Below are 72,089 nucleotides of genomic sequence, written 5' to 3'. Positions count from 1 at the left end.
CGTCCATCACGAACGCTGGTCCAGCTGAGGCGCCAGGTGGAAATGGCATGGCAAGTCGTTCCACAGGACTACGATCGTCTCCATGGGAGAATAGCAGCCTGCATTGCTGCGAAAGGTGGATATACACTGTACTAGTGCCGACATTGTGCATGCTCTGTTGCCTGTGTCTATGTGCCTGTGGTTCTGTCAGTGTGATCATGTGATGTATCTGACCCCAGGAATGTGTCAATAAAGTTTCCCCTTCCTGGAACAATGAATTCACGGTGTTCTTATTTCAATTTCCAGGAGTGTATATCCTATGAAAATGTATGGTTACATTGAATTAAGAAGCACAACAAAAGCGAAATAAAATTGTGTTGGCGTGTGTTGCGGGCACGTCAGCATACAGAAGACAAAAAACCTAACTACGAAATATAAACATTAATGGGCCTTTCTGGAAACTGTGTTGCAGCATAGCTCACATCGGCGAGGTATAGTAACTTCATAATAAAGAACAAAGCTGTTCTAAGTAAAGCAGGTTTTGATTTATGGAATCAGAAGTCAACACGCTTCGTAGTTGCAATAAACGATGTGCAAGCGACTGAACAGTGGAGAGGAACAATGAACTTGTATTCGGTGCATTAGTTTGATAAGGGTAAGAAATAATGTAATATTACAGTGCAGTTATTGTGAAGTTATCCCGTAGGTACTAGCAGAATCATTATCAATATTTTTATTGTGAGGAAAAGAAAGTTATGCGAAAGAAACTGGCATGAAGATGTTCACTTAAATATACATTTTTGTGTCAAAACATCAGGGATTTAAAATGGGCTGATATGTTACGCATAATCATAGAAATAAAATCTCGAATTGTTATATCTGTCTTCGAAAGAAAAGTGACCCAGAAACAGTTTCTCGCATTATTTGCAGAAGGCACGCCTCTGAATTTTTATCCCTGTGTGCTTTCCGATAGCTTTAAATTCTCGAATATTTATACATTTCCTCTTCCGCTATTAAAGCCATTAAAATGAAACGTTGTACACGCATTTAAAATATTATGCTAAATCATGTGAAACAATTTTTTTGCTGAAATTGCTTGAAACTTAATTACGAACGAGATTTGGGTAAATCTGAGCAAGTTATTTTTTCAAGAGATTGATTAAAAAAAGGCTCAAAATAATAGCGTTGATCACGTTTGACTTGTTCTGTATACAGTTGATCAAAGTGATACTGTCGGAATTACCTAACAATATGTACCTTACTACATGTTCGTATATGTCCCCCCCCCCCCCACCCCCCTTAAATACCTTATACAGTAAAATTATTGCAAAAATAGAAGTGCACAACGAGACACCATGTTTTATTTGAGATGTTTCTAACCTTTCTTGTACATATGTATGTCTTATTTCGTCTTCGGGAGTTTGCGAAAGTCGAAGGGATAACGACTCACAAACGAATAATGTCTGTGCTCTGTTTATACAAAAAGATGGTAACTGCCGTGGTATTGTCTCTCTGCGATCAGCCACGTAACGCTACAACTGGTTAAACGAGAGATTTTGCAGAAACGGGGGAAATACCTTCTAGAAGGGAAGGAGAATACTGTAATGAATAAAAACTGTGTACTCCAGATTCCAAAGAAAAGGGAAGGGAGCGGGTTGCAAGTGCCCTCCTTTCCTCCTGCGGACGTCAGTGACTTATTTAATGGTTCTGATGGTAAATTTTCCCAGTTTTTTTCTGACGGTATTATATTGGCCAAGAGGACGAATAATGTTAACTGTTGGTTCTTCTTGCCTCGAGTTTTGTTTTTCTGGTGCGATGTTAACCCTTAATTCTGGGCTTCGGTCTCCCATATCGTTTAATAATTCTAAAGTTTTATGGCGGCATCTTATTTTGCGTTTACTGCCTCCCACTTCTGTCTACCTTGTGTACTAATGTCCTAGAGCATTGTAGGTGTTCCAGTTCGTCCCCAGCTGTCGCCGAGTGAGAACTGTATTGTTGTTGTTAACATGTGCAGTCTGTGCGACTGATCTCCCAAGCTGCGTTATGTTGAGTGGAGGTACGCCCTTGCATAGCAGCATTCGTTCAAGTGACTCAGACTTTGATTCTTTAGCACAATCGTGGCAAAATAACACAAGTGATGCTCACGAATGTGAGGAATGTGGCTTTACGGAGGTATAATTCAGATTCTGAAATTTGATGGCGATGAAAGGATAGATGTTGCAGTAATCAGTGTTCGTAGGTAGGTTTGTTATGGAAATAACGGGTTCAAGCGTTCTTGTGAACTTTTCATCAAAAGAAGCTGGAGCTAAACAGAATATTGTTAAATTGCCAGGTCCGCTTCTTTATCAAACATCGCTGTTGTACAACATTGGTAACAAATACTTGAAGTACTGTACAAATGTAAAAAAAACGGAATATATTATTATATATCCAGTGTTTAAAGGTTCAGTTACACCCATTCATCTCCAAATAAGCTATCAGTTGCTTAATATTTTTACTAGTCCGCCTAGTACAAAGATTGGAATCAAGACGAGTAATTGTGTCTCAGTTTTTCAGGTTCAATTAAAGCAAGTTGTACAAAGCACACATACATAGAGGTTTGTCATCAAGTGGGATATTTGTAGTTACTGTTAGTCAGTAAATATTATTCTGTACAATCAGGATTTCAGATTTGAGATGTTTGCAAATCTGAGGAAAAAATGAATTAACGGTCTGGTAGACCTCATCTCGCAAACGACATCCAAATATTCTGTCAGTATCTCACAAGTTAAGGTTAATTTCAAAATGTATTATCACTGTGCTGAAGAAAATTTAGTTCATTTTTTTGGGTTGTTCTAACGTCTCTGCTTTAGGAATTTGTCTCTGCACTACATTTAAATACAGTTTGTGAAACAGCTATTTTGTTAGTTGCCCAGGAGGATATTCTCGGTTTAATAAATATTGTTAGTCAAAGCACAACTCCCACCCCACCCGAAGCCTTCGCTACACAATGTATCGAAGTCCAGTGTTTGCTTGGCGAGCGTTGAGGAAGCGCTTGAAACTGGCATCATGAGGACGACTTGAGCGTCAGTTATCGACCCGAAAGGTCGGTCGGTCGACGGTGCTGCATTATGTACGGGGCGTTATCTCATTAGCACCTGCCAGCTGCGTGTCTGTCTGTGTATGTGTGCGCGCGCGCGCAGGCGTCGGATTTATGGCATCTAGCTTACCGGCCGAGTGTAATTCGGACAGGCCCTTCACACAAGGACTTCGGCGGACTGCCCCTCCACCTCCCGCCACTCGACTGGGCGGGCTGGCAGCGGCTGCGGTAGCCGACAGTAAACCGCCACCAGCGGTCGATAAGATGAAAAATTAATTTCTAAGGAGGGGAGCGGAAGTGTCGTGCTGACGCTACCGTGGCGATCTGGTGTGAATAACGCCACGTGCACCCACCATACCCCCCCTTTCCACCGACCCACTCTAATACTTCCAGCAGATTATAGTCCATTTACTTATGAACAGCTGTGTACACATTTTTTTGCAATTTATTGGCTGTAACAATGCGCACCATCTGACTTAGGTGATAACATTAGTCTTCTTGTACTTTTTATTTATATATTTATTTATTTATGTAACCTGATTTGATTTGGGCCATCAGGCCCTCTCGTACATCGGACCATGGTTTCACACATACACTACCTTTAGTTACGTAAGAAATAACAATACGACTAGTAGTATCACAATGATTAGTGACTCTGAAATGGCAATGTGAGTAAATAATATTAATCATGAATTTGTGCTGGAAATTACTCCGGAACGCCAAAGAAACTGGTATAAGCCTGAGTATTGAAATACAGAGATACGTAAACAGACAGAATACGGCGCTGCGGTCGGCAACACCTATATAACACGAAGTGTCTGGCGCAGTTGTTAGATCGGTCACTACCGCTACAATGGCAGGTTACCAAGATTTAAGTGTGTTTGAACGTGGTGTTATAGTCGGCGCACAAGGACACAGCCTCTCCAAGGTAACGATGAAGTGGGGATTTTCCGGTACGATAATTTCACGTTGGAATCAATAAGAGTATCGAGAATTATGTATGCTTGAGCCGATATTTTAATGTTCTATTGTTCATTACAAGTAAATGTACACAGTATAATAAAACAAGGTTGCCTGTATCTAGTTCGATAAAATGCTGCCATTGTCTACATAAATACATACATCCGTTGCTGTCATCGCACTCAGCTTTTAATATTCGCATCAGCGAAATCTGGTTGAGCACAACACGGTTTCATCACATATACAGTGCATAAATTATATTCGATGGATCCTACAGACTGTTGTCACTAAAGAGAAGTATAGTAAATGTCGAAACGTTACGAAAGAGTAAAATATTGCAGTGCAAATATGCGGGGTGTACATAAAGTCCGGGATCACTTTCAATTCTTTATTGCACAAGAACTAAACATTGTACAGATGTAATACATATTGCATTTTGAAATGAGAGCCGGCCGGTGTGGCCGTGCGGTTAAAGGCGCTTCAGTCTGGAACCGCGTGACCGCTACGGTCGCAGGTTCGAATCCTGCCTCGGGCATGGATGTGTGTGATGTCCTTAGGTTAGTTAGGTTTAAGTAGTTCTAAGTTCTAGGCGACTGATGACCTCAGAAGTTAAGTCGCATAGTGCTCAGAGCCATTTGAACAGAGATTCTGTAAGGTTTTTTATTTATTTTTTTACAAACATTCTATATGCGAACAATGAGTGAGTGAGCCGTCAGAAATGGTAATCGAATGTGTCTCGTAGCGCTCCACATTCAGTTCACCCACACTGGGACGTCCGCTTCTCTTTGCCGGGCACAAGCTACCCGTCGTAACGAATTTGTTATGCTAGTGGTAAATGGCCTTCGTTGTTGGTGGCTTCTTACTGTACATGGTTCTAAACATCCGTTGAACTGCTGTAGCACACTTGTTTCTGTCGAACTCCAATACACAGAAAGCTCGCTTCGCACCTGAACTCGCCATTTTTGCGACTAGCGCTATCGGCAAATTACCAAACTACGCTGTGGCGGTTTACACAGAAAAAAAACTTTGTCTTTCTCTTCAAAATGATATATGAATGATATCTGTATAATGTTTGGTTCGTGTGCAATAAATATTTGGAAGTATTCCCGGATTTTAAGTACACCGTGTATAACTGTGTACAAATTTTCTTGTTCCTCGAATCGGTCTTCGGATGGTTTAATAAAGCACGCCACGACTTCCTCTCCACTGCCAAACTCATCTCAGAATAGAATTTGCATCCAACAGCCTTCATTATTTGTCGTGCATTCGAGGGGACTTCTTTTTCAACATAGTAGACAGCCGTCGGAAAGCCCTGCCAGACGTTCAATTACTGGACAATAGAAATCCGCTCCTTCGTCACGGAGATACATGACAACATCCTCATTGTTGCAAAATCTCTCCCGCCTAAGATTCTCTTTCAGCTTGCCGAAAACACGGAAATGCATCGAGCAGGATCTGGAATGTGTGCATCACCCAGGCCTGTGCACCCTTGGTCAAGTTGACACCATCTCGCACTCTCACTGGTGCATCTGTGTGTAACTGTGTGTGCAGGAAACAGAGAACATGTACTATCTTCTAACAATGTGCCACTCTTTTTGCACAACGGTCTTAGCGTGGGACGACGTGTATAGCTTACTTTCTAAAGTCCCTACGTATTCCAGTCCGTCGTTACCTACAGTTTTTGCCAGCTAAGATTACGTCCAGTACAATAGAAGTTACCGTTGATATCGTAACCCATGTCCTTCACTGGATTTGTCAGGTCTTCGAAGTAAACAGTTCAAAAACGAATACATGGAATGCAGATGTTGAAGGCTCCGTTATCCAAGTATCGGCATATCTGGCTCTCTGTACATGGAGCCCATAGGGATCTAAAGATGGAATTATTAAGACGCCGAACCTGGTTGTCTAAATAACATAATTTATCAAAACATATGAGTGTTTGGTGATTTTCCGTGGTAAATATTTGACCGGTCGCTGTCCTGTGTCCACAATGGATTAACAGTCTCGCGTATTTGGTCACTAGATTTTGCAAGGCACGCACAGGCTGTGGCAGAAGTGACAGATTGTGGTCTACCTCGACATAACTTGCAGAAGATGGCCTCCCCAGACTCCAGTGTTGCGATGTACCTTAGATTATGTTGTGGGCTACTACTGCGATGCGTGGTGAAGACACTGAGTTATGTTGCGATCTATAGAAAGCCACTGAGCAGCGCAGAACAGCGAAACTTAATGCTTTGTGCTTTCATCCCATATCGAAATGAACATCATAAAAAAAGCGGTTCTCACATCCAAACCTTCAGGTGTCTGACAGATCGGTACTAAACGTTGTATATCGACAGAGTATCAACCAAAATTCCCATATAGTTTGTGCTATGTGCTGCTAGACAGCAGAAACGTGCGTAAATGGACAGCAGTAGGTAACACATGACATACGGTGCACAGGAAAAGCATCATTGTGAACGTCTGTCGTGTAGAGCTGTCGTGGGGAAGTTGATGGAGCTCTAGTTTTGTCGTAACAAGGGTCCAGAATTCCAGCCGTGGTCTTGACACTTTTTGTACCGTAGTATGTGTGATGCAGTTACACAATATGTTCCAGTCATGTAAAAGGACTGTTCACAGTTTATAGCAATGTTCCATTGACAGTCAACTTCAACGACCACTTCGTTAATTTGAAAGTAGCAATACTATAGAGTACATTTGTAATTCCACAGAATAAACGAAAACAGTCGGAATAGAAGAACAAAGAAACAATTGCACCAGACGTGCAGGGGGCGGTGGGGATTGGGGGGCTTGGATGAGGATGACGACGACGACCACGACGACTGCGACTGCTAGATGGCAGCATCATCTCCGTGTACTAACTCCGAACAGTCATCTGGAACATCTTCCTGAAATGTATAATAGTTTCACTTTTACTGCAGTACAAAAGCTGGCATGACCAGGGTTCGAAACCGAGAGCCTTTGTACGACGAACTAACGCTCTACTAACTTCCCCACTGAAGCTCCACACTACATATAATCGCTCTTCCTGCTTAGTAAACTATTAATACTGGTTGTGGTGTATATAAAACTGAGAAGAGAGAAAAGGGCGATTATGAATGAGGGAAAATCGGCGAAGCCTTTGTTTAGGCCTGTCTTCGAAATCATGATGCGTGACTGTGGAAACATGATTAATCAGTTTTGTGCGTCAGAATTAATGCAGTAAAATGACGCTTGGAAATCGCCATCTGACTTAGTTCTCACGTACTAAATGAAGGTAGCTTCGTTTTGTTGAACGTGCTGTGAGCACTTCAACGATTGCGACAATGGCGACCGATCCATTACATCATCGCATTAAGATGACCAACAACAAATATTGCTAAAAACATTGAAAATTGTTAAATGAGAACAAGGAGGAAACTAAATAATACAACTTTTTAAACAACCGTTCCCTGAGATGGCTATGTCAGCAGGGGGGGGGGGGGGGGGGGGAAGAGAGAGAGAGGGGGGGGGGGGAGCAGCATTTTCATAAAGCAAAATCATATCGTAAATAATTCACAAAACATCTGTTAGATCGGGGAGCTGTGATACTAGCTGTGGGATTACCGTGGACATAAAGGAGTGACCAACGCTGTACGTTGTTTTGAAGTCAGAGTGGGTGGGGCCTGCCGCCGTCTTAAGTTGCCCAAACCATTGGCAGACTACTGTTTACAATTACATCTTGTTGATTATTTCTTTCGTGTGCACACACACTATTTTATAAACTAAAAATTAGTGTTTCATGAATAACATAGTGTCAGGAAGACAGTTTCGCACTTTTTTCTGTACTTGAATGCATATTTGCTCCAGTAATGTTGATATATTCGAATAATGAGGAACAGAAAGTATTGATGTGAAAAGGAGGCTTTCGTAAGCCGCGCAATTCCACTTTAACTGGATCTGCATCGATACCAAATAAAAGCTGGAACTCCGGAAACTGCTTGTTTGCTTACTGGTACTGCTTCATGTTCGTTACATTTCCAACTTCCAGCCCTTACGCACATCATTTTTAATGGTCACGTCTGCAAAAAAACGCACCTAAGAGTTCTTTGTTAGCCCAGAATAGTGGACAATGAGGAAAGAAGCAAGGCCTGCTATAGTATTTTGTGCTTGTCAACAAAGTGAAAGATTATTAAAATGTGCACCCGTATACGACGCAAACTGCTACTTTTTATGAAACGCCTACATCTCTACATCTGAACCCAAAGAACGGCTCTTCTTCTTTTACAACCACGAAAGTCAATAGTTACTACCAAGAGTCTAACATGAGGATTACAGGCAGAGGCTCACAGTTATGCCACAGTCTAGCAAAACAGTCGCGACAATCCGCCTCGTTTTTGGGGAATACTGAGAAATGGGATACAACCCGTCGGCTTTGAGCAATGATGTTGCAAATTACCACATTGCAAAGATTTTAAGACGAAAGTTGATAAACAAACAATTTTAGTACAGAGAAAAGATGCATCACGTAACATCCAGATTTCGATCATTATATTGCGTATACTGCCTCTTCCACAGTAGAAAACCCTAGTATAAAGCCATATGCGTTACAACTGGCATGGAGCAAACTATGTTGACATGTACACAAATTTTACGTAAGTCGTTTTTTTTTTTTTCGCCTTCTGTATCACTAGTACCAATTGAAGAATGGGATGGCGGTTCGCGCGTGGACGGTTCCAGAAGACAGTTGCTGTACGCGCATGCGCGTGCTTTCCGCTTGAAGAAAGTGTGTATCTTGCAAATCATGTCTCCGGCTTGTTTCTGCAGAATTTGTCACTTCCCACCATTATCAGAGATGACAACCCACAACAAATGGAAGAGAAATTCACTAAATAACTGGCTACGATCACGTTTAATGCTCGCATTAGTCAGGGCGTTATCAGCAGAGTGCTCTCAATGCTACGTAACGCTCATTGGCTTTCGGAGAATGCGTAACTTAGGTGCGCAGAACAAGCCTAAACTCGACCCCCATCGTTCGTGACTCCAACTATACCGGTAGCACTAGCGAAGGCGAAAAAAGCGAGAAACGTAAAATTTGTTTCCTGTGCTAAAGCGGACCTACATAGGTCAGCTAAACAATAGGCTACAACCGTTGCAATTACGCTGAGGCACAGAATGCCAATGTTAGTACGTTGCTTTTTTTTCTTTAGCTAGTACTAGTACCCTATTTTCAGTTGACCTACATAGTATAAGACAATAATCGATTGCAGAGGAAACAGCTATTTGATCGACTCACTATCAGACAGAGGTATAATTCAAAACATCTACGCAATTGATTTAAAATTGCCACCAGTGACAAAAAAGCGTACATAATATCTATCTCTTAATAATGCATTCTTCTATTTCTATTTACGATAACGATGCTTCGCCACAGAAGGAACAGATTTATTATCTATGGCTCGAAAATAAACAAGTTAATGTCTATGACTACAATATGACGTTACTGGTCAAAGCCGACGAATTTTATCCCATTCTTAAGTTGACCTTGAAAATCGTAACCACAGCCTACGAAATAGTCAGGAGACACTGGTGCGAAGTTGACAGCGACACTAGCGCTCCAAGCGGTGAGAAAGCACACTGTTACATGCGGCGTAAGGCTAGTGTTAGTTTTAGGTATTTTCTACTTAATTGACGGAATTGTTGTTTCGTTTTTTTGTTCCATGCATTTTGTAAGTTAGCAAGAGACATGAACTATTGTAAAATACAGCCGAATCACACTGATTCAATAAAAACTCATGAATGAAGAAATACTTTCGAATATTTCTGTATTTGCAGCTTATTCCGCTGAAAGCAAGATAAAATCATGCACATTTTGTGCATGAGAAGCATATATTTCTGTTATTGTCTGTTGTTATCATATGCGTTTCCTTGAGACTTAACGAAAAAAATATGGATTTCAGTGATTCGACCTTAGTTACACTTCAGTGGACTTTCTAATACTCGAATATTTTTGTAAATGTAATTACTTTTATTTCAAGAGCATAAAAGATGCGTACACAAGGAATGGAAAGTTTCACAGGTCACACCAATGTTCAAGAAATCTAGTAGGAGTAACCCACTAAATGACAGGCCCATATCATTAACGTCGATATGCAGCAGGATTGTGGAACGTATATTGTGTTGGAACATTATGAATTACCCTCGAAGAGACCAGTCCGTTGACACACACAGAGTCAACATGGGTTTAGAAAACACTGTTCTTGTAAAACACAACTAGCTCTTTCAACACACGAAATGTTGAGTCCTATTGACAAGGGATTTGAAATTGATTGCGTGTTTCTAGATTTCGAAAACGCCTTTGACACGGTACCACACTAGCGGCTTGTAGTGAAATTGCACGCTTATGAACTACTTTCTCTGTTTTGTGACTGGATTCGCGTCTTCCTGTCGGAGAGGTCACAGTTCGTAGTAATTGACAGAAAGTCGTCGGGTAAAACCGAAGTGATTCCTGGCGTTCTTCAAGATAGTGTTATATGCCCTTTGCTGTTCCTTATCTGTATAAACGATTTAGGAGACAAGGTTGTTCGCAGATGATGCTGTAGTTTATTGTCTAGTAAACTCATCAACAGATCAAAACGAATTGCAAAACGATTTATAAAAGATATCTGTATGGTGCGAAAATTGGCAGTTGACCCTTAATAACCAAAAGTGTGAGTGCTAAAAGAAAACCGCTAAACTTCGGTTACACGATAAATTAGCCTATTCTAAATGCCGTAAATTCAACTAAATATTTGGGAATTACAGTTACGAACAATTTAAATTGGAAAGAACACATGGAAAATATTGTGGGTAAGGCAAACCAGGGACTGCGTTTTATTGGCAGAGAACTTCGAAATTGTAACAGATCTACTAAAGAGACTACTACTCTTATCCGTCCTCTTCTGGAGTACTGCTGCGCGATCTGGGATCCTTAAGAGATAGGATTAACGAAGTACGTCGAGAAAGTTCAAAGAAGAGCTGCACGTTTTTGTACTATCGCGAAATAGGGGAAAGAGTGTCACGGACAAGGCGTATTTCGTTGCGGCGGTATCTTCTCACGGAATTTCAGTCACCAACATTCTCCTTCGAATGTGAAAATGTTATTGACGCCGACCTCCATAGGGAGAAACGATCGCCATAAAAAAGAAGGGAAACCAGAGCTCGCTCGGAAAGACGCACTGTTGGTGTGTTTGTTCTCTCCGCGCGCTGTTAGAGAGGAATAATAGAGCATTATTATAAAGGTGGTCCGATGAACCCTCTGCCAGGCACTTCGGTGTGATTTGCAGAGTATCCATGTAGATGCAGAAAAGCGAATGTGTTGAAGTTTCTTGCCGTTCGTGCCTCAGATTTAGCAACAATTGTGGAATTGGTTTCTCCTTTGTTGGGTAACAGTTTTATTACTTTTGGCGATTGATTATCACGTCTGTGCGGTTTTCCCATAAGCTGCTGTTGTGGTGGTTTATTTGATATGTTTAATAATGTACGTATTGCATTCCATATAGTTTTCCTACTTCCCACAACACTAGTTAGGTCGAAAACGTAGCGAACAAAATTCTGCTTTGTTGAATAAATGCACGACGTCTTTCTGTAAAGGCAAAATCTTCGGGTGTTTACTAGCAATTTTTTGTTGTTAAATGAAAACGACATTATTCAGTAAATGTCTGTTCGTTAGAAGGGAATCGTAAATAAACTGTCTTGTAATTCATTGTTTCGTACCTCCCAGGGTCCTCGGCAAACTGATTAATAACAATTTTTTGACTGTTGATTTTTGTGGTACGAAATACACTCCCGATTCTAAAAGCTGTGTTACAAATCAGTATAAACGTTAGTATTCGCACTAATCCGATATTGTATTCGGAAGTGTCGCTTATGGCCGCGTGAGGGCTCTGCTATCACTGAGGGTAACAAAAACGGCGTCAGCTGAAGAATTGGATAAAACGTATCGGCTTTGACGAATGAAGTCATAATTCACTCATAGACATTCTTTATTTTCGAGCCTTTGCTCACAGATATTAATGTCTTTACCTTCGAGCCATAGATAATAAATCGGTTATCTCTTGTTGCTAAGCTCCATCATTGTAAATTGAAGTAAATGAATGTTGCTTGGTCAGGGCTAGGCGTTGTGTAAGATTTTTGTCGTTTGTATTCTTTTAAATCATTTGTTCTTTCCATTCATTCGGCACTTATTTCCATACTTAGCGAGTTTGAGATAATTTGGAAGAGTTGTTTCAGTGTGGACAATTTTTACTTTTTATTTTCTTCTATAGGTATGGATTTATCTATTTCTGTCGATTGGAAGACTTAAAGCAGGCTTTGGGCGTTGATATGTCAACCATTCGATTTTTTTTTTCAATTACGTGCTCTTCTTGCTGCTTACGTTCGATGTCGTGAGTACTGGAACATATGCCCCTTAAAAGTGTGTCTGCTCGTCGTGCTCATGATTGTATAAGAGGTGTACCAAAAATCGAGCATGGCGTTCAATTCGACAAGGAACATGGTTTGAGAAATTGAAGCCGGCCTTGAGGGATATAATAAAAATTACAGACTTTGTGTTTGAGGTGTCCTTTCTGGTTGTGTATGCATAAATGTTCTGTGAGTGAGCCTACCGTTTTCGTTTTACACTGGTATTTGTTTTGTAGGGAAGTTTATGGGAATGTATAAAAGTATTAGCGGGCCTTTGGGAACAGGTCGAGGGCGGGGGGGGGGGGGGGGGGGGGGGGGTGTATTGTCGTCAAAATCCATGAGTCTCTTTTCCGCAAAACAAAGAACAGGGGGAACCTGCGGTGATTTTTGGTTTAGGGGGCAGAGAGCTGTAATTTCAGGTACAGAATGCAATGTGGTTTTGGAAGTAGCTCACAATCGAGCGGAGAAAGAGTTGGTGAGGTTATTTGAGGATTATGTGGCAGAAAGTTCTGTAGTTATGTCAGAAGGGGTTTTCTACGTTTAGAGTTTTGGGGAATAGGGGTTTTCAGCATTTTGTCGTGAATCATAACACTGAATTCAGATGTTCAACAGCTGGGGCTTGTAATAATAGTTTGTTGTGGTCTTCAGTCTAGAGAGTAGTTAGATGCAGCTCTCCATGCTACTCTATGCTGTGCAAGCTGCTTCATCTCCCAGTACCTACTGCATCCTACATCCTTCTGAATCTGCTTAGTGTATTCATCTCTTAGTCTACCTCTACGATTTCTACTCTCCACGCTGTCCTCCAGTACTAAATTAGTGATCCCTTGATGCCTCATAACATATCCTACCAACCGATCCCTTCTTCTAGTCAAGTTGTGCCACAAATTTCTCTTCTTCCCAATTCTGTTCTGTACCACCTAATTAGTTATGTGATCTACCCATCTAATCTTCATTCTTCTGTAGCACCACATTTCGAATGCTACTATTCTCTTCTTGTCTATTTATCGTCCATGTTTCACTTCCATACATGGCTACACTCCATGCAAATACTTTCAGAAACTGCTTCCTGACATTTAAATCTATTCTCGATTTTAACAAACTTCTGTCTTTCAGAAACGCTTTCCTTGCCATTATCAGTCTACATTTTATATCCTCTCTACTTCTATCGTCATCAGTTATTTTGCTCCCCGAATAGCAAAACTTATCTAGGCCTACTACTTCGTGTCTCATTTCCTAATCTAATTCCCTCAGCATCACTCGATTTAATTCGACTACGTTCCATTATCCTCCTTTTGCTTTTTTTGATGTACATCTTATATCCTCCTTTCAGGACACGGCCCATTCCGATCAACTGCCCTTCCAGATCCTTTGCTGTCTCTGACACAATTACAATGTCATAGGCAAACCTCGAAGTTTTTATTTCTTCTTCCTGGACTTTAATTCCTATACCAAATTTTTCTTTTGTTTCCTTTACTGCTTGCTCAATATGCAGATTGAATAACATCGGGGATAGGCTACAACCCTGTCTCACTCCCTTCCCAACCACTGCTTCCCTTTCATGTCCCTCGGCTCTTATAACTGCCATCTGGTTTCTGTACAAATTGTAAATAGCCTTTCGCTCCCTGTATTTTACCCCTGCCACCTTTAGAATTTGAAAGAGAGTATTCCAGTCAACATTGTCAAGCATTTCTCTGAGTTTGCAAATGCTAGAAAAGTAGGTTTGCCTTTTCTTAATCTTTCTTCTAAGATAAGTCGTAAGGTCAGTATTGCTTCACGTGTTCCAATATTTCTACGGAATCCAAACTGATCTTCCCCGAGGTCAGCTTCTACCAGTTTTTCCATTCGTCAGTAAAGAATTCGCGTTAGTATGTTGCAGCTGAGACTAATTAAACTGATAGTTCCGTAATTTTCATATCTGTCAACATCTGCTTTGTTTGGGATTGGAATTATTATATTCTTCTTGGAGTCTGAGGGTATTTCCTCTGTCTCATACATCTTGCTCACCAGATGGTAGAGTTTTGTTAGACCTGGCTCTCCTAAGGCCGTCAGTAGTTCTAATGGTATGTTGTATACTCCCGGGGCCTTTCAGTGCTCAGTCAAACTCTTCACGCAGTATCATATCTCCCATTTCATCTTCATCTACATCCTCTTCCATTTCCATAATATTGTCCTCAAGTACATCGCCCTTGTATAGACCCTCTATATACTACTTCCACCTTTCTGCTTTCCGTTTTTTGTTTAGAACTGGATTTCCATCTGAGCTCTTGATATTCATACAAGTGGTTCTGTTTTCTCCAAAGGTCTCTTTAATTTTCCTATAGGCAGTATCTATCTTACCCCTAGTGATATGCGCCTCTACATCCTTACATTTGTCCTCTAGCCATCCATCCCTGCTTAGCCATTTTGCACTTCCTGTCCATCTCATTTTTGAGACGTTTTATTCCTTTTCGCCTGCTTAATTTACTGCGATTGTATATTTTCTTCTATCATCAATTAAATTCAATATTTCTTCTGTTACCTAAGATTTCTACTAGTCCTCGTCTTTTTACCTACTTGATCCACTGCTGCCTTGACTACTTCATCTCTCAAAGCTACCCATTCTTCTTCTACTGTATTTCTTTTCCCGTTCTTGTCAGTCGTTCCCTAATGCTCTCTCTGAAATTCTCTACATCCTCTTGTTCTTTCAGTCTATCAAGGTTCCATCTTAAATTCCCACATTTTGCAGTCCCTTCAATTTTAATCTACAAAATGGTTCATTTGGTTCAAATGACTCTGAGCACTATGCGACATAACTTCTGTGGTCATCAGTCGCCTAGAACTTAGAACTAATGAAACCTAACTAACCTAAGGACATCACACACATCCATGCCCGAGGCAGGATTCGAGCCTGCGACCATAGCGGTCGCTCGGTTCTAGATTGTAGCGCCTAGAACCGCACGGCCACCCTGGCCGGCTTTAATCTACAGTTCATAACCAGCAGATTGTGGTCAGAGTCCACATCTGCCCCTGGAAATGTCTTACAATTTAAAACCTGGTTCCTAAATATCTGTCTTACCATTATATAATCTATCTGAAACCTTCCAGTATCTCCAGGCCTCTTTCATGTATACAACCTTCTTTCATGGTTCTTGAACCAAGTGTTAGCTATTATTAAGTTATGCTCTGTGCAAAATTCTACCAGGCGGCTTCCTCTTTCATTTCTTCCCCCCCATTCCATATTCACCTACGTTTCCTTCTCTTCCTTTTCCTACTATCGAATTCCAGTCACCCATGTCTATTAAATTTTCGTCTCCCTTCAATATCTGAATAATTTCTTTTATCTCATCATACATTTTGTCAATCTCTTCGTCATCTGCGGAGCTAGTTGGCATATAAACTTGTACTACTGTGGTAGACGTGGGCTTGGTGTCTACCTTTGCTACAATAATGCGTTCACTATGCTGTTTGTAGTGGCTTACCCTCGCTCCTAATTTGTTATTCATTATTAAACCTTTTCCTGCAGTACCCCTGTATTCACCTGACCAGAAGTCGTGTTCCTCCTGCCACCGAACTTCACTAATTCCCGCTATATCTAACTTTAACCTCTCCATTTCCCTTTTTAAATTTTGTAACCTGCCTGTCTGATTAGGGGATCTGACATTCCACGCTCCGATGCGTAGAACGCCAGTTTTCTTTCTCCTGATGTAATAATAGTATAGTAGGTTATTGGTCAACCATAAAATCTGTTGTGGGGAGGGGGAAACGACGCATTTCGACACTGCAGAGCCATTTAGATAATATTTATGGAGGTGTAGTGTACCCGATAGATATTGTCCGCTTAAGTGCCTCCTTAAACATGTTGGGCAAATGTACCCTCCAAAATTTGTTAATTTTAGGTTGTGATGAGGGTGGGGGGAGTATATGATGACTAAGGAAAAGTGTGGGTTTGGTCGGGATGGTTGAGGTATTGATTTGGAGTTTTGCGATTGGTATATCATTCTTCTTCTTCTTCGTATGTTAGCTAATGTTTTTTCTGTGGATTTTTTTAGTAACATTTTAGTTCTTATAGGTGAGATGAACTTTGTGATGTTCTGTTTGTTGTGTATTTGTATGTGGGTATGTGATTTTTGTTGACGACTCTCACGGCAAGCTTTGGCTTTTTCGGAGGAGTTTGTGTATGGTAAGTTTAGCTTTTTATTTTTACATTGTATTGAATTTCTTTTTCATATATTTGTCGTATTATATTGTTCTCCGTTATGTTTGGGTTCCTCACCTGCAGCCTATATAGGTCACCTGAAGAATTGGATATTAACGCTAACGAAAGCGAAGAAATCGACGTACATTGCATTGACATCCTGTACCTCAGTTGAACCACGCGCTGGCGAAAAAGAACGACGTACATAAAACTTGTATCCCATGCTTCAGTTGTAGGTCAACTTTTTTTTTTCGCCTTCGATGGTAATAGTATCGACTGAAAATTATCATAGTCTTGCAGGCGACGGCAAGAAAACCGACAGTAGTAAAATTTGTATCCCGTTCTTCAATTGAGCTATGTAGGCCAACTGAAGAATAGGATACTGTAGTTGGAGTCACGAACGATGACAGTCGAGTTCAGGCTTGTTCTGCGCATCTACGTCACGCATTCTCCAACAGCCATTGAGCGTTCAGCAGTGTTCTCGGCGCTCTGCTTTGAATGCAAACATTAAACGTGATCGTAGCGAGTTATTTAATGAATTTTTCTTCCATTTGTCACGGCCGATGGTTGTGGTAAGCGATAAATTCTCCTCAAGCAGGTGAGAGACGTAATTTGCAGTATAGACGCTTTTTCAAGCGCAGAACACGTGTATGCGCTTGTCGCAACCGTCGCATGGAACCGACAACCATGCAATCCCTGTCCGTGTCTCGAGCTACGCGAACCGCCATCGTTCATGGATCGGACTATAGTGCTAACGAAGGCGATAAACACTGACATTCATGACATAGTGAATTAGTTAAAGAGGATGTGTAAAAAATGTGGCATGCGTCCTCAGTATGTTAGTACTGTCTAATTTTGGAACTGGGTTCCACTGTAGTCCTTCTGAGCTGAAAATACACAGTTGTGTAGGGTACTATTTTTAGTTTATTTTGTTTGCACCAGTTGCTCATTTTCGGAGGCAGTTGCGTGCCTTTCGCCTCTAGTGCTGCTCTCGAGTTAGCAGACACCACTACGAACAGGTCATCTGCGCACGCCACCACACCTCTTACCCTGTCGTCACCGTCCAGGATGTTCAACAAGGGCTCGATTGTGATACCTGCCGTCCGCAGATAAAGCCCTGTGGACATCCCTTTGTTATTCTCTTGACAACTTTGCGTGTGTCAGCCCTTCACTGCGCCACTCTCCCTCTGCAGTAGTCGAGGAGGCCATTGAGAGGGAAGCTGATAGCCGCATTTCCCTTAACCTGGCGAAAAGGGACGGCCACCACAGCTTGTCAAAAAGCCTCTGCTATGTTGATTAGAATGGCATTCACATATTTCTCGCTGATATTCTTTGTGTTAGTGGTCCTTTGACGGCGTCTTCTATTGATCTACTTTCTATGAAACCGAATTGGCGGGGATTAGCCCGAAGAAGCGTCTGTACGATTGTAAGCGGTCACACAAGGGCCTTTCCTGCACCTTAGCGAGAGTGTCTAAGAGGCAGATCGGTCGGTACGTTTTGGGGTCTGTTGGCTTTTTGCCTTTTGATTTCCTGAACATTACTAAATTAATATTTTTCCAGAGGTTTGGAATTCTGCCTGCTAGTAGTGCCTCGTTGAAAATGTTCATAAGAATAGATGTGATTTGTGTTACTGTTTGTTTTAATGTTTCTGAAAGTATTTTATCTGGGCCGGGTGCGTTTCGTCTTTCAAGTCTCCTAATTGCCGTCGCAACCTTTTCTTGTGAGAATCGTATGGTTACGCTGTCCTGTCTCCCAAAAGTAAGGTCTCCTATTTTTTTGTAAGTACATAGACCTGTTCACTTGTACAATGGTTTACATCATTTTGCAGCTTGAACATTTAGCTATTTTTCGACATAATCACCATTTCTGTCGACGCATTTTTGTATACGCTGTGGCAGTTTTTGAATGCCCATGTCATACCAGCTCGCCGCCATGCTGCTCACTCCCGAAGGAGGGTACTCCGGCTGCAGTGTATTGCTCACGGTTTGTCGAACTTCGTGCTCGACTTGCCGGTCACACCTTTATTTACACCGATGGCTCCAAAACTGACGATGGTGTCGGCTGTGCCTTTGTCGTCGGGACCGCCACCTTTAAATACCGGCTCCTTGACCAATGTTCCAGCTTTACGGCCGAGCTTTTTGCTCTCCATCAGGCCATTCAGTATGCCCGCCGCCACCGCCATTCATCGTATGTACTTTGCACTGACTCCCTCAGTGCTCTTCAGAGCCTTGGGGCTCCCTATCCGGTCCATCCCTTGATTCAACGAATACAGCAGTCCCTCCATTCTTTCGCTGATAATGGCGGTTCTGTCAGCTTTCTGTGGGTCCCCGGACATGTAGGAGTGCCTGGGAATGAGGCTGCGGATGCTGCAGCCAAGGCTGCAGTCCTCCAGCCTCGGCCCGCCTCCCATTGTGTCCCGTCATCTGACGTTTGTGGGGATGTATGTAAGAGGCTTGTGTCCTTGTGGTGGGATGCTTGGTCATCCCTCCAAGGAAACAAGCTCCAGGCAGTAAAACCGCTCCCAACTGCTTGGACAACTTCCTCCCGACCATCTCGGCGCGAGGAGGTCCTTCTGACCAGGTTGCGGATTGGGCATTGCCGGTTTAGCCACCGCTACCTGCTCTCTGGTGACCCAGCCCCGCAGTGCCCTTGTGGTCAGGCATTAACGGTGCGCCATGTTTTATTGTCGTGTCCCCGTTTTAGTCAATTTCGTGTTGTCCTGTCCCTGCCATCTACCTTACCGGATGTTTTAGCTGATGACGCTCGAGCAGCTGCTCGTCTTCTGCGTTTTATAACTTTAACTGGCTTGACCAAAGACATTTAACCTTTTTACTTATTTCATCTGCATCTTTGTCAGGTCCTTTTGATGTCCCCCCATCCCCTTGAGTTTTAGCAGGTTCCTTGTGCTCTAACACCAGTGACTGGGCGCTAATGACCTCAGCAGTTGAGCGCCCTTAAACCCTACCAAAAAAAAAAAAAAAAAAAAATCGCCGCCATGCTGTTCAGAAAGTTACGAACCTCTTCTTTCACCTCGTCGTCGGAGCTGAATCGCTTTCCGGCCAAATGTTCTTTTAACCTAGGGAACAGGTGATAGTCACTGGGCGCCAAGTCAGGACTATAGGGTGGGTGGGTGATTATGTTCCACTGAAACTGTTGCAGGAGAGCAACGGGTTGCCGAGCCATGTGTGGGCGAGCGTTGTCGTGGAGAACGTGTGCACCCTCGCTCAACATTCCTCTTTTTCGGTTCTGAATTACCCGTTTGAGTTTTTTTAGTCTCTCACAGTACCTGTCAGCGTTAATTGTTGTCCCAGCGATTGAGCTTCGACGACGAGGTGAAAGAAGAGGTTCAGAACTTTCCGAACATCATGGCGGCGAGCTGGTATGACATGGGCATACAAAAACTGCCACAGCGTCTACAAAACGCATCGACAGAAATGGTGATGATGTCAAAAAATAGCTAAATGTTCAAGCTGTAAACTGATGTAAACCATTGTAGAAATAAACAGGTCTATGTAATTATTAAAAAAAGGAGACCTTACTTTTGTGATTACCCTCGTATGAATGGCTCATCCTGTCCCTTAGGTCAGTGCGGTGTCGCTTGTCCTGTGTGGGGACGTCGTCTGGGAAGAACCTGTTTAGGAGATATTCTGCTGAGTTCTCCATCCTTCGGTCATCGTGGCGTCAGCTTGTTTTAGCGTCGACAGAACGGTCGTTCTCTTAAGTTGTTCTGTTTCTATCCTGAATGGTTGTCCCCAGATGTCTTCTTATAATTGGGTTTGACGAAATTGGTCCAGTAATCTTGTCTTCTTGTCTTTAGGTACTTTGGCATTTCTGTTCAGCGTCAAGATACAGGTCGAGTCTTGTCTGTCTTTCGGGAGCTGCCTTAGCTGGTTGTTAGTAATTTTTGTCCCGTGAATCTTCCTTATTCTTGCCAGTTCTGTCCACCACGTTGTTTCTGTCCTCGCATAGTTTTTACCCGTGGTGTAGCTGCTTCCTGTGTTCTTTGTAGGACCTCTGTCAGAACATGAGTTTTGCAATACGTACGGCCTTGAATAGTATGTAGTGACGACGCCTTAGCAATTTCTCGAACTTATTGCCAATTGGCCCTTCCTACAAGTAGATGCTGCTGTTCATGGTCCATATTGTGTGTATTGACATGTTTGTCTGCGGTTACGACGATTGCGTTGTGGTCGCTGTGTGTGGCTCTATCTAATATCCTCCACCTGTTGACTACTGGAAGAAATTTTGCGTTACCTAGGGAAAAACGTTACTTAACGCCACAAACGTCTCTGCGGTAGGTAGGTGGCTGCCCCTATCTATTCAGTAGAAGAGGTTGCATTGATTTGCCACGTCAGCCACTAGTTGCCTCCTGTCTTCAGTTCTACATGAGTTCCACAAGGGGAATTTTGCTTTGATATCGGTTACACTGAGTCACATTTCTTGTACAGTGTGTTCTGCAGTGTCCTATATTTTGTCCAAGAAAGTGTGTATGTCATATGAATATTGAGGCGTATATATATATATATGACATGAGCCATACATCCTGACCGTATGTTTCCGCTGTGGCGATGTGTTGAGAGCAAAACAGGATGAGCGGTGTTGCTATGAGGTTTTTATATTAACTATCAGCGCGGCTTTGGCGTTTGGTGTTCCGGCTTTTGTTTCATCTAAGAGCCTACCTAGTTCTATGCTTACTAAGGTGCTACACTGGCAGTTTAGTTGTATTACCTTCAGAAGAGGTGTCTACTGAAAGAAAACCTCTTGGACGTGTGTCCCAGGATTTTAAAGAAACCATGTGCTCTCCCGAAGTCCTTGTACACTGTCCCAAGATTTATGCACTCTTCCCTTTGCGTACATGCTTCCCCTAAAATCTTACGTAGTTTCTTCGAGTTTGCTCGGAGATTTTCAGCCCTTAGGCTCATCCTGTCAGTTTGTTGTGTTGGAACCAGATTTTATCCCAATTTTCGTACTTGGTTCGTATGACATAGCCAGACTTGTTTGAAATATATCCTTGTTTTCTAGTCTGCTAAGCCGCAGCTTAGCTTCTTAAGTAGTCATAGTTCACGTGATTAACGGTATTCCGCTTGGGATCCTCGGTTGTGTCTGGTTGGTGTTCTTGACTGATAGTTTGTTGCTCCGATTTAGAGTGATTTTGTAGTGTTGCATGTATTGTCTGCTTTAGTGGTAGCGTAGAGTTCGTCGAGCATTTCCTTTGATAGTGACTCGTTTTTGGTCTCGACTTGGGGGCTTGTTGTTTCGTGAAAGCTGTTATATGTCGGTTGCTGGGGTGGTTGTCTGGTTTCGTTCCGGTGCAAGATTATCTTTTTGTTCAGCTACCTTACTGTTTTGTTTTTCATACTGATTGTGTGTACTGTCCTCATAGACAAAACAAACTGATGTAATATAGAGTACACATTTTTCAAACAAAATTTTAAACACGGCTGAGGCAGCAACTGTTAATAATCTTCACGGTAAATGATAACAGCAAAACAGTTGGTTGTATCATATTCTCTTTGTTGTGCAGATAATCTTCATGTATGCCTGACTAAATCAATTGTCTTGATTCGGATGTTCCCATCATTAGGGCGAGATGTAACACTACATAAGCGGGACAAAATCTTCTTGGTTCTCAAGCCGCGTCAATTCCAATAAAATTCTTGAAGGACGCCTTGTGAATTGGAAGAAGAAGCCAAGCCGGCTGCTTTCCTGCTATACTGTGGGACAATGAGCTTCAAATTAGGACATCTACTGCAGAGAGATGAATTGAGACCATTGTTATGGCCCACCCCCAATCTACGAGATATGTTGCGCCCCGTCTTAGTGTACCCGGTGTGTTATTGTGTCCCTTGTGAGTGCGGCAGCATCTATATAGGCCAGACAATTCGCCCAGTTGCGGCGCGTTGTACCGAGCACAAGAGACATATTAAGCAAAGGGAGATTGACAAGTCGACCATGGCTGAGCATTGCCTCGAAAATGGACACACAATACAGTTTGTGAACATGAGAGTCCTGTTTCACGCGTCAACATTCTGGGATTCGGTTATAAAACAGACGCCTGAGATTAGAATGAGCGGCAACAATTTCAACAGAGACCAGGGCTACACTCTGAGTAGGGCGTGGGGGCGGGCGTTGTATGTCGAAAGGAAGGAACGGTGGATGATTAACGCTTGTACGGAGGCGGAAGCGGCAGTTTCAAACGTGGCCCGGCCCCCTCGCGCCACCTGACATTACTCGATCCCGCGGCGGCCCGGAGCTGCTACGAGCTGCCCAACTCACCTTCCCTCTCTGATTGGTGCCAGCATCCGCAATCGCAGGTGTATAAGCGGGAAATAGTGTCAGGCCCGGCAGTCAGTAGTTTTACTCCCGACGACGGTGGTGGAGCCAGCCATCGAAAGCTCGAGAATTTTATTGGGACTGACGCGGCTTGAGAACCGAGAACAGTGATGCCGCCGCGAAAGACTCTGAGGACACAGTCTACGTAAGCGGATAACCCAATAGCGTGTTGCTGGCGGGAGAAGTTCAGCTCGCCGGTAGACATGTGGCAGTTAGTTTTAAGTTTTAACCGTAGTGTGTGGCTCGTTTTGAGAACGGGAAACTGAGCTCGAGTATGGTGTTGCAGTGTGCCCGAATGAGTGTCGGCGCGGCATGTGGGCGGCGCTGCACAGCTGGCAGCGGTCGCAGCTGTGCAAGCTGCTGGCGGTGCTGGTGGCGGCGGCGCTGCTGGCGCAGTGCGCCTTCTCGCTGCTGGAGCCGCGCGGCCTCGAGCCGCTCTTCACCATCAGCTCGCTGCCCCTGCGCCGGCCCGGCCCGGGCGCCGCCGGGGCGTACCGCGCGCGCACTCACGCGCCGCCGCGCGGCCTGCTCTTCTCCGCCTCCGACGGGCTGCCCGCCGCCGACGCCACCGGCGCCACACCCGCCGCCGCGGACGCGCCGGACTTGGCCTCGCTCTCCGTGGACGGCGCCAACTCCTCCGCAGCCGCCAACCTTTCCGCGCTGCCCATGTGCCCAGTGCTGCCACCCAACCTCGGTGAGTCCGGACGCGTTTTTTACGTGAAACCCACATTCTACTGCGAGCCCTTTCAACTGCGTAAAAGTATTGCAACCTACACTCATGGGTCAAGCATTATGACCACTGTCCTCCGCGACGTTGGATGCTGCCTGGTGTCGTTATGGGCACGTGACGCGGTAACAGAAGTATATAACCGGAACACTCTAACGAATATTTGGGCTGCAGATGGGGAAATGCATTGAAATAAGCGACTTTGACAAAGGGTATGCAGGGCCTGTGAAAGGGTATCTCGAAAAATAGGCGACGCTGGTCGACTACAAAAAGTGCGCGTTTACGGTCTATCCAGTGACGTATGTGGTTGGATAGAAAGTTTTCTAACAGACAGGGAGCAGTATGTCGTCCTGAACGGGGTAACTTCAACAGAAACAAGAGTAACTTCAGGTGTGCCCCAGGGCAGCGTAATAGGTCCTCTGCTTTTTACGATTTACATAAACGTTGTGGTTGAAGGTATTGACAGCGGCTTTAGACTGTTTGCCGATGATGCTGTAGTCTACAGGAAAATAGTATCACACGAAAGTTGTGAACAAATCAATGAGGATTGACAGAAAATAAATGCGTGGTGTAATGACTTGCAGTTATCTCTCAATGTTAGTAAGTGTAACCTACTGCGTATAACAAGGCGAAAATCCCCATTAATGAAAGAGTACAAAATAAATGATCAGTCTTTGGAAGCGGTAACATCAGTCAAGTTTCTGGGTGTGATTATTCGAAATGATCTCAAATGGAATGATCAGATTACACAAGTAACGGGTAAGGCGAACTCTAGATTGCGGTTTATTGGTAGAATCCTGAAGCGATGCAGTCCTTCAGCAAAGGAAATAACTTACGTTAGTTCGTCCAGTCTTAGAATATTGTTCGTCTGTATGGGACCCTTACAAGTTGGGTCTGATTCAAGAAATTGAGAAGGTCCAAAGAAGAGCAGCAAGATTCGTGACTGGTACATTTAGCCGTCGCGAGAGCGTTACAAATCTTATAGAAAGTTTGAAGTGGGACACACTTGCAGATAGACGACGCGCTTTGCAGATAGACGACGCGCTAAACGGAAGAGGCTGCTCACTAAACTACGAAATCCAATCTTCAACAAGTATGTAGAGCATATATTACTACCATCAACTTTCAAATCACGTAATGATCATCATTCAAAGATAAGAGAAATAAGAGCTCGTACTGAGCCGTTCAGACAGTCGTTTTTTACTCGTGCGATCCTCGAGTGGAACAGGGGGGGGGGGGGAATATGACTTTGGCGCGAATTGTGCCCTCCGCCACACACACCACTTGGTGGCTAGCAGAGTATATATGTAGATGTAGACTGTTCACGTGCTACCGTCGTGAGCACTAGCGGCAAGAGGTAGGAGGACGGTGAAACTACGACTAGGCTAAATTGTTGGACTTCTACGACTCTTCACAGAACATGGGGTTCGGAGGCTTGTCTGTTCTGTAAAGTGGGATAGATGATCTGTTCCATTCCTGCCGTAAGAGTACAATACTGGCGCAAGCACAAGTGTTTCGCAGCACACAGTTCATCGTACATTGTTGAACATGGAGCTCCGCAGCAACCACCCCTACGTGTTCGTCCTGACCCAACGACATCTTCAATTGCGATTGCAGTGGGGCACGGTCGGTCAGCGGATACGTGTCGGCTCTTCCGGCGAAAAATACTTTTGCTACGCTATGTCGCTGGTCACCTCCACAAACACCGCCATAGAGGTGAACGGCAGCTCGAAACGTGCAACGCGCCACGGATGCAGTCTGATGGGAACAATATTATATTCTCTTGCTTGCGCCTGCGTGGGACCTGTGGTAGTAACCGAAGAGACACTGACAGCTGCGAACCACCTGCATCCCTATATACACGATATCTTCCGCGACGGCGATGTCATCTTTCAGCAGAATAATTGTCCTTGCTTTGCAGCCAAAACTATGCTACAGTGGTTCTAGGAACATTATAGTGAACTCATGTTCCTCTCGGCAGCCAAATTAGCCTGGCGTAAATCCTATGGAACTCATCTGGGTCACTATCGGGCGCAATAACTATGTATGCAAACCAGCGGTCCGTTATTAACGCGAATTACATGATCTGTGCGTAGACATCTAGTGCCACATACCTCCCCAAAGCTACCAACAAACTGTCGGTTTCCTGATAGACAGAATCAGTTATGTATTTCATTTCAAAGACGGACGAACATGCTATTGAGCAGTTGGTCATAATGTTTTCGCTCGTCAGTGTATATCCATCTCAACCTGCTTGCTGTACTCATACCGTGGTCTCCTTCTGCAATTTCTTTACGCCCCACACTCCCCTTATTTCTATATTTATTTATCGCGCAGTATTTTCATTTTTATTTTATTTATGTACTTTCTGTCATGACGTCTTCGTACCACTGTAGACTCATGCGCATGATCGTTACAAATTAGTTTTGTGTGAAGTTGTAAATTGCTGTGACTTTGGAGACGCGTTTAACTCAGACATGGATTCTGTTACCACTGACAAGACCTTACGGAGCATTACTGTATAGGACCCAAAATGAGACCATAAGAAATAATCGCCGGAATATAAGTGAAAATTAATATTATTCTGAAAATGACAAAGAAATGGAAGACGTCTTATACAACTCTTAAATATGCTCGGAATCACAGAAAACGCAAGTCTGAGGAAAGCTCGTGTCGAAAGGGATTAAAAAAGCCTGAAAAGTCCAGTGCCGAGCAAATGCGACGCCTGCGGCAGATTCGAATATGAAATGCAAAACACTGCGGAGATCGATTACAGAGCTGGCCCATCAGGGATACATAGGCCAGAAAGTCCAAACTTCTGGCTTATCTATTCTATAAACATTGCACTACTGTAAAACTATTAAAGAAATTGATAGTTAAATTAAATATTGATACGAAACACTTTTTATTTACATTTCGAAGTTTTCACGAAGAATATACGGCGCAGATTTTTTTCCCCTTCTTTTGGCGTCAAGTTTGTTTCTGGTTTGGTGCAGTCTTTTTAGACGGGGGCCCTGCACGGTGCAAATTAAAGACCGGCTGAACCGCCGTTTTACAGATCACAGCTAACCCTTTATTCACACAAAGTAGTGGGTGGTATCTTGTCGGGGATCTCAAATTCACACCATGTGTCGAGATTTTAAAACAGCTTCTGACATCGTTCTCACTAGTGACTTCTAATCAAATTGTGTCGTTGTGTTAGTTACACTTAAGCTTTCTTGGATTTGCCTTTCACTTCCTTCCTTTGAATATTATTCCTGGTTTGCCACTTAACGGAACTTGTTGTCGCTCCAAACCAAATTGCGTAACTGTTTATTCGTATCAGATCTGCAACTAGATAAGTGATTTACTGTTCAAAAGGTCATTGTTCGTAGTATTTGATTGCAAGTTATTTAGTGGAAATCGAAGTTATAACTTAGGCTCCCCAGGGAAGATTTATATGCCCTATCATCGTCATCATGATCGTTAGCATGACGTGCCGTGCCCTGTCCTGCACTGGTTCCTTCTTTACTAATTCCCTGGATCATCTCATCTTCACGACTCGAACACTACTTCGCAAGAATTTCGTCTCACTGATTTGTGTTCTGTTTATTCTGTTTCTCTCTTCCTTTCATTGCCCAGGTGTCAGCGGCATATGTCAGGATTGGAACGTAGTGTGCACGATGCATAAACCTTTTCCTGTTTTAAGGGACATCCTGCTCCATATCAAGCCTCCAACACTCATCCAGAAAACTTATGTTTGTCTGCCCCGCTCGTTTATTTTCCATTGTTTCTTCTATTCTCCATTATTAAGCTTCGCAAGTAGAGGAGAAAAGGGAGGGCGAGGTGATCAAGGAACCCTTAATCACCCACACCGGACCACTGAAATTGTCGGATATCTTACGGTATTACGGTATCTTCTTCTTCTTCTTCTCCCCTCTCTCTCTCTTTTTTTATTTTTTATTTTTTTACCTGATTTAAGTAGAAATTAGTCAGTGGAATAGAAGTAGTCCAGGAGAAATTATTTTAAGTTTGAAATCTAACTTGCTATGCTTTATTACGCAAGTACTCAAATATTTTTGTTGCTGCATAGTCACTTCCTTTCTGAGCCACCGATAGATTTAATAACGGTAATAAAGGTAAATTTTCTTTCCAGTGTTGAGGATATCGTTAAATTGTGATGGATTATTTATTACGAATTTCATTAGTGAATGTATTGTGACTGCGTAGTTAAAATAACTCCTCTAAGAGGAACCTACATGACGTTCTTGGGTGATCTTGACATAGTATACTTTCTGCTCGCTTTTTTGCAGTCAATACTTCCTTTCTAAGTTGGGAGTAACCCGAGAAAATTATTTTATGACACATTATTTGGTGAAAATACACCAAATAAATTGAGGTTAATTCGTTTTTTCAGAGATGAGCAATTACACGAAAATCGAAAGTAGCTGAAATTGTGTGGAAAAACTGTCTTCATGTTAAAGTGGAAGACAGTGGTTTTTAAATGCAATTTTCTTAAGGCAGTTTCCTGCGAGTAACGCCTTCATGCTGTAAAATTTCAAAGGTGACAGGAGATATGTTTTGTAAACGCAAATTCTGATAAAAGTATCGGTCTGTCTGAATTATCTGTGATTTTGTATTAGCCGTGCAGTTTCGGTCCACAGTCCCTTGGATAACAGGAAGTTTGCTGTATAATTAGAACGAATTATTCGAAAGGAAGGTGGTCTCTAATTGTTGTTCCCGTTACATAACACATCTAATCATGCAAAACATGTGTGGCTACTGTAGCTGCGGAACGTTAAAAAGTAATTGACGCTGCCTTGTTGCACTTGCGTGTTTAATCGAAATAAAAATTGAAGGCTATAAACATAAATTTTCAGGTGGACACAAAATGAATCCTAGCCCGGCTAGTGACTCCATCGCGAACCTTGGTGGTTTAACGTACCAGACAGCGGCTGGTGGTAGTGAATGTTAGGATGAAGGCAACGTCAGAAACAGCGAAAAGGGAGGTGAGTGACATTGATGAAACGTCGATTGCTCGTGCCTGACAGCAATTAGTCGCGTGGCGTACTCCTTACACCGTTAGACGCCATCAATTTGAGCTACTTCCGCGAATCGATTATGTGGCACGTCTGAAGTGGCAACTAAGCCACTGTAATGCTGTCCACTGGATTGATTACTCGTCTGCGCTGAGCATTGTCTCAGCCAGAACGTACAAATTCTAAGTAACGACAGATATCACGAAAGAGAACTTTTTGTCACACACAAACACTCCTTCAGGCGTATCATTTTGTGGTCGAATCTACTGTATACATCGTATGAGGGAAATATATGACAACGTTCATCATCATTTTTCCCAGTCTGTCTCCTGTCCCAACCACTTCGTCTCGGAGTAGCAGTTACTCCCAAAGTTGCCGAGTATTTGTTGCGTATACCTCAGCCTCTGCCTTCCCTACAGTCTTTGCTCTCTACAGCGTCCTCTATCACGGTGGAAGCTAGTCGCTCATGTGTTGTGTGTTACGACATCTCCTATCATACTCTCTCTCCTGTTTTTTTCCGTCTCTCTCTCTCTCTCTCTCTCTCTCTCTCTCTCTCTCTCTCTATTTCCTTCCCGGGCGATTCTACGGAGAATATCATTACTTACCACTCCGTTTAATCGTCAACATTGTTCTCTAACACCACATCCCAAACGCTTTTTTTCCTGTTCTCCCCCAGTTCCGCAGCTCGTGGTCTCGCGGTAGCGTTCTCGCTTCCCAAGCACGGGGTCTCGGGTTTGATTCCCGGCGGGGTCAGGGATTTTCACGTGCCTCGAGATGACTGGTTGTTGTTGTGTCATCATCAGCATCATCATCATTCATCCCCATTACGATCGGAGGAAGGCAATGGCAAACCACCTCCACTAAGACAGGACCTTGTCTAGTACGGAGGTGCGGGTCTCCCACATCGTTCCCCTACGCTCAGTCAAGGAGTATGGTACTTCATCATCTCTCACCCAGTCTTGTATGGCCTACTTCCATACAGTGCTCTGTTCAAAGACTCAAAAGCTTTGAAACTACTTTGTCATATTACTAGCAGACACCTGTTAGAAAGGAATGCCCTCTTAACCTTCGCTGGTTTTCTTCTCATATATTCGTTACTTTTCTTCTCATATATTCGTTACTTTTCCTTCCAGCACTATTTTTCTTCTGAGCCAGTAGAAAGCCATCACTTTGTCTACTACGTGATCCTTAATTTTGACAAGTTTATCACTAATATCATCTGCTACTTCTCAATACTTCAGGTTTTCTTGGCTTCAGTTTCATTCGATACTCTGTGATTATACGAACTTTCATGTGAAAACTCTGAAAGCTTTTTAAATAAAACAAACATTATTAACATTTTATTCCTTTATTCTTCATGTCTGCATATTTATTTCTCGACATAGTCAACGTGACGACGAACACATTTCTCGCAACGAGAGGCAATTTGGTTGATACCGTCACTGTGGAATATTCGACTTCGTTGACAGCGGCGCAACCTCACCTTTGCTTGCACCGTCTCATCATTATCAAATTTAAGTCCTCGCAGGTATTCTTTCTGTTTTTGAAACAGATGAAAATTAGAGGGGACCAAGTCGGGACTGTATGGAGGATGATCGATGACAGTGAACCCAAGGGCGTCGGATTGTTGCAGACGACTCAGCGCAGCGCACACTATACAGTTTTCTGCGGTTAGAAACTCGATTATAGCACGCTGTTTTTCTCACACACCGACATATTTAAATTATGCACTACGACACTAAGAGATCAAAAGTATCCGCACACCCCCTAAAACATACGTTTTTTATATTAGATGCATTGTGCTGCCACCTACTGACACGTACTCCATATCAGCGACCTCAGTAGTCATCAGACATCGTGAGACCAGAATGGGGCGCTCCGCGGAACTCGGACTTCAAACGTGATTTGGTGTGTCACTTGTGTCATACGTCTGTACGCGAGATTTCCACACTCCTAAACATCCCTAGGTCCACTGTTTCCTATATGGTAGTGAAGTGGAAACGTGAACTAACATGTGCACCACAAAAGCGTACAGCCCGACCTCGTCTGCTGACTGACAGACCGCCGGCTGTTGAAGAGGGTCGTAATGTGTAATAGGCAGACATCTATCCAGACCATCACACAGAAATTCCAAACTGCATCAGCATCCACTGCAAGTACTATGACAGTTAGGCCCAAGCTGAGAAAACTAGTATATTAAGGTCGAGCGGCCGCTCATAAGCCACACATAACTTCGGTAAATGCCAAACAGCGCCTCGCTTGGTGTCACGTGCGTAACCTTTGGACAATTAAACTGTGGAAAAACGTGTGGAGTGAAGAATCACGGTACACAATGTGGCGATTTGACGCCAAGGTGTGGATATGGCGAATGCCTGGTGAACGGCATCTGTCAGCGTGTGTGATATCAACAGTAAAATTCGGAGGCGGTGGTATTATGGTGTGGTCGTGTTGTTCATGGAGGTGGCTTGCACCGCTTGTTTTGCGTGGCACTATCACAGCACAGGCCCACATTGATGTTATAAGCGCCTTCCTGCCTCCCCGTGTTGAAGAGCAATTCGGGGATGGTGATTGCATCTTTCAACACGATCGAGCACCTTTTCATAATGCACGGCCTGTGGCGTAGTGGTTACACGACAATAACATCCTTGCAATGCACTGGCCTGCGCAGAGTCCTGACCTGAATCCTATAGAAAACTTTTGGGATGTTACGGAACGCCAATTTCGTGCCAGGCCTCACCGACCGACATCGATACCTCTCCCCAATGCAGCACTCCGTGAAGAATGGGTTGCCATTCCCCAAGGAACCTTCCAGCACCTGATTGAACGTATGCCTGCGAGAGTGGAAGCTGCCATCAAAGCTAAGGGTGGGCCAACACCATATTGAATTCCAGCATTACCGATGGAGGGCGCCACGAACTTGTAAGCAATTTTCAGCCAGGTGTCCCGGTACACTTGCAATCTTTCCAATGCTCCCTCGGTTTAGAGGGCTTTCTGAATGGATGTGCGTAGTGGTGAAACCCATCAGGTGGCAACCTTTGCCTTGCTCAAAATATCGTGCAAAACGCTGGAAAGTGATTTACGTTTGACTTTCATATTTTTCAACTAACGCATCGACAGTGATAGGCTCGTCTCAGAGTACCACAGTCTCCACTTTTCATGCGATTTCCAGTTAGTCCTGCTTGACGATACCAGAAGCGTCTTCTCCACCTAACCACGTCCACTAGTTCAGGACGTATTGTTGCAGCATTGTTGAAGGACGCCACGAAGTTGTAAGTCATTTTCAGCCTGGTGTTCGGATACTTTTGATCACATAGTTTGTTACACGCGACAGTTCGGAGCCCTCTAGCGGCAGAGGGTTGCAACTTGTGCCAGAGAAACGAGAAATCGACAGAGTAATATGCTTGACATTTAATACCTAAATTGATATTGAGACCAGAATAAAAAAAAAATCGGCAGAGTTACTTTTCAGCACTCCCTCGTTCTGTTCATATTCGGATTTGTGATACTGGCGCGATGTTGGGCTGCATGGGAATGTGAAGGCAGCCATTCTCGCGATCAACGTTCTGATCAGTCACGCCTGACCACCGCAAGGTAGCATAGCCGTATTGCGCCCCGAGGACAGCGTAACCACCTTCACATCTGCATTTGCCATCCGAGGACAATTAACGGACGCTCTGGAACATTGTGTGTTGTCTCGCACCATTGATCGGAGACTACCTGCAGCCGGACTAAGTCATTATCATTTGATGCATAGGCCACCGTTCCGACTACACAACTGAGGTATAAGTCTGGAGTGGTGGTGTGACCGGAAAGCATGGACAGCTGATGAATAGCGTCGCATTGTACTCAACGATGTATCTTAGTTCTGTTCTACCCGGATGGCAATCGGCGGAGAGTATGCAGCGAGCTGGGGAAAGGTACAATTCTTCCAATGTTTTGGAGAAGCACAGCGGTGTTACTCTTGGCGTGGTCACGAGTGGTAGTGATTGACAGAGCTGTGACGGCTCAACGGTTCGTGATGGACATCCTGTGCCCTCATGTGTACCTACGGATTGGAAAATTGCGCAGGTCGCACCAGTGTTTAAGAATGGTAGTAGGAGTAATCCATCGAACTACAGACCTATATCATTGACGTCGGTTTGCAGTAGGGTTTTGGAGCGTGTACTGTATTCAAACATTATGAATAACCTCGAAGGGAACGATCTATTGATACGTAATCAGCATGGTTTCAGAAAACATCGTTCTTGTGCAACGCAGCTAGCTCTTTATTCGCACGAAGTAATGGCCGCTATCGACAGGAGATCTCAAGTTGATTCCGTATTTCTAGATTTCCGGAAAGCTTTTGATACCCGTTCCTCACAAGCGACTTCTAATCAAGCTGCGGGCCTATGGGGTATCTTCTCAGATGTGCGACTGGATTCGTGATATCCTGTCAGGAAGGTCGCAGTTCGCAGTAATAGACGGCAAATCATCGAGTAAAAGTGAAGTGATATCAGGTGTTCCCCAGGGAAGCGTCCTGGGACCTCTGCTGTTCCTGATCTATATAAATGTCCTGGGTCACAATCTGAGCAGTTATCTTAGGTTGTTTACAGATGATGCTGTAATGTACCGTCTAGTAAGGTCATCCGAAGACCAGTCTCAGTTGCAAAGCGATTTAGAAAAGATTGCTGTATGGTGTGGCAGGTGACAGTTGACGCTAAATAACGAAAAGTGTGAGGTGATCCACATGAGTTCCAAAAGAAATCCGTTGGAATTCGATTACTCGATAAATAGTAAAATTCTCAAGGCTGTCGATTCAACTAAGTACCTGGGTGTTAAAATTACGAACAACTTCAGTTGGAAAGACCACATAGATAATATTGTGAGGAAGGAGAGCCAAAGGTTGCGTTTCATTGGCAGGACACTTAGAAGATGCAACAAGTCCACTAAAGATGCAGCTTACACGACACTCGTTCGTCCTCTTAGAATATTGCTGCGCGGTGTGGGATCCTTACCAGGTGGGATTGACGGAGGACATCGAAAGGGTGCAAAAAAGGGCAGCTCGTTTTGTATTATCACGTAATAGGGGAGAGAGTGTGGCAGATATGATACGCGAGTTGGGATGGAAGTCATTAAAGCAAAGACGTTTTTCGTCGCGGCGATATTTATTTACGAAATTTGTCACCAACTTTCTCTTCCGAATGCGAAAATATTTTGTTGAACCCAACCTACATAGGTAGGAATGATCATCAAAATAAAATAAGGGAAATCAGAGCTCGAACAGAAAGGTTTAGGTGTTAGTTTTTCGCGCGCGCTGTTCGGGAGTGGAATGGTAGAGGGATAGTGTGATTGTAGCTCGATGAACCCACTGCCAAGCACTTAAATGTGAATTTCAGAGTAATCATGTAGATGTAGATGTGTTCTTGCGTGCGACAGAATAGTGAGTTATTTTTCAACAGGACAGTGCCTGTCCACACATGGCACGTGTGTTTACGAATTGCCTTCGCGATGTTGCAGCACTCCCGTCATCAGCAAGTTCCCCAAATCTATCCCGAATAGATGTGTCACCATCTCGGACGTCAGTTTCGCCCTCGTGCCAGTGTCCACGATACAAAGGACCAGATACAACAATTGGGGATCAGGCTGCCACAGGAGTAGATACAGCGGCCTTGCGACGCCCTTCGCAGCGGTGACGGTGCATTCAGGCCAGAGGAAGTGGAACATAATACAAATTGTGCAGTTACATATCCAAGTTCTTTGTACATTTGATACTGTAGCCACTGTCAGTGTCTGTTGACGCTAACAGAGGTTAGCAATGTAGGCGCACTGAGGTGTAATGGAAAGTCGACACAGCGAATTCAAGGGTCACTAATTTAAAAAGATTTCCCGCGATTGGAGTGTTGTAATCGGGCAAACTTCCCAATTTTTTGATGAATTGTAAAGACCAGATTTATAGTGTGTCTACAGTTCAAAACGTATGATCGGAGAATATGCTGCGACAAACTGGCAATATTTCCTGCTGCCTATCAAAAATACTACATAAGACATAAGTAGCTATTATTACTACTATAATTACACTGAAAACACATTTTAAAACTCGGCAGATATCTCGGTATGTGACACTTGTTTCCTAAGACAACTGAAACATAGAGGCAAATGGATTGGATATTTTGAATCACTATCACACACCGTCTCTAGATACACTCCTTCACCCATTTATATTTCAGTAGAACTAATATTGTTACATGGAGTACAAATGAACAAGGTATTAGCTAAGAAAATAGTAAGGTTGAGTCACATGACCTATCTACATGGTTACTCTGCAAATCACATTTAAGTGCCTGACAGAGGGTTCATCGAACCACCTTCACAATTCTCTCTTATTCCAATCGCGTGTAGAGCGCGAAAAGAAGGAACACCTATATCTTTCCGTACGAGCCCTCATTTCCCTTATTTTATCGTGGTGATCGTTCCTCCCTATGTAGGTTGGTGTTAACAAAATACTTTTGCATTCGGAGGAGAAAGTTGGTGATTGGAATTTCGTGAGAAGATTCCGTCGCAACGAAAAACGCCTTTCTTTTAATGATGTCCAGCCCAAATCCTATATCCTTTCTGTGACACTCTCTCACATATTTCGTGATAATGCAAAACATGCTGCCCTTCTTTGAACTTTTTCGATGTACTCCGTCCGTCCTATCTGTTAAATATCCCATTCCTCGCAGCAGTACTCTAAAAGAGGGCTGACAAGCATACTGTAGACAGTCTCCTTAGTAGGTCTGTTACATTTTCTGAGTGTCCTGCCAATAAAACGCAGTCTTTGGTAAGTCTTCCCCACAACATTTTGTGTATGTTCCTTCCAATTTAAGTTGTACGTAATTGTAATACCTAGGTATCTAGTTGAATTTACGGCTTTTAGGTTAGACTGATTTATCGTGTAACCGAAGTTTAACGTATTCCTTTTAGCACTCATGTGGATGACTTCACACTTTTCGTTATTTAGGGTCAACTGCCAATTTTCGCACCATTCAGATATCTTTTCCAAATCGTTTTGCAATTTGTTTTGATCTTCTGATGACTTTATTAGTCAATAAATGACAGTGTCGTCTGCAAACAACCTAAGACGGCTGCTCAGATTGTCTCCCAAATCGTTTATGTAGATAAGGAACAGCGAAGGGCCTATAACACTACCTTGAGGAACGCCAGAAATCACTTCTGTTTTACTCGACGACTTTCCGTCAATTACTACGAACTGTGACCTCTCTGACAGGAAATCACAAATCCAGTGGCATAACTGAGACGATATTCCATAAGCACGCAATTTCACTACAAGCCGATTGTGTGGTACAGTGTCAAAAGCCTTCTGGAAATCCAGAACTACGGAATGGATGTGAAATCCCTTGTCAATAGCACTCAACACTTCATGTGAATAAAGAGCTAGTTGTGTTTAACAAGAACGGTGTTTTCTAAACCTACGTTGACTGTGTGTCAAAGACGATATAGTAATATCTAGCAAAGATATAATAGGCACTTAAAATCAACGCACCCTGAAAATACTTCGTTAATGTAAGGTGTGCTTCTTTTGAATTTCTTGGCTGTAGACTTGTTTGTGCTGTACATTAGGCATCTCACGCTGAAGTGGCGAACTGTAGTCCATGACTCGATCACCGAAATGTCCTGGTGAAAACGTTCACCTTGTTCGTCACTGACTGAATCTAGGTTTTCGGGGAAGAAGTAGAGATGTGAGTTGAGGAGATGAATTCTGATGGACGTCTTAACACACAGCTGTTTGTACACACTTGTGCGCTTCTTCACAGCATTTACATAGCCAGCAGATGTATAATTTCGATTTGAATGCCGAAGCATGCAATTCTTCGTTATCATTCAATAAGTTCATCAACGGCACACGGGAGACTTTAGTTCCTGGCTGCATTCTGTTTCAGATTCGCTAATTTTTCTTTCTGTGGTGCTGTTTTCTGTTTCTACTGTACCGTTGTTCTTGGTGTACCCCGTCTACAGTCCCACGAGAGTGATAACTTTTAAATCACGACAGATATACCTTTTATACTCCTGAAAGCGTATTTTTTCAAGAAGTCTCATTCAGGTGAGTAGAATATCCAACCGATAATGATGCAATTTGTTTACATTGTGTAAATTACTACTTTCATACTTGTTTTACATGAGTCTATAAACGCTACCCACGCTTCGATGTGTTCCACGCCGAGTCTTGGCGTGAGACTATTGAATTTCCGGACAGTAGCAAACAATGCCACTCAGTGCAGAGAAATTCATAAATTCTTTGTATATGTGGCGAAAATGTAAAATTGTGACTTCAGCTTGACCTTTTGTTAGTGCTAGAACAAAGGTCAGCATTGTTCATTAAGCGAATAACATCTCCAGATTGGTAGCCAGGGTCAATACATTTCTGGAAGCTGAAAAAAAAAAACACTTCCTGCGTTTTTCCTCAACTGTTTATTTTGTATGTGCTATTCCTATTGCACAAGCGATGGGATCGAGATCAGTTGGTTTAGAAACTCGGCGAACGTCTGGATACTTTACGGATGCACGAGTTTGTAGCAGGAAAATCCCGTGACATATGCCAGGCAGAAATGAGTCTGTGGTGTGGTTGCTTGCCTCGCGCCATATTATAGGAACTCCGATTACCAAATGGTTATTCTGCGCCTTCATTATCCAACCGCGCAAGTTGCATGCACATTGCTAAAAATGTCGGTTTGTCTGCCGCAGAAAATATTCTTCGAAAACTTTTGTTTGCAAAAGACATGTTTTAATTTTTTTTATTCCCTTTTCCCCTCTCTCGTTTAGTACACGGTACATTCAAACAGACGTGAGTAACCACCAATTGACAACATGTCGAAAGACATGAGAGATCTATGTTCCTCAGAGTTTCTTTGTTTTGAGTAAGTTGATGCTCAGCGCAGACAAGTAATCAGTCTAATAATCAAGTGGACAACATTACATTGACTCACTTGCCTCTTTAAGCGCGCTACAGAATCGATTCTCAGAAGTTGCTCAGAAAGATTGCATCGAACCGTATGCTACGCGATTGATTGCTGTCAGGCACTCACAATCGTATTCATGAAAGATATAGATCACCGCCTTCCTCGCTGCTGCTGATGCCTTCACCTCAGCATGACCAACATGGCACGTGGCTGGTCTGTTGCTTGCATAACAGTTCAGACGGCTGTCACTGGTACTCTGCACACGGATAGCCTCGTGTCTAGCTGATACCCGGCTTGATAAGTTGACTTACCCGCGCGTCTCATTTTCTGAGTAATTGGGATAGATACGATTTATTGCGCATTAGACTCTTTTAGTTTTGGAGAAAATACTGTTATTTCAATTCGATTAAACTTGGCGAGAAATTGCAGCGGAACTTTCATGAGTCAATTTTTTGGTCGTCTGACTGTTTTGATCTGGCACCCCACGACTTTCTCTCGTGTAACAAAGTCTTCATCTCGGAGTAGCGCTTAAATAAAACATCCTCCACCCGTATTTGATGGGTATATTCCAGTCTGTCTTGTCTCCCAATTTTCATCCTGTACGTCTCCCTCTACAACCACGAAAGTTGTTGCCTGATGCCTTATCATCATCCTGTTTCATCTTGTGGTCATTTTTTCCGCATATTCCTTTCCTCGCCGATTCTCTGGAAAATCTCCTCATTGCTTATCTTGTCAGTCCTCTTTAACTTTCAGCATACTTCTGTGACTCCACATCTTAAAAACTTCGATTCTGTTCTATTTTGATTTTTCTCCTCGTCAATGATTCAGAGATGAGCTTCAGACGTACAGTACTTTCGCCAAAATTTCTTATTCAAATGAGGGCCTCAGTTTGATTCCAGCAGACTTATTTTAGGGAGGAACGCTCTTTGCCTGCGCTGGTCTGCTTCGTGTATTATTCTTGCTTTATCTTGCGTTAATATGTTCACTGGGCTGCTGTATTCACTCACCTCGTCGACCACATGCTTCCCTATTTTAACAATTTTATCGCTAATCTCATTTGTACTATTCCTTAATAATTCTATATTTGGTTTACTCTGCCCCATTCAACAGTATAGTTCTACCTTCCGTTGATTTCCTTCTCTGTTTCAGCAAAACACACACACACACACACACACACACACACACACACACACACACACACACACAAGTTTTGCATCACCTCGATGCTGAGAGTTCCGGAATCTGTACAGAATATTGGAATAGAGATCAACGTAAACATCATTTCCGGCCTTCTTATTGCTCATGAAAACCATACATTGCATGTTGTTCCACCATACAGCGAGACCTTCAGAGGTGGTGGTCCAGAATGCTGTACACACCGGTACCTCTAATACCCAGTAGCACGTCCGCGTGCATTGATGCATGCCTGTATTCGTTGTAGCATACTCTCCACAAGTTCATCAAGGCACTATTGGTCCGGATTGTCCTACTCCTCAGCGGCGATTCGGAGTAGACCCCTCAGAGTGGTTGATGGATCACATCATCCATAAACAGCCCTTTTCAAACTATCCCAGTCATGTTCGATAGGGTTCATGCCTGGAGAACATGCTGGCCACCTAGTCGAGCGATGTCGTTATCCTGAAGGAAGTCATTCACAACATGTGCACGTTGGGGGCGCGAATTGTCGTCCATGAAGACGAATGCCTCGCCAATATGCTGCCGCTATGGTTGCACTGTCGGTCGGATGTTGGCATTCACGTATCGTACAGCCGTTACGGCGCCTTCCATGACCACTAGCGGCATACATCGGCCCCACATAATGCCACCCCAAAACAGCAGGGAACCTCCACCTCGCTGCACTCGCTGGAAAGTGTGTCTAAAGCGTTCAGCCTGACGGGGTTGCCTCCAAACACGACTCCGACGATTGTCTGGTTGAAGGCATATGCAACATTTATCGGTGAAGACAACGTGATGCCAATCCTGAACGGTCCATTCGGCATGTTGTTGGGTCCATCTGTACTGCGCTGCATGGTGTCGTGGTTGCAAAGCTGGATCTCGCCTATGGACGTCGGGAGTGAAGCTGCGCATCATGGAGCCTATTGTGCACAGTTTGACTCGTAACACGACGTCCAGTGGCTGCACGGAAAGCATTATTCAAAATGGTGGCGTTGCTGTCAGGGTTCCTCCGAGCCATAATCCGTAGGTAGCTGTCATCCACTGCAGTAGCAGCCCTTGGGCGGCCTGAGCGAGCCAGGTCATAGATAGTTCCTGTCTCTCTGTATCTCATCCATGTTCGAACAACATCGCTTTGGTTCACTCAGAGACGCCTGGACACTTCCCTTGTTGAGAGCCCTTCGTCGCAGTGTGTAACAATGCGGGCTCGATCGAACCGCGGTATTGACCGTCTAGGCATGGTTGAACTACAGACGACACGAGCCACGTACCTCCTTCCTAGTGGAATGACTAGAACTGATCGGCTGTCGAACACCCTCCGTCTAAATAGGCGCTGCTCATGGATGGTTGTTCACATCTTTGGGCGGTTTTAGTGCCATCTCCGAACAGTCAGAGGGACTGTGTCTGTGACAGAATATCCACAGTCAACGTCTGTCTTCAGTTCTGGGAACCGGGGTGATGCAAAACTTTTTTTGATGTGTGTGTGTGTGTGTATATACAGGTTGAACAAGAGAGAAGACTTGCAACCCTAGATTACACTCGTTTTAATTGGAGAATTTCTCTTTTGCCATTGCTTTCTTACTGCAGCCTGTTAGTTGTTCAAATGTTTGTGTGTAACGCGAACATGACTCCTTAAAAATTGCGCGATACATTGTTGTCCGAATTTTCTTAGAGAAACGGAGGGTGGGAAATGGAGGAATGAGGTATCAAATAGACCAGCCTGAGGTCAAGTTTTGAAAAGAAAAGGTTTTAATTGCTTGAAAATAATCAGTGTAATATTTCTTAGTTATTGATCACAGAGAAAATTGTTGTCCAGTTTTTCATCGCCAAACGAAGTGTGGAAATTGGACAAATTTGGGTCTCAAATAGATCAGCGTCATGCGTAGTTTCGAAAAAATAAATCCGGGTGATTAAGAAAAACTTAGCGATTTGAGGCAAAATTGAAATGTTCCACGAACAGCTGCTGCTACCCATGTAAATGGGGTCTCGAAAGGTTGACGTCTTCCAGACATAGCTATTTTACGTACAGAAAGTTTCTTTGGTGTGATATTTGATTCGTAAAATGGCTTCCTTCTATTCAAGTACTAAATTTAGGATCTTCCAGCAACAGATTTCTGAACCAAAATTGGAAGTAAAAAAAGTAGTTTGAAGGGAAAAAAACGTCAAACCTTAAGTGAAATTATTCGTCAAGAAGTAAGAAATAAATTAGATTAACTCTCTACACCATTGGACATAGATGACAAAAGTGTCAGGCAACACAGCAGCCTGTGCAGCCTACAAAATCCACCAGACAAATATCCTGTAGTGTTCTTTAAAATTCTAAGATTATAAGTTAAACATTGAGTTATAAAATCTCAATCGTGAGCCCTTGCTGTTCATGATTTCGAACGTCTTTCAACGCGCGTCAAATGTTCCTTTTACCTGTTTTCTTTCATGCATTTAGACATTTCACAAACTGTTAGACTTTTTTAAAATTTTTCTCCTTTTAGATATTGTACATTACCCGTCTTTCCCTATGATTTACATTTTTTTAGAATTTTAAACATTTTACATAATTTTCGCTGTACTACGCTATGTTGACAAATTTGAAGGTGTCTTGATTTTTCCTAGAGCTTGACTCCAGTATCAAGCACAACTTTGGAACTACCTCTCTTGTGCCATCAGCTTTCCTGAAGTCAAACTGATGGAGGACAATAATTAGTGTTTGTACAAGGAAAATGGCTTTCTGTCGACGAAGTTGTGGCTAATACTGAAAAATATAAACGTTGGTACTGAAAAATAACCACAAAAAGCCTTTGTTTGAGGCAAAGTTATGTATATGTAGGTCACGTAAACAGTGCGTGAGAAAGAAATGAAGTGATTACAAGCCTTTGAAAAGCAGATTAAATGGACTGATGGAGTAAACAATGAAGCCTTACAGCAACGGTGCAACAAAAAAGACCAATAAAAAACATAATCAAAGAGAGAAAAGTGGCTGGGCATACATTACACTGTGAAAACTGCGTCTCTGAAGGTATGGTGGAAGGCAAGTACTGCATTAAGTCATAAATGGGAATAAGTAAGTCAATATCGCAAATGCTGTAGTATAGTTCAGCTCGCTACTGTGAAGAAGTGTCTGACAATGGACAGGAATGGAGAACTGCAGCAAACAAATCTTAGATTTTTCCAGCAAAACAGCTTCACTCCTCCTACTTCAGAATCAATCAGACCTATTGAGGAAACTGCTTTTGACGCTAATAAGTCTTGAAGCGCCGTCTCAATCATTGAGCTTACTGGCTTTGATTGTAGTAAAAGATCAGACATTCTGTGTTTCTTTCTTATCATCTAACAGCAACATCTCATTGTGCAACCGATGGTGTTTTTTTTTTTTTTTCATCAAGAAAACTAGTACTGCAGAAGCCAGTTCTCTGAAAGAAAGAAAAATAACGATGTTGCGTCAGTTTCGCAGTGTTCCTTATTTTCACCAGACTATTTTTTTTACTGTGATACAGTGTCTTACGTTGAGGTAAATGAGAAACCTAAACCATATAAAGAAATAAGCTTTTTGACAGTAGGCATTTCCGTAATTTATGCACATTCATTATTCGACACGGAACTCAGTGCACAGCCGAATTCTTCGGATCTTTCTCCGACAAGAGCCTAATAACTCGTTTACCGAGGCAAATGAAAATCTGACGTAATAGTTCTATTCTGAATTTCCACGCCGAAATCCGTATACGGGATTTTCAGTGTCTCTGGTTCTTCGGCCGAAGTTTCTTTGATTTTTTTCTGACGTTTCGCTAGCATGAGTGACTGACATTGTCGGAAGTTTCACCCTCCATTGTTATGTTTCAAATTTATTTACTCTGCCGTTTCGCCCGCGTCATTTACTAATTCGGCTACCTTTCCAGTGCGTCTAATTTCAAGTGTGTGAGATTCATACATAAATTTAATGACCATCCATTACTCTTTCCGTGTCTTAATTGAAGGACCGTTACGAACATTATTTTATTTATTTATTTTTTGTGCCAATCTTCCTAATAATTTTAGTGAGTGTGGCATTTCTCCGAATCAGTTGTGGCATTTCTCCGAATTAGTTGCGGCATCTGCTCGCGTTAAAAAGATCCAGGCTACTCGCGTTAAAAAGGAGATCCAGGTTAAAACCTAGTCTGAAAAATTAAAAAAGAACAAAAATTATAGTTACAACTACCTAAAATTGATAAAGTGCATCAACATTGTAGTCATTCCCTTCTGTAGTTTCCTAATTTGATCTTAACCTATGTGTCTTAAACGGTAGTATGTAGCTCTGTTCTTGTTACTTGCTGATGGTCCACACCGTGAGGAGGTGTTGGTGTATTTCAGTCATCCTTTACTGCTAGATTTTCCAGAAATTTTAACTGTTTATGTGAGTGAACGAAGTGTTTCTTCTTTTTCAAACTTTTTTTTTTTCTTCCAAAACTCTGTGCAATACGCGGTAGGAGGAGAATGTTGATGAGTAGACGCTTTGTGAAAATGTTTTGCCCATACAACTATACTTATTGCATCCATATTATTTTATAGTTTATACATTATAGTTTTTTGTTGTGTTCTTATACAATGATGACTTAATCAGTTCACCGTACCGACCCCACCTGGATTCCCACGGCCGGAGACTACTCTGGCGTAGCGGTAATAAATTATGTAGACAAATCTACGTCGTAAACCGGTGTCTTTTAGTGAAAACCTATCAAAATCCTGACAGTAGTTCCTTAGTTGAGGCATTTCATACAGACAGAAAAACGGCGCAGTGGACTTTGTTTTTAATTCAAATAAAAAACACAGTCTTGGTTGCAACTTGGTCTTTTGTTAACAACGCCCCTCCGTGGGGCATCTTCAGGTTATCTTAAAACGTCCTTTGCAAAATATTAAAAACTTTTAAACGGCTCTGTGCTAGACTGAAGCACGTGTCAAATCATATGGACCCGCCAGACCTTAATAAAGTCGCAGCAGCAGGCCAGAATGGTGCAATGGTATGACCGCACTCAAGAAGTAGTGTACACATTTAAACAGAATACATAGTACTGCAACCGTAACTTCACCGCAGGAACGTAAAGGAGACACAAAGGTAGGCGAGCAGCGGAATCTTATTAAGGTCTCTATGGGATCGTCTAATTCGACACTTGCTTCAGTCTAGCACAGGGCCGTTTTATGGTTTTAAAATGTTGGACAAGGAAAAGGTCTCGGCGGGTCCATTGGATTCGAGTCATGCGTCAGTCAGGCAGTGTCATTTCATTGCTTTCAATGTGTTGTAAAAGGCAAGTTTGAAGATAATTTCAAGATGCTCCACATAGGCGACAGGCGTGTTTAATAAAAGAACAAGTTGTAACCAAGACTTGTTTTCAATTGAAATATTCTACATACGGTTGCTGCCTAATGAAGTAAAAGAAATTTTATGTAATGCACATATTACATTTTATAATTCATATTATAATTTATACATAAATTATGGAAGAAAATAGATGGAAAACAACGTTACGACGAAATGCCAACTCGCTGAAATTCACTACAGAATCCATCAGTAATCATGTGATCAGAAATAAAAGAAAGCGATTACTGCCAACAGATACAAAAACAGGCCGTGCTAAGCCACAGCGAGGAAATGTCTTTCAATCAAAAAATAAACCTGCTTTAACATTAATGAAAAATTAACCGACCTTCTAGTCTACCACAGTTCATGAAACGTAAGTCAAATTAATGAGCGTAATTCAGTTTCTAGTTTGGTAGCCAAAACAAAACGCATCTAATTGGTGACCCATATTGCCATTTTCACTCCCCTTCAAATGTGGTATAGCTGTTGGCTGTTCTTGGAAGGTAAGGTAATGGCCTGCGACCAACGTGCCTTCCTGCGTGAGTCACTCGAGATGCTATTGTTCAGCAGCTGGTGCGCAGGAAGCAGTATGGGTTTGCTACGGAGGGGCAAGGGGAACAGGAAAGAGGCCTTGCGGCTGCGCGCCGTGTCATTGCAAGTTAATCAGGAGCCACCGGGACAGTCGGCAGAAAGGGCGGAACAATCAGCTTAATGCGCCACCACCGTAATATGTATAGCGATGGTGTAGGTTACGTCAACATGAATGTCGAACACTCTCTTGTAGATTTGCGTTGCATGTTCGTCGTGTACGGTACCAATATCTCCCAAAAGGACGCGCTCGAAAACGCAATTTTTAGGGTGTCATAGCACTCGTTATATTGATCAGAGATAAGATATCCAGTATATCGTGTAGCCGTTCGCACAGCGAACATTTGTATACCTACCGGTAAAAAGGGCATGCTGTAGCTATCCTACGGCACAGGGTCAAAATTTAAACAATACACATTTCCTCCAGTCCTGGCAAATTGAGCAAGTCGGTTGGTTCTTTCGCATAAGGTGTGGCGTAGGGTAGGCCTTAGGTGGCTTATAAAAGTATCATTTCTTCGTGGGTGGTTCCTGGGAAAACACTGAAAGACCATGATTTTTGGATACGAAAAGTACCAATTGTGAGGATGGCCACTTCTATAATTTCCATTGATTGCGGATCGTCGAAATGTTTACCGTATGCTCTTAAGATGATGATCTCGGTGATCTTAGAAACTGTTTTCGATATCACTATTCATTACCGAGATTGAGGCGTGAGGTTACCGTGCTTATACACATATGCATGACGTGTAAATGTTGTTCTAACGGATGAAGTGAAAGCGTGGCAAGGACTCTAGGGTCATCGCAAGGGTTCTGAGATCACCAAACTACGCTTTCAGTAAGCATTTTTTCACCAGTAAAATTTTGACGCTCTTTTTTGTATAATCGACACCTTACGCCTACAGAAAAAGGCACAAAGTGGTACTGCAGCGACAAAAGAAATGGGCTAAAAAGCGTCTTAACTTGCCTAAAAATAAGTGGATTGACTGCCAAAAATTATGTAAAACTGGAACGAGTGCAAATTCAGTAAAATATTTCTAATAACGCTTTCGACTCTTGCAGGATGCAAATCGTAAGCGAGGCGTTTTCGATGAACTGAGCTCGATGATAAAAGTATCTATAAAAATGTAAAGCCTAACGATTTTGTGTTAACCAAATATTATACTTATTTGTTGTCAATGTGCGTTTGTGTCAAAACACATTCGCGTTGTTGTTTTTTCTGAAAGAGTGTAGCTGAGGAACAGTGACTGTGGAAGAGAGAGGTGACTGTGCCAGTGGGAGAGAAAGAGAAGAGGGGTGCTGGTAGGAGAGAGAAAGAGATATGGATGGAAATGGAACAAATGGAAGCAAAAGAGAAATACGACGATAGAAAAGAAAGAGTAGAGACCGTATATAGGTGGGGGGGGGGGGGGGGTCTGGTCCCTTCCAGACCGGTGAACTTTCACACTTAGGTGCAGGGGAGGGCGCATTTTGGACCGAAATATTAAACACCTGGGTACAGGGGAAAAGTAAGTTGGACCCACTTCTCCCCCAATTCTTGAGTTGTCGAGGTGTGGTGGGGACAGTGGCAAGGGGAAAGAAAGACAAAAGGAGACAGTGTAAGTGAAAGAAGAGACAATGACAGTGAGATATACTATACATCAATGGGAGGAAAAGGAGACGATGGGGAGGGATATAAGACAATCTCAGTGAAAGGGAGATTCCGAGTATGAAGGTTTAACTACAAAAGAGACACTCTGTAAAACGACTTACAATGTTCTGCGTGAAAAGAGCGCGAATATGTTCGCATGCTAAAATTTTTGGTTGGGAGGGCAGAATGAAGACTGAGGCAGCTGGTTCCCCTCTTTTACCTCAAACAGTCCGTCCTCGACAAGTGGTTGGAGACTGAAAAGTAAAAATTTTCTCTTTCATTTCGTCGGTGAATAGGGCCTACAACGAGTGGTTATGTTTGTACTTCGAGATAAAAGTTGTTCGCTAACGCAATAGATTTACGAAAGGAACTCGACTATGTATTCATGTCGTATTCTGCCCGTGGAAAAAAGGAAAAAGAGTTTAGGATTTAACATCCTGTCACATTTTTGAAACAGTCACAGTCGATTAATGACTTCAAATTAGACAAATAATTAGACACGAAAGTAGAATTTGAGTCAAGAACAGAACCTACGAAGGGATTTCAAAAGTAATTTACACTTCCGTCGCACGCTGACCGTTGCAGAATAAGAGTGGCGCATTGTAAGCAGGAAGTACATACATGTTCTGGGTTCCCGCCAGACGCAGTTCGCTGCAATACGGATAACGTGCTTCGCAGTGTGCGTGGCAACTGGCAACCTATTCCAAAGTTCAAGTGTGCGGGACAGTACGATTCCTGTGGGCAAAACTTCTAAATTGCAAACAGGCTCAACATCAAATTCTGGCTCTGTATGATCCAGCCGTAGTGAAATGATGGCAGCAATTTGACCAAAGTCGCATGGACGTGGGTGGTACTGATCGGTGAGGAAGGCACGGACGACAATGTCTAGCCGCCCGAGGAACTGATTCCCAGCAGTTACAGATTTGCGGACAATGAAGCCGTTCATACAGCGTAGTAGTTACGTAACCTGGCATAATGTGAAACGTACTTTCTTAAGGCCTCTCGTAATTTTGCCTCTTACGTTTAGTTACTCGTGTTGAAAGCGCCATTAGTGGTTTTGCAGTTTTTGTGTTTTAAGTCAACTGGTGTGGCACTCCAATAGGTATGTTAGAAAATGAAATGTATTAGTGCAGAATGCAGTGATGGAATCTGCTGTGTGAGGGGAATATGAAAATTGATGTCACTTCGTTGCCAGGCGGATGCAGCTGCATATAAGGGGAATTTCCAAGAATGTTTGCCTATTGAAGCCGTAGGGTCCAAACGATAGATATCGAACGTGCGATTGTAAATCGATCACGCGACTGTGGTGGCGAACGTTATGATAAATTATTCGTGAGTTACTAGGGAAACCCAGACGGTTGATGTCGGTAGTGAGTGGGATGTGTGGTATCGCTGACGTTTCTTCGGCAGATTGCCTCACGTGGAAGAATCTAATTCCATGCTTATGCAATGTAAAAAATTGCGTTTTTTGACGGAAATATGGACTAATACCGGATGACGAAAGGAGGGACTGTGTAGACTGCGGTGCTACGAAGTCTATAAAAGTTCGTAAGAAGAGTTCTGGTAGTGAAATACCTTTACAATTTAATTGCGGAAACTGTGGTAAACGAACGACCTATCAGGAACAATATGTGGTTTGACTATTCCAAATTATCGATCCAGACCAGCATAATTCTTGTATCTTGTTGGATTAGGGGACTACACCCTGGCAAGTAACAGCATCGAAAACAGAATTATCTACTATTTCGGGTTTTACAGAGAAGTGTGTTATGTAATAGTGACGAACGACAAAATGTCTCTGAGCACTATGGGACTTAACATCTGTGGTCATCAGTCCCCTAGAACTTACAACTACTTAAACCTAACTAACCTAAGGACATCACACACATCCATGCCCGAGGCAGGATTCCAACCTGCGACCGTAGCGTTCACGCGGTTCCAGACTGAAGCGCCTAGATCCGCACGGCCACACCGGCCGGCGACGAACGACAGTGTACAGATCGGTGGACCAAATAAAGTTGTTGAAGTAGACGAATGGCACAGAGCAAGAAGGAAAAAACAGAGGACGACCTTTTAAAGAATGAAATCGAACATATTTGGGTATTCGATTGTATAGAACGAGAGTCCCTCAAGTGCTTTGTGGTAAAAGAGTGTTGTCCGGAGACTAGGGACATTCAGTCGGCTTGATAAAGTACTTTACCGCCCGGTAGCAAACTGATTACAGATGGCTTTCAGTCCTACAAGAAACTGAAAGCACGACTTCGTCAACCACTCCGTGGACTTCTTACATTCGGATGACCCCAGTGTGCACACGCAGAACATCGAGCGGTTGTGGAAATCGGTGAACTCTTCCATTAAAAGAGAAGGCCGTCCAGGAGAGAAAGCGACGAACTCTACTTGTTTCAGTATCAGTATTTCCATAACTTGCAGTTGCAAGGAAAGGTTAACGCGTGTGACACTCTACCCATATTTTTGCACGACATTAGCGGAGTCTTTGAGGTTCGCCGATGACATAGTAATTCTGTCAGAGACAGCAAAGGACTTGAAAGAGCAGTTGAACGGAATGGACAGTGTCTTGAAAGGAGGGTATAAGATGAACATCAACAAAAGCAAAACGAGGATAATGGAATGTAGTCGAATTAAGTCGGGTGATGATGAGGGAATTAGATTAGGAAATGAGACACTTAAAATAGTAAAGGAGTTTTGCTATTTGGGGAGCAAAACAACTGATGATGGTCGAAGTAGAGAGGATATAAAATGTAGACTGGCAATGGCAAGGGAAAGCGTTTCTGAAGAAGAGAAATTTGTTAACATCGAATATAGATGTGTCAGGAAGTCGTTTCTGAAAGTATTTGTATGGAGTGTAGCCATGTATGGAAGTGAAACATGGACGATAAATAGTTTGGACAAGAAGAGAATAGAAGCTTTCGAAATGTGGTGCTACAGAAGAATGTTGAAGGTTAGGTGAGTAGATCACGTAACTAATGAGGAGGTATTGAATAGGATTGGGGAGAAGAGAAGTTTGTGGCACAACTTGACTAGAAGAAGGGATCGGTTGGTAGGACATGTCCTGAGGCATCAAGGGATCACAAATTTAGCATTGGAGGGCAGTGTGGAGGGTAAAAATCGTAGAGGGAGACCAAGAGATGAATACACTAAGCAGATTCAGAAGGATGTAAGTTACAGTAGGTACTGGGAGATGGAGGAGCTTGCACAGGATAGATTAGCATGGAGAGCTGCATCAAGCCAGTCTCAGGACTGAAGACCACAACAACAACAACATTAGTGGAGTCTACCCAGGTTACGGCAAAAAGGGAATGCTTCCCTTAGCGTACACATCAAATGGACTTTTTCATGACGACAACGTCGACGACGAGTGAGGTAAGTCGTTTCCTTTGTAATTACAAGTATTTTAGTAACGGTGTTTGTCGTTACTGTTGTGACCACTATAAACATGCTCATAACGCCCGCCAACACAGTCGCGTGATCGAATTACAATCGCACGCTCGATATCTATCGTTTGGACCCCGCGTCTTCGATAGGCAACCATTTTTAGAAATTACCCATATTCGGCGCTGTTATCGTTGTTGCAAGACTTACCTCATGAAACGATATTTTTTTTAGGTAACATACGAATATATATATGGGAGAAGTCTTTCAAAATATAGAGGAATGAACATAAAATGATAAATGAAATTTCAAATGTGGGTCCCCAAACTTCAAAATGGATCCGCAAACTCAGACAGAGAAAATATGTTTTGTAAATGCTGAGAAATATCGCAAGGGCTGTCTCGAGATATTCATTAGACACAGCTGCATCGTTATCTACTATTGCACTGTTGTCAGAGTGTAAGTTCGTTTCAACGCTTCGGTGACAATCCGCAACTAAAGTGTCTGCCGCATTCCTGTCCTCTCTTGCAGATGGCCTCCAGCGTGGTTGAAAGTTCACGGCTAACACCTCAGACAACCACTGTGCATGCCTTCGTACTGCACAGCCCGCTGAAGGTCCCTTTCAGTCACGTACAATGAGGAGGGTGCGGCCTGGAGACGCAGAGGTTGCCTGAACGCCGTGATCGCTGTTCGCGGGGTCCGTTTCATATTAGTCACCTACCTTACCTGATAAGGTCACTTCAATAGTATACGCATTATTTTAGGCCTTACCTTGTGGTGTACGACCAGTGTTCCGGGAGAAATCTCAACTTGCATTTTTCTCTCCCTTTACTGGCCTTTCCTGAGATGACCCCAGCACGATGACTGCCAGACTGACACAATGTGAAGAAATACTCTGTTTGCGGATGAGAAGTCCCCTCGCGATTAGTTTCCAATTTTTTAGAAATATTTACTCAGCCGACGAAATCGCCGTCATTGCACCATACGAGGGGCAGTCAAATTAACCACGTCGAAGAAGAAGATGCGTAATTATTTCTGTTATTTACAGTTACATAAACCTTGAAATTTCCGCCCGCAATACATCAGCCCAAAACAAAATGGCGTGTCTCATTCATAAAGAAAAGTATCGTGCGGTATACAGTTTCTTCCAAGACGAACAATGCTGCAACAATACGTGCTGACTTGGTGGACGTGGTTAGGCTGGCGCAGACGCTTCCGGTATCGTCAAACAAGACTGAACAACGAAGAACGAAATGGCAGACCACCTGTCGGCGAAGAATTGGAAATCGCATGAAAAGTGGAGACTGTGGTACTCGGAGACGAGCGTATCACAGTCGATGCGTTAGTTGAAAAATATGGGTCAAAATGTAAATCACTTTCCAGCGTTTTGCACGACATTTTGAGCATGGCAAAGGTTGCCACCTGATGTGTTTCGCCACTGCACACACAAATTCAGAAAGCCGTCCAAACCGAGGCAGCATTGGAAAGATTGCAACTGTAGGGGAACACCTGGCTGAAAATTACTTAAAAGTTCGTGGCGTCCTCCATCGGTAATGCTGTTGGCCCCACCCTTAGCCTTGATGACACCTTCCTCTCTCGCAGGCATACGTTCAATCAATGCTGGAAGATTTCTTCGGAATGGCAGACCATTCTTCACGGAGTGTTGTACTGAGGAGATGTATCGATGTCGGTCGGCGAGGCCTGGCACGAAGTCGCCGTTCCAAAACATCCCAAAAGTGTTCTGTAGGATTCAGGTCAGGACTGTGTGCAGGCCAGTCCATTACAGGATGTTATTGTGTAACCACTACGCCATAGGCCGTGCATTATGATCAAGTGCTCGAGTCGTGTTGAAAGATGCAATCGCCATCCCCGAATTGCTCTTCAACAATGGGAAACAAGAACGTGCTTAAATCATCAATGTAGGCCAGTGCTGTGATAGTGCCGCGCAGAACAACAAGAGGTGCAAGACCCTCCATGGAAAACACGACCACACCATAACGCCACCGCCTCCGAATTTACTTTTGGCGTTACACACGCTGCCAGATGACATTCACCGGGCATTCGCCATATCCGCACCCTGCCATCGGATCGCCACATTGTGTACCGTGATTCGTCACTCCACACGGTTTTTCCACTGTTGGATCGTCCAATGTTTACGCACATTACACCAAGCGAGGCGTCGTTCGGCATTACCGACTTGATGTGTGGCTTATAAGCAGCCGCTCGTCCATGAAATCCAAGTTTTCCACCTCTCACCTAACTGTCATAGTACTTGCAGTGGATCCTGATGCATTTTGGAATTCATATGTGTTGGTCTGGATAGATGTCTGCCTATTACACATTACGACCCTCTTCAATTGTTAGCGGCCTTTGTCAGTCAACAGTCGAGGTCGGCATGCACGGTTTTGAGCTGTTCGTGTCCCTTCACGTTTTCACTTCACTATCACATCGGAAACAGTAGACCTAGGGATGTTTAGGAGTGTGGAAATCTCGCGTACAGACGTATGAACACAAGTGTCATCCTATCACCTGACCACGTTCGAAGTCCGTAAGTTCCGTGGAGCGTCCCATTCTGCTCTCTCAAGATGTCTGATGACTACTGAGGCCGCTGATATGGAGTACCTGGCAGTAGGTGGCAGCACAGTGCACCCAATATGAAAAACGTATGTTTTTGGGGTGTCCGAATACTTTTGATCACATAGTGTATGTCCCAAGCATTCACTATTAATGCTGTATTCGAACATTACTGGTTTCATACATTACATCCATCTACATTTAGAGCTAGCTGCGTTTATCACAGCCATTAGAAATTTTGTCAAAATAACCTTGTATCCTCCTATAGATACTTAAGTTCGGCACCATCTCGTACACCAAAAGATCATTAGCAAACAGCAGCAGATAGCTGCCCACCCAGTCCGCCAGATCATTTATGTATATAACAAATAATAGTGGTGCTACAACACTTCTCTGGGCGGTTTTGACGATACTCGTGTGTCTGATGACGACTCGCTGTCGAGGACAACATAGTGGGTTCTGTTAATAAGTCTTAGAGCCACTCTCATATCTGAGAATCTATTTCATGTGCTCGTAACTTCACTAACGGTCTGCCATGGGGTGCTGCTTCAAATGCTTTCTAGAAGTGTGGATTACAGGTATACCTGTTGCCCTTCCTTCATAGTTCGCAGGATATCGTGTGAGAAAGGGGCAAGCTGTGGCAAGCTGTGTTTCGCACGAGCAAGGTACTGTGAAATTGTCCCAATTAGTGGGCATAAGCTTTTCGCCCCTCAATAAAACTTCTTATTGTTTAAACTGAGAATATATTCTAGAATTCTGCAGCAAACCGTTGTCTGTAGTTTTGTGGTTCGTTCTTTTAGCCTTTTTATGTACAGCAGTCATGTAAGCTTTTTTTCCTGTCGCTTGGGACGTTGCACTGCGCGAGAGATTCGTCATAAATGCAAGTTAATTAAGGGACCAGTGTCGCAGAGTAGTCTTTGTAAGCCGAACTGGGATTCATACGAACCTGGGGACTTCTTTTTCCAAGTCTTTCAGTTGTTTCTCTAAGCTAGGGATGCTTTTTACTGTGCCGTCCATGCTGCAGTCTGTTCGATGGATAAACATCGGTATGTTTGTAAGATTCCCCTGCGTGATAATATCCTCTGAATCCTGTTGTACAGTGCGATAATTCAGATTCTCATATCTCTCTCTCTCTCTCTCTCTCTCTCTCTTCTCTCTCTCTCTCTCTCTCTCATCTCTCCCTCTCCTCCCTCCCTCCCTCCCTCCCTCCCTCCCTCCATCCCTCCCTCCCTCCCTCCCCTCCCTCCCTCCCTCCACTCTCTCTCTCTCTCTCTCTCTCTCTCCCCTCCCTCCCTCCTCTCTCTCTCTCTCTCTCTCTCCCTCCCCTCCCTCCCTCCTCCCTCCCTCCTCTCTCTCTCTCTCTCTCTCTCTCTCTCTCTCTCTCTCGTCTCGTCTCTCTCTCTCTCTCTCTCTCTTCTCCCCCCCCCCCGTCTCACTCGCACGAGAACTGGCCTTTAATGTATTTGTTTAATTATTTTACGTATGCAGGACATGGAATTATTACAGTACTGGTAGAGCATTATTGTTCCGGACGTTTTGCCTCAAGTGCACACCACAATTTCTCTAGCTTTGCGCAGTATAGTTCCCCAGTGATGGAGGCACAAGCCGGCCGCGGTGGCCGAGCGGTTCTAGGCACTTCAGTCCGGATCCGCGCGACTGATTCGTGGCAGGTTCGATACCTGCCTCGGGCATGGATGTGTGTGATGTCCTTAAGTTAGGTAGGTTTTAAGTAGTTCTAAGTCTAGGGGACTCATGACCTCTGATCTTATGTCCCATAGTGCTTATTTGAACCATTTTTTGAAGCCCACTTTCATTTGGATGGGTTTGTCAACAAGCTAAATTGGTGCATTTGGGGGACTGAAAATCGGCATTTCCCGATCGAGAAGCCTCTTCACTCTCAACGGGTGACTGGATGATATGCAATGTACAGTCATGGAATTATGGGTGCAATATTCTGTGGTGGCACGGGTGACTACCGAATGGTACGTAAAGATTTTGGAAGATGATTTCATCCCTATTGTGCAAAGTGACCTGGAATTGGACAATTGGACAAGATGTGGTTCATGCAAGACGGAGCTCGACCCCATCGAAGCAAGTGTGTGTTTGATGTCCTGGAGAGCTCTTAGGGGACCGCATTCTGGCTCTGGGGTACCCAGAGGCTGCTGGCATGGGCCTCGATTGGCCGCCATATTCTTCGGATCTGAACACATGCGACTCCTTTTTGTGGGTCTGTATTGAAGACAGTGTACACGAAATAACTTCAAAAGCATTGCTGAGCTGAAACAGCAATTCAGAAGGTCATCGACAGCATCGATGTTCAGACACTTCAGCGGGTCATGCAGAATTTCGCTATTCGACTGCGCCACATCATCCCCAATGAGGGCAGGCATATCGAACATGTCATAACGTAAGTCCGAATACCTGTAGTGACGTTTACATGTTGAATAAAGCGTGTACATTCCGTAGTTTGTAACAAATTTGTTTTTTTTTCCACATAGTTCAATAATTGTCACCCTTCACTATCTGAGAGAATTGCATAAATATACAGTCAGATCTTGATAACACTTCAACGTGGTGCAGAGATTGGCAACTGACTCTAAATGTTCGGAATGCAAAATTTTGCACAAGGCGATTGCTTAAAAATCACTTTGGTGACAGATTCTAAAATATTGCTCGTGTGTGTGTGTGTGTGTGTGTGTGTGTGTGTGTGTGTGTGTGTGTGTGTCCGTCCTGTACCAGATACGACTAAAATGGGATATTGAACGTATACAGAGAAGGGCAGCGCGAATGGCACAGGTTTGTTTAGTCATTTGGATAGTGTCTCAAAGATACTGAAGAAACTGAAGTGTCAGACTCTTGAAGAGTAGCGTAAACTATCCCGACTGAGCGAGGCGGTGGCCTGGGTTAGCACGACTCTCATTCGAACGATGACGGTTCAAACCCGCGTCCGGTCATCTAGGGGAGTGATGAACTCAGATGTTAAGTCCCATAGTGCTCAGAGCATTTGAACCATTTGATGAGGCACCAGGCTCCTTGAAAGGATGAGGCTGGCTTCCCAGGTGGACTGGCGTCTTGTGCTGAATCGCGACGAGCACAGAACTTGGGCGCAACATTCCACAACGGTGGTTTTCCACAGACATGCTGCCTCATACACCAGCTCGTTCTCCGATGGACGTCTGCTGGTGTTTGTCCTTCGACGGCCAAGCAAAGAATAACGGCATGTGTGGTCCTGTTTGGACGCATTTGGTACTAATGTGTCCATAATTCAAGTTCCGAATTTGCCCCACGCACCCCGGAAAGACGCGAGTGCCACACTGATCCCTTCATCTCAGTGCTTATGTACCCCCAACTGGAGTTGAGCTAGGTTGCGTAGATGCTGCAGCAGCGCCCTCAAGACGGAAACTTTTTGACTGCATCTTATATCTACAACAAGAATTTACAAAATACAGAGAGGAAGATAAAAAGCAAACTGACAGCCAGATAATTCTCTTCATATTCCTACGGAGAGCCCAATATTTGACTGGTTGGTTGTCTGGAGCAAGATCAGTGGTAGTACATGTATGCAGCAGGTCCCTGGAGGTTTTGCAGGTCATGGCGCTGGCAAATTTCATTACCACTAAGGGCCCATTTCCTAAGTTTGATTTTGCATCGTTACACCCCAGATATCTGTTCAGCGTCTTCCATGTCACCTAAGGCGGATGAGACCCTGCGGCTGGTTCCTCTTTGACATTCGTTCGCTGTGATTCAGCCAAAGTATCTCGCCAATGCTCCATTCGACGGGTTCTGGGAGTGAAGGAACTGCTGTAATGGGACCGATGACCTCGCTGTTTGGTCCCCTTCCCGAAACAACCAACTGCTGTAGTTGTCTGCATGAAGCTTTCTTGACTTGAGCCTTGGTCGTTCTTCTTAAACTGCTTTCCTACGAGTAACTGTGGTGACACGCCCATAATTTGATATAGTTTACTGGCATAAGTTGGTCGTAGACAGCCCGTCACAATGCGTCCAGTCCAGCTCAAAGCTGCTTCAACCTATTGGGCATGAACAGAATTTTGACTGGCTTTTAGTGCTCGTCAACGACTCGAGAAAACGTCCGAGCTGAAGGCTTCAATCCAGAATGAAACTAAATTCAAACAAATTCTCGGACGGAGAATTTTAGAAAGGTGTTGTCATGTCTGTTTTGTCCCTTACTGTAAGCATGGTACAGTGTACGCTAACGAGATTGTATGTATGTATGTATGTATGTGGAAGCAGCTATATTTTTTTACCTTTCTATATGAACGATCCGATAGTTGAAGTGCGCCTCTGTCTTTCCCACCCCCTTCAGTATTCACCTCTTTCACTGATGAACCAAACTGATTATGTGTGTGTGTGTGTGTGTGTGTGTGTGTGTGTGTGTGTGTGTGTGTGTGTGTTTTATGGGGAATAATGACAGTGCAGCACTATCATTCAACACCATTAAGCAACTTCTTTGCAAGAATATGTGAACAATACATTGTGTATATAAATAAGGTTGCGCTGTTTTCAGGAGAGTGGTCTTGTTTGAGAGTCGGTCGCTCTGGTTTGTATTTTCCGTCGTTTTTTTTTATTTTTTAATTAAAATAGCTTCGTGTGATGATAGGATTTTCGTCTTTACACTGGCGCTAAAGTTAAAGCCCACAGCACAAGCTCCTAATACAAGACCCCGCCTGCCAACCCGTCCCACTCTTGTCATATTAAATCCAATCCTAAATCGTTGTAAAATTGACCCATGTATGAATAAACTACTGCTATTACTGCGGACTCTTACAGCCTTCTTACAAGGGAACCCTCCATACTGTAAATCCCGGATTTTGATGCGCTTCAGATATGTTGTAGAAGCACTTACCCTGAGTACCTGGATACCCAGTTTTTAGCGACGGCCTTGATTTTTGAGAAAATCGTTTTTGAAGTTCATTGCTAGCTGTGTATACCCATAACATTACATACATTCCGAGCAAGTCAGCGTAGCGCAGCGGTAAAAGTTCACGGCTACCGCGCTGGAGGTACGGTGTTCGAATCCTGCTCCCATATTTTTTTTATATATGCAAGAACCGTCCGGAAATTTGATCCTAACGCTCAAAACGAGTAGACGAATGAACTGGGAAACACAGAAAATGTAGTCGTGTCCTGCACGAAATCGGGAAGTTCACGAAACTGTTGTACGAAGAATTTTTGCGTTCTGTAATTCTTCCGTACGTGGGACAAGTTTTTTTTGTATATTATCGATTCTTGGGAGGGCAAACCGATTCAACTGTACACGATCACCTATTCACTGGAGAAAGGAAAGTGGTCCCACCAAAGTGCACTCGTTATTGCCAGCCTTGCGATGTTTATTTTTATTGACTAATGAAAATCTTCACGAAAATTATTCAGAATGCTCCCGACTCGATGAAAGACAATAGAGACATCGCTTCTAGGGAAGATTCGATAAAATTACATTCGCTAATCCTACATCAATTCAGCGCACCTAATTTTGAAAGCATGATTAGATACCATTGTTTGCAATGAAATTAGCGGATGAAAGATAAATCTTTTTGAATGCAAAAGAGTTGTTTCCCGTATCGCTCTCATCAAGAAACCGTGCTCCTGCAAGACGGTTGCTTTCATAAAATGCGCGTGATGTTGCGAGAATTTGTGCTTTGGTTGTTTCTCTGATAAGTATCACCACAATATTGTGCTGGCATATCAAGCAATGTGGACGATGAAAAATAAGATCTTGTAACATTGTATGACAGAAAAATTAATAACTGAATATATGGAGGAGGAGGAGGATATTAGTGTTTAACGTCCCGTCGACAACGAGGTCATTAGAGACGGAGCGCAAGCTCGGGTTAGGGAAGGATGGGGAAGGAAATCGGCCGTGCCCTTTCAAAGGAACCATCCCGGCATTTGCCTGAAGCGATTTAGGGAAATCACGGGAAAACCTAAATCAGGATGGCCGGAGACGGGATTGAACCGTCGTCCTCCGGAATGCGAGTCCAGTGTGCTAACCACTGCGCCACCTCGCTCGGTAACTGAATATATCTTTATGATTTCGCACACCTTCTGTTTGTTGATATTCTTTGAAATAAATTGAAAAATTCGGTAGATTTTGAAAAAAAAGTACACGAGGGGGATTCGAACACGGTACCTTCCAGCGTGGTAGCCATGAACGTCTACCGCTGCGCTACGCTGGCTTGTTCGGATTGTATTTGATGTTATGGGTATACACAGCGCGCAAATAGATTTTCTCAAAAACCAAGGCCCGTCGCTAAAAAGCCGGATAGTCAGGTACTCAGGGTAAGTGCCTCTACCACGTACTTGAAGCGCATCAAAATCCGTGATATACACACAGTATAGAGGGTCCCCTTGTTAGACCAGAATACAAGTAAGCAACTTTTATGTAAGGGCACTTTGCTTTAGTAATACAAGCAGAGAAGCTCGATGGATTTAAAAATCGCGAACTGATTGGAGATCTGAATGTTGTTGGCTGTTAATGGCGCTCATTCGATCTACAAAACGCGCCATGTGTAAGTTATGTATTACTGCGTTGTGTTCAGTTAGGGAAATACTGTGGTGAGCGCTTTACGCTACTAAACTTCCCCTGGAATATTCATGTTGCGCTTTTCGACGTTCCACAGTAATCCTAGATACGCCCGTCATATAGCGTGCACGAGCTAGTTAATTGGCGAACACACAAAGCCGTATGACGCTCTTGAATATAACCGCTAATTTGAGCCGTATTACAGCGTAGGTCACAGATGGAAGCGTGTGATAAAGTAGCAGCTTTGCGTGAGTAGGGGATTTTCCCTTTATGTGCTGGCGCTAAGTTTAAACCCCAAAGCGCAAGAGCTGACTTTCTCTGTGCTGACTCAATTATGTTTCCTCAAATGCACGAGGGCATTTTATCGCGCCAGATACGAACTGTAGAATTAATACAACGTTCTCGGGAAAGGCGTTCACTGTGAAATAATATTCTAACAAACACGTAGAGACAGGTATCAAAATAGGTGCATAAATGAACACTGAAAATAAAATAGTCATTGCGAAGGTGGAAACTGATGGATAAGCATGTGACATTGACGATCATACAGACTTATGAACACACAAAAAATCACATATAAGTTTTGTTGACAGCTGGCTCTTGAAATATTTAATATAGTTACGCGTTGTCAGCGACATTAGAGCCCATTATGTAACATCACGCGATGATAAATTTCATGAGCACACGAAGAACGTGGTACTTAACGGACTCACGACCAGAGGCAAACTTCGTTTTAACAACATGCTATGTACGGCATTCCAATGATATAACACTAAAAAAAATCAGGCTAATTATTTTGTCAAGTTTTGCATTTCTCTCTGCAGGTAATTTTGTTCCAAATTCTGCAGGGTGAAAACAAACTTCACCAACAAAAATTCGTGATTTGTTCAGGGACACTCAGCATTATTGGTATAAGGGACACGTGGTCTGTAGTGGCTCGTTGCAAGATAAGTGCGTTTCGTTTCATTTTTAGTACCATTTATTTTTGAGTCTTCAATGCACTGAAAAAGTTTGCGCCTCATTTAAGTTTTTTTTTTTTGGGGGGGGGGGGGGAGGGGGATTCAATGTTGTCCCCCTCCTTGAATCTGGGTTACAGACACTTAATTCATTACAAAATCTCGCGCATTCTATTATACTGCAGATTTAGCTTTGCCGAACGGGATGGGGAATATTTTTCATTTCGCAGCCGCTATGTAAATTTAGCTGCTGCCTTGCAATAAAGGTTTTTGAGATCCACCATAGAATAGTGCCGAAATGTTACCCTCATCCTTTCTCAGTCGCTTTCTCGTACAACGCTGATCGAGTTACAGAAAATGATCAGTCCAACAGCCCAGGACTCGAAGTCAGTCACAGATTCGCTGGACACATCTCTTTCCCTTCACAACCGCAAAAAAAAAAATACGGCTGTAACACACTTGGCCAACATCCGTCACCAGTATGCAAAGACACACTTTTCCTTGTCCTACTACACAATTTAAACACAACAGTAGCTCACCTTCTCTTCCTGAGGAAACTAGACCTGTGGTGGCTTGGTGAGAGTATATACATTTGTCCTTGGCAGAGCTATTTTAGTAGGTCCTGTAGGACACACCCATTTCATACTGTTGCTCTCATCGGTGCTTTAACTGTAAACACAGATTTAACAGTCGGCAAGAGAAAAAGTGTTTTCGGCGAAAGGTAAGTGCGAGATTGCAAGATGAAAGGTGTCCACTTCAGGAGTTGACATCTTCTCAAATTTGATGGGTTGCAACACAGCGACTCATGCAGTTATCCCGTTGAGTCCTAGACAGGTCCATCTGCCAATGTGAGGAGTTCTGGGTTCTTTTCCACCTTCGTCTTCTGAATGCTGGCCTTGGGTTACGCTTCACGAAAGCGACACAAAATATAGTTTTTATAAGACACATTATTCAGCTTAAATTATGCCAATCTACATTTAAAAAACTGGAAGCATGAAGGTAATCTAATAAATCCATTAATATGATCCGACATTAAGTTTCGTAAGCCAACGTAAACGGCGACAAAACCGGAGTCGTATAAGTGATTTTTATCTTGTTTCTCCACATTGAAGATCGGTATTTCTTGCCGGTTGTTTTGCGGCAAGATATTCTATTGTTCTTACTTTTCTATTTACAGTTGTTAGTTTCCTGTGTCCCAGTAAAACTGATGTATGGCTAAAAATACGCGGTTCAATGACATTGTGACCACCGCCTGTGTTTGACGTTAACATGCAGTAACTACCCACAGACTGCAGGTGGCAGCACTAACAGTGGAGGGTATATAAAGGGTGTCGGGGGAACACGGAAAACAGTGCAGTCGTTGTCGTAATGCGGAAACTGAGCTGTTTATTTAAATTCAAAAAGGCGTGCGAAGTGTGGAAGCATTTCCGAAATGGCTAAGTTTGTAAACGGTCTGCGTGGCACTGTGGTTAAAGTATGCCGTGCATGGCTAAATAGGCGCTGCACAAAACCGACTCGGAGCCAACTGTAGTGTACCACGGGCCGTAGAGGACTGGGGTGATCGAAGACTGCGGATATATGTAAGGGCGAATAGACGCTCAACTGTCGAACAACTGACCGCACAGATGAACCAAGGGGCAACCAACAGTGTCTCTTCAACGACCGTTAATCGAATGTTGCTGAGCGTGGGTCTCCGAAGCAGCAGGGGCCAGTTTAAAGCCTAGTTTACACGACGACACTAGGTTGCAGGCAACTGCGCTACCGGCCACTGCGCATGCGCGCAACTCGTTGGTGAAACCAAATACTTCCGGCGTGTTCCGACTTTGGCGACACTATTTGCATGAGTTTTGAGGTTATGTGTGTTCGTAGAGTGTAGACAAACTGAAATATGAAGTGGGGAACGGAGAATAATGTTCGCTTTTTGGATATCTATGCTTTGCATAGGTATTTGTGGGATTTCAGTGACGCTGATTACAAAAATAAGCAACATCTTCCTGCTGCCGAGACCGTCATGTGCAATCATAACATAGATGGTTTGACAATATCTGAGCTGCAGTGCAAAATTTGAGTTAGGAGCACATTTACAGCTGAATTAAGAAAAATACAAGCAAGTGTAATTCTAGCTGTGGCAATGCTCTCGTCTACATGAGTAAGATACCATCGTTCGAGCTGGCCAACGATTTGTTAAGGAATATTGTTGACAGGAGGGAAGGCTATACAAATTCAAGAATCCGCATTCTTTATTCAATGTTCATCTATTTAAAACGTCGCTGAAGTGCTCCCCATTCACACATTTAGGATTTTGAAATATTGCCACTGGGAAGATCTATCTTCAAGAGAGTAGTTCGCAAACCATTCTCTTCTTAATGCGGCCTGCTTCGAGTAATTGTTGATAATTTAATAATTACTGTTAATGGTAATAATTATTACTGTTAATGTTAATAATTATTAGTGTTAATGAAGTATCATCATCACCAACTAAAACCGTATATAATAGCATTCCGAGTGTTCTCGATTGTAATGTACACAATATGATGTGTAATTTCAGTTCTGGCGAAAGTGCTTCCTGCATTACAGTACCTGTATTCCTTATCGCATAATTAACTCTATTTAGAAGAAACGTGAACAGTTTCGGTGACATTCTAAGATAATTAAAACAACTTCTTGGATCTTCCATTATAAATTATTTCAGCAGGGGTGCTGAGCAACCGAGCTGACGTCTTTTCTTCATCCAGTCATGAATCTAAACACGTTTCTTCTTCCTTCTTCTTATCTATACAGGGTGTTACCGAAAGGTACGGCCAAACTTTCAGGAAACATTCCTCACACACAAAGAAAGAAAATGTTATGTGGACATGTGTCCGGAAACGCTTACTTGCCATGTTAGAGCTCATTTTATTACTTCTCTTCAAATCACATTAATCATGGAACGGAAACACACAGCAACAGAACGTACCAGCGTGACTTAAAACACTTTGTTACAGGAAATGTTCAAAATGTCCTCCGTTAGCGAGGATACATGCATCCACCCTCCATCGCATGGAATCGCTGATGCAGCCCTGGAGAATGGCGTATTGTATCACAACCGCCCACAATACGAGCACGAAGAGTCCCTTACATTTGGTACCGGGTTTGCGTAGACAAGAGATTTCAAATGCACCCATAAATGAAAGTCAAGAGGGTTGAGGTCAGGAGAGCGTGGAGGCCATGGAATTGGTCCGTCTCTACCAATCCATCGGTCACCGAATCTGTTGTTGAGAAGCGTACGAACACTTCGACTGAAATGTGCAGGAGCTCCATCGTGCACGAACCACATGTTGTGTCGTACTTGTAAAGGCACATGTTCTAGCAGCAAAGGTAGAGTATCCCGTATGAAATCATGATAGCGTGCTCCATTGAGCGTAGGTGGAAGAACATGGGGCTCAATCAAGACATCACCAACAATGCCTGCCCAAACGTTCACAGAAAATCTGTGTTGATAACGTGATTGCAAAATTGCGTGCGGATTCTCATCAGCCCACACATGTCGATTGTGAAAATTTACAATTTGATCACTTTGGAATGAAGCCTCATCCGTAAAGAGAACATTTGCACTGAAATGAGGATTGACACATTGTTGGATGAACCATTCGCAGAAGTGTACCCGTGGAGGTCAGTCAGCTGCTAATAGTGCCTGCCCACGCTGTACATGGTACGGATACAACTGGTTCTCCCGTAGCACTCTCCATACAGTGACGTGGTCAACGTTACCTTGTACAGCAGCAACTTCTCTGACGTTGACATTATGGTTTTCGCCAACTGCACGAAGAATTGCCTCGTCCATTGCAGGTGTCCCCGTCGTTCTAGATCTTCCCCCGTCGCGAGTCATAGGCTGGAATGTTCCGTGCTCCCTAAGACGCCGATCAATTGCTTCAAACGTCTCCCTGTCGGGACACCTTCGTTCTGGAAATCTGTCTCGATACAAACGTACCGCGCCACGGCTATTGCCCCATGCTAATCCATACATCAAATGGGCATCTGCCAACTCCGCATTTGTAAACGTTGCACTGACTGCAAAACCACGTTCGTGATGAACACTAACCTGTTCATGCTACGTACTGATGTGCTTGATGCTAGTACTGTAGAGCAATGGGTCGCATGTCAACAGAAGCACCGAAGTCAACATTACCTTCCTTCAAATGGGCCAATTGGCGGTGAATCGAGGAAGTACAGTACATACTGACGAAACTAAAATGAGCTCTAACATGGAAATTAAGCGTTTCCGGACACATGTCCACATAACATCTTTCCTTTATTTGTGTGTGAGGAATGTTTCCTGAAAGTTAGGCCGTACCTTTTTGTGACACCCTGTAAAAAAATGTATACACACTTCGAAGCGTCATAGAAAATTTATTTCCCGTTCTACAATGTTAAATTTCTGGAAATGGAAAGCTTAAAGTCCAATTGGAAAAATAAATGTACTTTGCAAATGCGATTAATGTTCAAACTGGTGGCACTCAGCATCTATATATTTCTGAGTACCAGTCACCACTGATTCCGTACATCGTACCAAAGTGGCCAATGAGATTTCTGCGCACACCGTCTGAATCTCATTACGAAGTGTGTCCAAGTTACGTGGTTTACGTTTGTACACCTCATCTTTTACTGTGCCCCATTAGAAGAAATCCAGCGGCGTGAGGTCTGGAGAGCGTGGAGGAAACTCGATTGGTCACCTGCGTCCTATCCACTGGCCTGCCACATTGTGATCCAGGTATGCTCGTACGTCCCTATGGTAGTGCGGCGGGGCGCCATCTTGTTGGAAATAAAACTCATCATTACCGTATAATGCACGAATGGCAGGGAATATGGAGTCAGCAAGCATTGTTAGATACGTTTCTCCAGTAACAGTACCTTCAAAGCGGAAAGGCCCAATGAGTCCCCTTGCAGACAAACCACACCACACATTTACACCAGGCAAATTCACAGCCTTTTCAACTGTAATGTGAGGATTACCTTCAGCCCAGAACACACAATTGTGCCTATTGGCAGTTCCATAGAGTTTGAATTGGGCTTCATCCGACCAAATTATGCTACCCATAAATCCTGGTTCCTATCTCACAATCTCCTGAACCCATTCACAAAATTCTAACCTTCGATCTGGATCGTCGTCACTTTGCTGTTGCACCAGCCTTGGAATGTACACACGAAACTTGCCTTTCTTCAGAATGCGTAGCACACTACTAGCACTTAGATTACTCTCACGTGCCGCTTGCCTTGAAGATTTTTGAGGCGAACGCTGAAACAGTTCCAAGACAGCAGTTGTGGAATCATCACTTGTAGCTGTACGAGGTCGCCGTGATCGACCTTTATGCACCTCACACACTGTTCCATGAATTTCGAGTTTTTCTCGTAGACGTGTAATTGTTAACTTTGAAGGTGGTTCTGTACCATACTCACTTCTCCACTGTCTTCGAACCGCAGCTACATTTTCAAACTTCCAGTACCACTTAATTATCTGCTTCCGCGCTTCAAAGCTCAAACGCACGTCCGCCATGTTGCAGTTACTTCCCTGCCACTGTTGCCACCAGTTGTTGAAACATAACATTACTTTCTCACAGATATTTAACCTTGTAGAACGGAAAATAAATTGTCTATGACAGTTCAAAGTGTGTATACATTTTTTTGAAGCACTCGATTCTGCACAACAAGCTTTAACTCCATCACAACCCGCGCGGCGTGCAGCTGCCAAAACTCATTTCAATTTCAGACACGACTCAGAGACCCACAAAACGACGAAACGGAAGTGTATACTGGTGTCACCGTGTCTACTGTCACATGAAACCACTTGCGTGGAACTCATTCCACGCAACGAGTGGCGCAATCCAATGTCGCCGTGTAAACTAGGCTTAATGCGTCCGTGTGACAGCTGTTGACGCGGCTCCATATCGTTGTCGGTACCTTCCAGAAGAGGTCCGCGCTGCAAACGGTGATCAGTCAGACTTTTGACAGTTGGTCACATTAATGTTACTGGACCGTATATATTTTATGAAAAACTTTATTTATTAACTAGTTGGATAAGCACCATTTAACATATGAGGATGTCAGTTGAGGTCATTAACTAAAACAGGATCGCATTCACTATATTAAAAATATAAAAACATGTGCTGTGCTGATACCAATAAAGTACGCTTACTTTATTGGTCAACGTAATTTATCTTCAAAAGTGCGCTGATGAGTCAACAAAGTTATGACCACCTACTTAATAGCGTGTATCTTCTAGCTTTAGAACGCAGGGCAGCGATTCTGCATCGCATGGATAGAGCAAGTCCTTGGTATGTTTCTGGAAGTGTGTAGCACCAGGTGCCTAGAGATAGGTCACGCAGTTCCCCAAAGTTATGGATGCGTAGCCGGCGCCCGATAGCGTTTCAGATGTATTCCATTCGGGTCAGACAGGGCGGATATGGTGGCAAAGATATCAATGTGAGTTCACTAACGCGTTGCACGAAACACTGGCGCACGATTCTGGGCTTTCGACACAGACAGTTGTCCTGTTGGGAGACGCCATTGCTATCGGGGAAGACATTGAGCGTGAAGGGATCAAAGTAGCCCACAGTGGTCGTAATACCTTCGGTCACTACCACAGATCCCAGCGATGCCCTGTCGAATGCCCCTATAACATAACAACCGTCCTGCGTCCATGCTATAGTGCTTGTTTGTGCATGGCTCTGTATCTGATGTAACAAGAAACGTGATTCAGGATACAGGGTGATTCACGAGATACGCAGATATTTTAATATGCTATTCTACAAGTAAAACTAAAGAAAGAAGTACATATAAACATAGTTACGGCTAATAAAAGATTTTGCCTGAAATTTAGCAACTTCGCTAATATGAAGCCATATCAAAACTGTAAGAGGTTAAAGTAAATCACGATTTCCATTTATTTTGTTATTGGTGTGGCGAATGTAAGAAAAAATGTCCCAGACGTGTATGTGCGGCAGTTTTCCAGAACATCCAGAGAAGCAAAGCCAAAATTTCGTAAAATTTTTAATTTATCAACTACTTGGCTCAGTTTGTTTTTTAAATTCCAGACAATTGCACATTCAAGTCAAGTTATAGAGAATTTAAATTTTGAAAAAACGGTGGTAATAATGTTAACTGAAATTGTACGAATGTGTCAGATAATATGGTTTTATTTATACCATAGCACACGTGAATTTATGTTGAAACGGAAAAACAAAGCTCAGTGCTCATTAAGTTGTACAGTGTACATACAATTTCACAATACATTCACTGTAAATGCTCAAAAATGTCTTAAACAACTCACTAACGGTTCCCAACAATGACATAAACGTTTCTACATTCTTAATGGAAAGTAAAAAAATTTACTTTTATAATATCTTCGCTTCACTGGGTGTTGTGGAAAACTACTGCAGATACGTGTCTGGGACATGTTTTATTAGATTCGCCAAACCAATAACAAAAAAGTGGAAATCGTGCTTGTACTTTAACGTCGTACAGTTTTAAGATGGCTTCCTATTAACGAAGTTGCTAAATTTCAGGCAAAATCTTTTATTAGCCGTAACTCTGTAATTAAACATTTGCGGACCTATGTTTATATAACTTTTTCTTTAGTTTTACTGTTAGAATAACACATTAAAAATTTTGCGTATCTTCGTGAATCACCCTGTATATCTGGTGTCTGTTCTTTCGGACATGTGCACCTGTACCGAAGAGATCATTGGCGGTCCTCGAATTTTATACATGTGTTTAATTAATTCGAGGACAGCCAATGATCTCTTCAGCGCAGATGCATACAGTGCACGAACTCTAATGGAAATCGGCGAAATGCCGCGAGTGATGAGTAGTGAAACAATAATTAAATCAAGACCCTACGCTGCCGAAGGTGTTGATATACATCAACGAGGACAGTTGAAAATGTGTGCTCCGACCGGGACTCGAACCCAGGATCTCCTGCTTACATGGCAGACACTGTCCATCTTTTTTATCTCTTTTTGTTCCATTTTGTTCCATATAGTTCGTTGAATTTGTTCTGGGCGGACGTCCGATGACACTGGTTCAGGTTCTTTGTTGATCAGTTCACACAGTTTTTTATTACAGTGGGTAGCTAACCCTCTGACCCAGCACGCTGAGCTACCATGCCGGCCCCATCTGAGCCACCAGGGGCACAGAGGGTAGTGCGACTGCAGGGACTTACCCCTTGCGCGCTCCCCGTGACACCCACTTTCCCAACTTAATGTTCACACACACTACATTCGTAGTGTCCCTGCCCATTTCAGTCATTACTCGCATCAGACAGTCTTAGAGTGTCCCGTAAGAGTTCGGGCCATACGTGTGCATCCGCACAGGAGGAGGTCAATGGCCGGTTAGCCTTAACTATATGAAAATGGCATCTGTTCTTTCGGACATGTCCGAAAGAACAGATACCATCTTCATACAGTAGTAGTGTGTGGATAAGTTGAGAATTTGGGCCTGATGGGAGGCATGCTAGGGTAGTCAGTGCAGTTTTCGATGACCAGTGTCCAGATAGCTGAGTGGTCAGAGCATCTGCGTCGTGAACAGGAGATTCGGGTTTGAATCCTGGTTGGGCACAAATTTTCAACTTTCGCCGTTGATTTAAATCAATGCCCACTCGCATCCACCGTCTGTAATTCCTTTGTATCTTAAAACGTGATTCATCCGACCATAGGTGTTCAATGAATTCGAAAGTAAAGTTCTATGCACTGACTTGGCAGAAAATCCTAAGAAATTTTGGTCTTATGTCAAAGCGGTAGGTGGATCAAAACAAAATGACCAGACACTGTGACCAAAATGGTACTGAAACAGAGGATGACAGACTAAAGGCCGAAATACTAAATGTCTTTTTCCAAAGCGGTTTCACAGAGGAAGACTGCACTGTAGTTCCTTCTCTAGATTGTCGCACAGATGACAAAATGGTCGATATCGAAATAGACGACAGAGGGATAGAGAAACAATTAAAAGCGCTCAAAAGAGGAAAGGCCGCTGGACCTGATGGGATACCAGTTCGATTTTACTCAGAGTACGCGAAGGAATTTGCCCCCCCTCTTGCAGCGGTGTACCGTAGGTCTCTAGAAAAGCGTAGCGTTCCAAAGGATTGGAAAAGGGCACAGGTCATCCCCGTTTTCAAGATGGGACGTCGAACAGATGCACAGAACTATAGACCTATATCTCTAACGTCGATCAGTTGTAGAATTTTGGAACACGTATTATGTTCGAGTATAATGATTTTTCTGGAGACTAGAAATCTACTCTGTCGGAATCAGCATGGGTTTCGAAAAAGACGGTCGTGTGAAACCCAGCTCGCGCTATTCGTCCACGAGACTCGGAGGGCCATAGACACGGGTTCGCAGGTAGATGCCGTGTTTCTTGACTTCCGTAAGGCGTTCGATACAGTTCCCCACAGTCGTTTAATGAACAAAGTAAGAGCATATGGAGTATCAGACCAATTGTGTGATTGGGTTGAAGAGTTCCTAGATAACAGAATGCAGCATGTTATTCTCAATGGAGAGAAGTCTTCCGAAGAAAGAGTGATTTCAGGTGTGCCGCAGGGGAGTGTCATAGGACCGTTGCTATTCACAGTATACATAAATGACCTTGTGGATGACATCGGAATTTCACTGAGGCTTTTTGCAGATGATGCTGTGGTGTATCGAGAGGTTGTAACAATGGAAAATTGTACTGAAATGCAGGAGGATCTGCAGCGAATTGACGCATGGTGCAGAGAATGGCAATTGAATCTCAATGTAGACAAGTGTAATGTGCTGCGTATACACAGAAAGATATATCCCTTATCATTCAGCTACAAAATAGCAGGTCAGCAACTGGAAGCAGTTAATTCCATAAATTATCTGGGAGTACGCATTAGGAGTGATTTAAAATGGAATGATCATATAAAGTTGATCGTCGGTAAAGCAGATGCCAGACTGAGATTCATTGGAAGAATCCCAAGGAAATGCAATCCGAAAACGAAGTAGGTTGCAGTACGCTTGTTCGCCCACTGCCTGAATACTGCTCAGCAGTGTGGGATCCGTACCAGATAGAGGTGATAGAAGAGAGAGAGAAAATCCAACGGAGAGCAGCGCGCTTCGTTACAGGATCATTTAGTAATCGCGAAAGCGTTACGGAGATGATAGATAAACTCCAGTGAAAGACTCTGCAGGAGAGACGCTCAGTAGCTCGGTACGGGCTTTTGTTAAAGTTTCGAGAACATACCTTCACCGAAGAGTCAAGCAGTATATTGCTCCCTCCTACGTATATCTCGCGAAGAGACCATGAGGATAAAATCAGAGAGATTAGAGCCCACACAGAAGCATACCGACAATCCTCCTTTCCACGAACAATACGAGACTGGAATAGAAGGGAGAACCGATAGAGGTACTCAGGGTACCCTCCGCCACACACCGTCAGGTGGCTTGCGGAGTATGGATGTAGATATGGGTATTCCGAGCATACGACATGTTTACATGGATCCACGATCCATTCTCGGTTATCGTGTCCACTGCAATCGTAATTGACAACATCGTTGGGTCAACATGGGAGCACGTTAGACATCTGCTGCGGGGTCCCATGTCCAACAGTGTGCTGCGCCGAACGGTGTGCTCCGAAACGCTCGTGCCTCCAGCATAATTTTACTTTGCCGAAAAATCTGTAATGCAGGATAGGAGACCATTGTAACAGAGCGTGCTCACTACGCCTCCAGGTGCCATTCAGTCGGTGGCGCTTATCACTCATGTAGATTACAATATATTTAGTGTACATCTTGTCGAATTTGGTTCCTGAAGCACACAATTAACTAATGGTTGTAGTAGCATTATTACACTCGTGGTAGCTGCTAAGCTCGGCAGCAGCTAAACAAAATGGAGGAAGCCCTCTTCTATGATACACACCTATTACCTTTTTTTAGTACGTGATAGGAGACCAACACCTAGTCCATTGGATGATCCGTCCTACCTGAGCTAAGCTCCCCCACCTGGTTTTTGGGGTTCGGTTTTGCTCTCAAGCATTGCTCACACTGGCGCACTAATTCACGAACATCACCATTCGACAAAGTCAACTGAGGTGCTTATTGTTGAGCTTAACTGTCTTCTACATCCTCAGGTGCTCTCCGTGCAAAGAATGATGAATTAATTAATTGTTCAGTTTACTCTGAACCAGTGATACGAAAAATGACCCTTTTAAAATTTTGCCCATCTTTGATAAATTGCTGCGGGCGCCCGTGATCGGCTTACTTGACGAATTCGCCGTAGGGCAGGTGCGTACCGGCCCTGCTTTTGAAGGTGGGCGGTGGATCGATTGACCCAATCCGACTCGTGTGTAGTGCCTGATTGCGGCAAATGTTCCGGTGCTGCGCGGAGGTGGGGATGCCCAGGGGACGCTCTGCAGTATCAGGCTGCCGTGTTCTCGTTGATTCAGGTACGTTGTTCAGCTCAGTTCCGCCAACAACTCGTTGGAGTCTCTGAGGAAAAACATGCGTAAATGTACCCCACCTATAACGCTAAAGGACAGAGCGTGATTGGAGGGTTTAGAATCAACGTAAACAAAGACCAAGTTTGGATATTTTTGAGAACCTACCATTGTCATCACATCAACAACTTCTAAGTGTAGTACTGCGCCAAGTCCGCGGTTAAATTTTTGTTCACCAGATGGCATTAGACTTCTTTCCCTCACAAGTACAGTAGATTTGTTTCCGCTGTAGTCAACCAAGCCCCCAGTACAATATATATAAATGACCTAGTAGATAGTGGCGGAAGTTCCATGCAGCTTTACGCGGATGATGCTGTAGTATACAGAGAAGTTGCAGCATTACAAAATTGCAGCGAAATGCAGGAAGATCTGCAGCGGATAGGCACTTGGTGCAGGGAGTGGCAACTGACCCTTAACATAGACAAATGTAATGTATTGCGAATACATAGAAAGAAGGATCCTTTATTGTATGATTATATGATAGCGGAACAAACACTGGTAACAGTTACTTCTGTAAAATATCTGGGAGTATGCGTGCGAAACGATTTGAAGTGGAATGATCATATAAAATTGTTGGTAAGGCGGGTACCAGGTTGAGATTCATTGGGAGAGTCCTCAGAAAATGTAGTCCATCAACAAAGGAGGTGGCTTACAAAACACTCGTTCGACCTATACTTGAGCATTGCTCATCAGTGTGGGATCCGTACCAGGTTGGGTTGACGGAGAGATAGAGGAGGAGAAGAAGAAGAAGAAGAAGAAGAGCGGCGCGTTTCGTCACAGGGTTATTTGGTAACCGTGATAGCGTTACGGAGACGTTCAGCAAA

At 43.4% G+C, this 72,089-nt stretch overlaps 1 non-coding gene across 1 annotated transcript; it reads right to left on the bottom strand.

The window, feature by feature from the left end:
- Positions 1 to 58,237: 58,237 nt before the first annotated feature.
- On the bottom strand, positions 58,238 to 58,310 carry Trnaa-cgc. Its single transcript has one exon. It is a non-coding gene; the product is annotated as a tRNA-Ala (tRNA).
- Positions 58,311 to 72,089: the final 13,779 nt, after the last annotated feature.

Source organism: Schistocerca piceifrons, chromosome 2 (genome assembly GCF_021461385.2).
Source record: "Schistocerca piceifrons isolate TAMUIC-IGC-003096 chromosome 2, iqSchPice1.1, whole genome shotgun sequence".
In the NCBI taxonomy this organism is placed as follows: Eukaryota; Metazoa; Arthropoda; class Insecta; order Orthoptera; family Acrididae; genus Schistocerca; species Schistocerca piceifrons.
Note: the sequence above shows the minus strand (reverse complement) of the source record. Positions and strands in the feature narration are given on the sequence as shown.